The sequence below is a fragment of the Pinus tabuliformis genome, chromosome 3_2 (assembly GCF_031772625.1).
Source record: "Pinus tabuliformis cultivar Carrire ecotype Pingquan chromosome 3_2, CPIR1, whole genome shotgun sequence".
In the NCBI taxonomy this organism is placed as follows: domain Eukaryota; kingdom Viridiplantae; phylum Streptophyta; class Pinopsida; order Pinales; family Pinaceae; genus Pinus; species Pinus tabuliformis.
In genome coordinates, this window is record NC_142302.1 from 860,292,260 (window position 1) to 860,364,348 (window position 72,089).

General features: G+C 37.4%; 1 protein-coding gene and 1 pseudogene across 1 annotated transcript; one reads left to right on the top strand and one right to left on the bottom strand.

Annotated features, from left to right (window-relative positions):
* The first annotated feature begins 25,482 nt into the window (after nt 1-25,482).
* On the top strand, nt 25,483-26,792 carry LOC149183378 (WAT1-related protein At4g30420-like). Its single transcript, XM_089418712.1, has 4 exons — nt 25,483-25,626; nt 25,750-25,908; nt 26,113-26,264; nt 26,351-26,792. Exons 1-4 carry the CDS (start codon nt 25,498-25,500, stop codon nt 26,520-26,522), a joined length of 612 nt encoding a protein of 203 aa, XP_089274838.1. The 5' UTR covers nt 25,483-25,497; the 3' UTR covers nt 26,523-26,792.
* A 654-nt stretch (nt 26,793-27,446) lies between these two features.
* Nucleotides 27,447-30,075, bottom strand: LOC149183379 (uncharacterized; annotated as a pseudogene).
* Nucleotides 30,076-72,089: the final 42,014 nt, after the last annotated feature.

Below are 72,089 nucleotides of genomic sequence, written 5' to 3' on the forward strand. Positions count from 1 at the left end.
AAGTCTCTGCAACCCCTACAACTACAATTAGTATTGTTCTTAGTGGAACAATGGCTAGTTGTGAGGATTGGTTCTTTTCTTTGAACAACTTTTCTAATTCTATTTCCATCTATTTAACCTATACATTTTGTGTAATTATTATTTTTAATAGGTCCTCCTTTTGTTGTTCAATTTCTCCCAACTCCTTGGCCTATGGATCCTCTGTAGATGGAAGCTTGAGATGTTTTTTCAATTTTGCTATGTCAGCATTCGTTTCTCTTATAAATTCCTCTATTGCCTTTACATCACTGGGGTCATAACCTAGCTTAATTACTAAATCCTCCAATGATTTAACTTTAGCATCATGTGCTAAAGATGATATTTTCTCCAGCTTCAATTGTGACTGTATGTTGCTGATGGAGGCTTGCAAATTTGATGTTGTCATTGGAGTGTTAGTTAATGTAGAATACAACATCTCTCGAGTCTATTTTAGATGTTGTATTCTACATTAACTAACACTCCAATGACAACATCAAATTTGCAAGCCTCCATCAGCAACATACAGTCACAATTGAAGCTGGAGAAAATATCATCTTTAGCACATGATGCTAAAGTTAAATCATTGGAGGATTTAGTAATTAAGCTAGGTTATGACCCCAGTGATGTAAAGGCAATAGAGGAATTTATAAGAGAAACGAATGCTGACATAGCAAAATTGAAAAAACATCTCAAGCTTCCATCTACAGAGGATCCATAGGCCAAGGAGTTGGGAGAAATTGAACAACAAAAGGAGGACCTATTAAAAATAATAATTACACAAAATGTATAGGTTAAATAGATGGAAATAGAATTTGGGAAGGTATGTTTTAATAAATAATTTAGTGATGTTTTAAGTAATAGTTATAATCTTTTCTTTATTATAAAGTAGGGAAAATGCAACGAGAACGAGTCTAAAATGATCCAATCACTAACAGTTGTCTTCTCTACGCAGGAAAAGGTAAAAGCAGGAAGGCGCAATGCAAAACGAGGATTTGATGAGAAGATAACGGCTGTCCCTCCAATTCTAAATAAGGTTCAGACCAGGTCGAGTAAATCAAGGAAGATCAGTCCGGAATGAGATGAAGGACTGCCAGTTCGGAAATACAGGCCGAGTAAAGGAAAGCGTTAACAGTTTAGCGGATCCCTCAGGATCTTCGATCCTGAGGGATCGCTATGATCAATCGTTTTGTCGACCGGTGAACTCCGCCGTTAATTGTATAAAAGGAGGGTAGCATTGGAAACTAGGGGATTACTTTTGGTATCTTTAACTTTCTGTCATGAATTTTATTATGAGTTGAACTCAGACTATTGAGTCTCTCTGAGACCTAGTCTTGTACTCTCATTGATGCGTTAATATAATATCTTGGCGTTAATTTCTCCGTGCGTCTGAAGTAGTTTACGGCAGTGCGCCATTGGAAGCTTTGGGCTCGGCTCCAACGGACACTGGCTGATTGTACCATTACAATTCTGCTTTGTGTGGTTTGTTTCTCATAATCTGTTATGGTTGCATGTTGTTTCATATTTATTCATCTGTAGCTTTCCTGTTATAAATCTCTGTAACAAGTTCATATCATACTTTCAGGATTCTTCGCATACTGTTGATCCGAATTGTTTGCATCAATTACAGAATTCATAAGTAGAATATTTCAGCTACAGGTGATTGGGGTTAATGGATTGTTGGTGACTATTGCAGATCGTGTACATATGATTGACGTTTCCTGTCTTTAATAATTTGCTGTTCCATTTGATTAAGCTGCAAACCTGTATAAATGATTGCTTTCCTTTTTGTATGTAAGTGTGTGCCAAGGATTGGAAGTGTTGACCTCGCGAGACTTAGTTTCTTTACTGCCGTTCCATTTACTGCCGTTCCATTTACTGCCGTTCCTTTTATTGCTGTTCCATTTCTGAAGTTGCTGTTTCATTCTGTTTTATTGCTGTTCCTTTCGCTTGCGTTTATTGAAGTGGCATGAGAGGAGGTTCAAGACTGTTGTGAGATACAGCAGACGCTATAATGCTCCCAGATCATGATCCATACTCCTTCATCAGTTTCTAGGGGGATAGGTTACTAATTCCATACCCTCGACCGACGGAGTTGCTGCGTGTGTGATTTCTTTATGCAAAAGTAATTTAGCATTAGCATCCGTTTACTCTTGTATTCTTTAGATCTATACTACGAAGCATTATCCTGACAAATAGCCTCAAATTAAGATGTCCTTTACAATAACAAAACGCTCCCGGATTGACTTGTAATGTGAGATAACTAGAGGTGAAAAAGACCCTTGTTACAGCTTCACATTTTGGCGCCGTTGCCGGGGAAGGGGCATAGCCATTTGTTTTTTTTAACAGGGTAGTGTGTGAATCTGTTAGGGGAGAACTGGATTTTAAAAACGGAAGGTAAGAACCTGCGTGCGGAGCATGTAAAAGCCCTGCTCCACCGTCCGCTTTCCTAGCAGAATTGATTTAGTAATTTAATTGGAGTGCATGACTAAGCAGAAAAAGCCAGAAAAGAATCAAAAGCCTCCATCCAAAACCGAAAAAGCCAAGGGGTCGGCAACCCTTGGACGAAAAACCTTTATAGACGAAATTTACAAGAAAGCCGGATCTCCGCCATCAGTAGGTTATAGGAAAGTAAACTCTAAACAACCTGCTAGTTCCCTTCAGGCCTCAGAATCACCATCTGAAGCCTTTGCGGAGGTGCACAGTCAGACAGAGGAGCAGGACTTTCAAGAATTTGACAATTCAACTCCTGGAATAGTGCACGAAGGAAATTTTAGCAACGTTTGCGAAGGAGAAGGAGAAACAGTGGAAATCGAGGAACCTAGATCTCCTATTGAACCAAACCAGCCTTTAAATAGTCCAGATCAAGGAAGCGCTGCAAAAATCCTCGTTGAGGGAATTCATTCACCTCAGACCGTAGGGGCCATCATTATCCCTGATAAAGGGAGTGCTGTAAAAATAGTTCCTGCTAAGATTACCCCTCCTCAACCAAGGAATACTCTCTTGGAAATTCCTGAAGATTACTGGCATATATTTGATTCCATGGCGCAGAATCAGCCAAATACCCAAACCTCTACTTTGCAATATCCCATAGTAGATTCCGCTGCGAATGCACCAATGAAGGCAATTCCGCTTCAACATATCCCGACGTTTCATGGACTCACATCAGAAGACCCTGGTGCGTTTCTATTCGAATTTGATATGTTATGCAGGGGATACGATTACACCACTGATCCCCAGAAGCTAAAACTGTTTCCCTCTACTTTGAAGGGAGCAGCTCTGAGATGGTTCATGGGTTTAGGTGGTGGAGTCATAAACAATTGGGAAGAAATGAAAGCGGCCTTCTTAAAAAAATATCAGGATTACTGTAGATCAAGAGAACTAAAGGATGAAATCTTTCAAATGTCAGCCAGACCAAATGAAACTTTAGAAGAATATGTAGAACGTTTCCAATATAACTTGCAGAGATCTCCATATGCATCGTTACCTCTGCCCGATAACGTGTTGAAAACTGCATTGATTAGAGGTATGAAGGAGCAATGGATTGAAACGCTGAATATTATGGGAAAAGGAGACATTTATCAGGAAAATTTTGCTGACATCATTGATCTGTGTATCAGGAGCTCAAGAGGCAGCACAAGGATAAAACCAGCAGAATATGATCGCTTCACTAGAGACAATCGAACATCAAGAGAAGGAGTATCACGAGTGGAACTTGGAAATCTGTTAGAGAATTTTAAAACTGATATCATGGGGACATTAACTACACAGCTTGATATTGTGCAGGCTAAACAGAAGCAAGCAGAGGCGGAACAGAATCTGGCAATTTTCTGCCTGCGGTGCAGGAAGAAACATAGCCAGAAAGAATGCCCGCTTGATACAGTTCAAATATGTGCTATTTGTACCAAGCACCATCCGACTGAAAGCTGTCCCTCGCTCCCTGGTTTGAAGGCGGTGTACAAAGAAGCAGAAGAGGAACCAGAAGCAGCATACTTTATTAACCAGCGTCGTCAATGGCAACCTAGGCAACCTGGTATGTTTCAAGATCCCTCCTCTTCTTTTCAATCTCCGCAATTTAATGCTCAGCAACAGAATATGTGGCAAAATCAGTCTCAGCACCCGTTTTCAAATTGGCCGCCTCAAATGTTTCCTACTCCGAACCCTTGGATGAACCAAGCTGGTTGGCCAAACTTTCCTTATCCTCCGCCATATTGGCCAAATAATTCATATCCTCCGCAGTGGACCCCTTCCACTTCGCAAAGTTCACCCTGGCAGAGCAACTGGCCAAGATCGACATATCAAACACCAGGATCAATTCTGCTCCCTCAACCAACTCTGCCAGCCTTGCAACAAAATCCCCAGCCCAACCTAAGACCGCAGCTCCCAGCCCAACCCAACCCGAACCCAAATAATCGACCAGTTCAATCTCTTCAAATTATAGAATCTTCCGAGATTGAATCTGCTCTGCAGGAGTGCAATGATCTTCAGTTGAGATCTCGGCGAATAATAGAAAATGAGGGACATAGAACCGCTCATATTGAAAACCAGTTACCGATAGAACAGCCGTCACAACAAGAAGAAGTAAGTAAAGACCAGGTTCATCAGCAAGTAATTACATCTTCTCCACCTTTCCCAGAACGACTGGCCATTCCGAGACAAATGCAATATCCGGATTTTTATATTCTGGGAGAACTTCAAAACTTGTATATAAGAATTCCATTCCTTCAGGCTATACAGGATATCCCCATATATGCAAAAACCATAAAAGACTTGTGTAGCAGAAAAACAAAAAGAAATATAACCCCTAACCCTAGAGTCCAGGTAGTCGGCACCTTATCCGACCTCTTATCAGGGAAAGAAACACCAATTAAATATGAGGATCCTGGAAACCCAATTGTCACTGTTCAAGTCTGTGGGCAGACCCTGACCAACGTTTTAGTAGATCTAGGGGCTGCGATTAACATCCTGACAACATCAACCTGCCAGAAGCTTGGAATCACATCGGTAGAGCCTACTTCCACTTTACTAGAACTAGCTGACCGATCAGTAATAAGGCCAGAAGGCACCTTGTATGATGTCATGGTTTCAGTGGACTCTTGGGAATACCCGACCGATTTTCTGGTGACTAATCCAAAAACCCGACTAGATGGACATCCGCTAATTCTAGGTAGACCATGGCTCACTACTGCTGACGCCTACATTGGATGCCGGCAGGGAAACATGACCATAACCAGAGGACCGGATATCAAAAATTTAATCTTGTACCCGCCAGCCCAGCCAAGCATCACACCTCATATATCGCTGACCAATCTGCGCCCTGCCTCATATATTACTGATAATATTAGACCACCATTAACAGTTCAGGAAGCGCTAGATTTTAAAGATCAAACAGAAGATGATGCCATCAATAAATTCATTAATCAAACAGAATCCACATCGTATACACAATGCTTTATGATAAAAGCGGCATTTGATAACGAATTAGAGGAAGATCCTCTAAAAGATGACAATGACCCAAATATACCTGTAACCTCTGTTGCTAACAGCAAAGTAATACAAATTGAACCGGGCAAAACTTTAAACATTAACGCTAATCTGACACCTGAGCAAGAGACCAAACTCATCCAGCTCCTACGAAAGTATCAGGAGGCATTTGCTTGGGACTATCCCGATATGAAGGGGATTGATCCCCAGCTATGTACACACCGTATCTATATCGAAAAAGATGCAAGACCGGTTCGCCAACCACAGAGAAGACTCAATCCCCATTTAAAAGATGTTGTAAAAGATGAGCTGCAGAAATTATTAGACGTTAATTTTATTTATCCTATTTCTGACAGCAAATGGGTCTCCCCACTTGTGGTCGTACCTAAAAAGAATGGGAAATGGAGGATCTGTGTCGATTACAGAGAATTAAACAAAGCTACACAAAAAGATCACTTCCCTCTCCCTTTCATAGACCAGGTATTGGACACCTTAGCAGGCAAGAAATTTTTTTCTTTCTTGGATGGCTTCAGCGGATATAACCAGATTCAGATTGCCCCTGAAGACCAGGACAAGACTACCTTTACTTGCCCCTGGGGAACGTTCACCTACCGAGTCTTACCCTTTGGATTATGTAATGCTCCGGCCACATTCCAACGGGCTGTTCTTAGCATCTTCGCAGATTTAATTAATGATGGATTGGAAGTCTATATGGATGATTTTACACCATATGGAGACGACTTTGATCCAGCCTTGGACACTCTCGAAAAAGTTCTAGAACGTTGCATCGCTACCAGGCTTTGCTTGAGTCACGAAAAATGTTACATGATGATGACAGAAGGACTCATTCTGGGACATTACATCTCAGCAGCTGGCATTCAGGTAGACCCGGCTAAAATTCAAATACTCATGCTTATCCCAACCCCCACTAATCAAACAGAGATACGCAGTTTTCTTGGTTTTTCTGGGTATTATAGACGATTTATACAACATTACTCACGTATTGCCGCACCTCTACATGCATTAACTGGAAATGTTGATTTTGTGTGGACAGAAAAATGTGATCGAGCCTTCACAGAATTAAAGAAGTTGTTATCTACAGCTCCAGTTCTCAGAGGACCTAATTGGAACTTACCATTCCAAATTTCAACCGACGCCTCAGACACAGCAATCGGTGCAGTGTTGGGCCAGGAAGAAGAGAAAAGACCATACGCTATCTATTACATCAGCAAAAATTTGGCTCCGGCTGAATTAAATTACACTGTCACCGAAAAAGAATTTTTAGCTGTGATACATGCTATTAATAAATTTAGACACTATATTACAGGCTATCCCGTTATTTTGTACACAGACCATTCTGCTATTAGGTATTTAGCAAATAAGCCTGTTACAAATGGAAGAATAACCAGGTGGTTGATCTTGTTGCAGGAATTCGACATTACAATCAGAGACCGACCAGCGAAGGAGAACCCTGTAGCTGATTTTCTTTCACGAATACCAAAATCAGTTGAAACAGCAGCAGTTGAGGACCAATTCCCAGATGAACACTTATTTGCAGTCGCTGTTCAGACTCCCTGGTACGCTGATGTGGCTAATTATCTTGCAGTAGGTAAGCTTCCAAAACATTTAACTCCCAATGAACGGAAACAAATCGTTGCGAAAAGCAATCGATTTTCGTGGGTTGGGGGCTATCTGTTTCACACAGGCGCAGATATGGAAATCAGAAGATGTATTCGAGAAGACGAAATCTTTGATATCTTGAAAGCCTGCCATGACGGGCCATGTGGAGGACATTTCGCTGAACGAAGGACAGCACACAAAGTATTACAAATGGGATATTACTGGCCTACAATCTTCAAAGATGCCAAAAAATTTGTCCAGGCCTGTGATAGTTGTCAACGTGTAGGACGACCTGGCCCAGCAGACGAAATGCCTTTGCGGCCTCAATTGGTGATCGAACCTTTCGAACGCTGGGCTCTGGACTTTGTCGGACCCATCAACCCCCCATCAAACCAAAAAACCTACATTTTGGTGGCAACTGAATATGTTACCAAATGGGTTGAGGCGGAGGCATTACCCAGAGCTACAGAGGAGTCGGTAATTCAGTTCTTGTTCCATTTGTTTGTACGTTATGGTCTTCCAAGGGAAGTGGTTACAGATGGAGGACCACAATTTGTGGGACATAAATTAGCTGCAACACTCAATAACCATCACATCCATCACAAAATTACTACCCCATACCATCCGCAGGCAAATGGGCAAGTCGAAAACAGTAATAAGATAATAGAGTCAATTTTGACAAAAACTGTTGCCTCACACCGCCGCGATTGGGCCGCCCGACTACCGGAGGCACTGTGGGCTTATCGAACCACATGGAGAAGTACCACTGGCTATTCACCATATCATTTAGTGTTTGGAAAGAAACCCATTTTTCCTATAGAATTTGAGATCCAAACCCTGCGAACTGCCCAAGAAGTCGGATTGGATTTAAGTGAAGCACAGAAAAATCGATTACAGCAAATTAATGAGTTGGACGAAACAAGGCTCGCTACATTACAGAATACAGCACTCATCCAGCAGCAGCGAGCCAAATGGCATGATGCGCTCATCAAAAACAAGATATTTCACGAAGGAGACTGGGCTCTGTTATATGATTCTAGATTTCAGGATTTCGGGGGAAGCTTCAGACTCGATGGTTGGGACCATACGAGATTCAAAAAGTCCATGACAATGGGACCCTTACTTTGATTACAATTGATGGATCTGGATATACATTTAAGGTAAACGGCCACCGAGTTCGTCTGTATCGCAAACCGCTCACTCGGGAATCATTTTGCCAGCAGTTACGCCAAGATACTAACATCAAGATTATGGGAGAGGAAGCAAAAACTTCCTCCCCTATAGATTGGTAAGAAGTTCATTCTTTATTACCACATTTTGTATATAAGATTGTAAATTTTGTATATATGTTGCGAGTGTGTGTTTTGCTGTTCCTTTTCAAAAGGAACAGCACTTGTGAGTTTTGTTGTTCCTTTTCAAAAGGAACAACACTTGTGTGTTTTGCTGTTCCTTTTCAAAAGGAACAACACTTGTGTGTTTTGTTGTTCCTTTTCAAAAGGAACAACACTTGTGAGTTTTGCTGTTCCTTTTCAAAAGGAACAGCGCTTGTGTGTTTTGCTGTTCCTTTTCAAAAGGAACAGCGCTTGTGTGTTTTGCTGTTCCTTTTCAAAAGGAACAGCACTTGTGTGTTTTGCTGTTCCTTTTCAAAAGGAACAGCACTTGCGTGTTTTGCTGTTCCTTTTCAAAAGGAACAGCACTTGCGTGTTTTGCTGTTCCTTTTCAAAAGGAACAACACTTGTGTGTTTTGCTGTTCCTTTTCAAAAGGAACGGCACCCTTGAGTTTTGCTGTTCCTTTCCAAAAGGAACAACACTTTTTGAATTTTTGCTGTTCCTTTCCAAAAGGAACAGCACTTTTGAATTTTTGCTGTTCCTTTTCAAAAGGAACAGCACTGTTGAATTTTTTTTATCCCTTTTTAGAAGGAGCAACATTTCTGTGTTTTTTTCAATTCTTTTTTAAGCAAGCAGCATTTAAGTGTTTTTGTTATCTTAGGACATTACATCAAAAGAACCCTCCCACCCTCCCTTGTAAGAAAGAAATAGTATGCCCTCGTCCTTTCTATAAGAAGAAAACATTGTCCCGAGGCCATAAGTAGCAGCTATATATTTATGCAACAAATATAAAAGGCATGATATATCAAGATCAGCACATCATAAATCACTATCTATAACAGCCCTAGTATTGATGCAACAAAGGAGGGAACCATACACTCATCATTCTTTCAGCCATAAGTCTCACCTCCTCTGCCCTGTTGGAAAACTTCATCATGTTACGTTCCTACAATTTTCTTTATTACTACTTGGAAATAAGAATAGAAAATTTATATCTTCCTATTGGGATAACAAGACTTCTTCCGCCATTCCCACTCTTAAGGAGGGCTGAACCACCCTTATGTGTAACTATACAAGAGCAAAAGTCCATCTCAAAAGAAAAAAGCAGCAGCAGAACCAAAAGAAATTATTTGTCAAATGCAGGATAGGGGGTTTCATTAAAGAACCAGCCTACTATGATCATAAGATTGGAAGCGAAGTGGCATTCCCATCATGGCCACCACACCAGGGATATGGTCCAACAGGTTCATTATATAAACAAACCTTGGAACAGGGGGTCTCATCACGAGCCAACCTGCCCACGTTTCGCGCCTCTCTGGTGAATGGCGTCATGGTTATCTGGTTACCAAGCCAGCATGATGGCCTGCATGTTGACAAGAATTGCTCTTCAAAACTACACAAAGGACTATGGTTCCGGGGTGAAATAAACAACTCTGCCACGGTTATAAACACCGGTCGGCAGCAGAGCTCTGTTAATGGTATCGGAGTCAAAACATATACACCAATTTGGATCTTATTAAATATTTCTTTCTATCCTCGTAATAATTATATCTTACACCTTAATGGATACGTCACATGAACATTTATCATTACCAATTATGGCAAAGGTATTGACTATGACAATCTCAGACTTTCCATGAGTGCTAGACGTCCTATCCTTATGTTCTGCATCACATCACGAAGGCTTATGTTAAACGCGATCTATCTGTCGCATCGATCTCGGTATTTCTTTGTCTAATCTGAAACATGGCAAAACTTTATAAGCTGTTCCATTATGACTCGGTGATGGGATGACCGCCTTCTTCTATTTGACGGCTGAGGCAGCCTATCATTTCGCGCGGGGGGGAGGTGACTTCATTACTCCGCCGGCCACGTGTTAACACATCATTCGGAAATGATATGATACGGAGGTACGATATGCGTTAACGGCATGACAGTGCTATTTTTTGAAAAAGTTGTTATTTATGATCAATTATTCATGCATGCTCTGTGTCTTTTCTTTTTGCCGCAATTACGTTCTTTGCATTGCTGTTCCATCTAGACCCTGAAACAGAACCATGGGGGGAAAGTCTATCAGAAGCGAGCCGAGCGAGCTCATAGTCTCCGAAGCCGCTCGGAAGATCTTAGAAAAAGCAGGGTGGTTAACTTATTTTGGCCGCCTGCGCAAATCAAACGAAATAGTGGCCATGGAATTCCTGCAGAATTTGCAGGAAGAACACTCAGTGGTAGGTGGGAAGTAGATAGCAGTCACGAAGGAAATAATCGCGGAAGTAACCGGATTACCAGACTTAGGTCCAATATGGACGACAAAGAAAGAAAGACTGCAAAAGATCGTAGAACTCTTCCAAGATGAAGGGCAGGAGCTGACAGTGAAGGGAAAAGGAGTGCTGCCGGCAACACTGGGAGAACCTTGGAGCAAACTGGCAAAGGTAGTACAGAGCTACATCACCTGCGAAGGACGAAAAGATGTGGTAAGGCCGCGTCACCTTAAGCTCTTAGCTGTGTTAAAAGGAAAATGTGCTGTGAATCTCCCTGCATTGTTAAATTCATTGTTGCATGATACCTCTCGGAGCCTGAAAAAGGCACACAATGAAGACGCAGTGGTTAGCCACCACGGGCTGATCCGCCTAATAGTGACATACAGTCTCGCTCAGCAGCAGACTAGCTGGTGGGAACTTATTACAGCAATTGGAGGGGAAGTAGCATCACCATCCCCAAAGACGAAGCACCCCGCTAGCACCTCCGAAACACCTAAAAACCCAGAGAATCGCCAAAACCTAAGCAACCCTCGGGCACAACCGAGCAAGCGAAGAAACGCATAAAGCTAGGGAAACAAAAATGCACCCCTGAAGCAACTAGACATGCAGAAAAACGTAAGGAATTGGCCGCAGAAAGTCGTGCTACCTTAAAGCGAAGGTATTCCTCTGGCACAGAAGAACAGGTTGAAAAACGCAGAAAGGTGGAGGTGGAGGAACAGATGGTCAGCACACCCGAATAGCCCGGGAGGCCTAGAAAGTCAGTTCGGTTGGCAAAGATAAGAGGTAGGCTGGAAAAAATCCAGCCAAACATAGGCCAGCCGATTGAAATAATAGAGGACCCTCCAGCGCCAGAAAAAATACCTGGGGAAAACCTGGAACAAACAGAGAATGAAGTAGGAGCTGAAGAGGGAGATAGGGATGACGACTCTGCGGCCGAGACCAGCTATCCAGAGGCAGCTACTGAGCAGCCAATTCGGGAGAAGGAGATGGAACAATTGGGGGGTAGCCATCCACAAAACCCTGTGGAGGAAGAAGAGCTGGCCACCATCTTGGCCAGCCTTAGCGGTTATCCTTCACCCTCTAGTCCGGCAGAGCCTCCCGAAGGACCTTCTGAGGAAGAGACGCGTGACGAATTGCATGATGGGATGGCAGGGGAAGAAAACCCCCCTGTCATTGACAAAGAAAATCTGAATACCAATCAGGAACAAGCCGTTCCCAAAACACCAGAAGGAAATCCACCCGCTGATGGTGGGGGGGATGAAAATGTTTGTCGGGAACAGGACGTTCCCCGAATGATAGAAGAAACCCTCGATGAAAGAGGAGCAGAACTGAGGGCCACCCATGTGCCCACAGCCGAGGCAAAAGAAATTAAGAAATTGAGAAGAAAACAGCAGAAATTGCTGAATATTATAGCCCAGCTTCGGCAGAAAATTCGGAGTCTGAAAGCCAGTTTGAGAATAAAGAGGACTGTGAGAAGAAAAAGAAGGACAAATACAGCTGGGTCATCTCAGAGAGGAAGACAGAGCACCTATAGACATCTAGTAGGTCGATACTCTGCTAGCAAACCTGCAGCTGTTCCAATTAATACTGAGGAACAAAATGTTGTTCCATCTGGAACAGAGCACCAGAATGCCGTTCCTATTGACATAGAGGAGTAGGCTGATATTCCAAACAGCCCATTAGAACCAACTGCTGTTCCAATTAAAACTGAGCCACAAGGCGACATCCCAGTTACAAAGGGACCACCGTACCCCTTTATACATGTCAAGAAGGAAGGGGAAAATAGAGTAGTTCACACTGAGACACCACCTTCAGGGAAGATTAAGCGACGAAATGTAAAGGTCCAGGCGAAACTTCCTGCCTCCAGGGAATTATGGGAAAGGGATCCAAAAACCAAGGCCTTGCGCCGCGAGATAAGACAGGCCCAACAAGAGGCTGAACAGCTACGGGAACAAATGATCCCTCGAGAGAAATATGAGGAGCTGCAACAGGAGGTTGAGCAGAGGATTCCTCGAGAAAAATATGAAGAGCTGCAGCAGGAAGTTGAGCAGAGGATTCCTCGAGAAAAATACGAAGAATTGCAGCAGAGGGCTGAGCAGTTAGAGGAACAAAGGATCCCTCTGGAAAAACATGAAGAACTGCAACAGCAGCTGCGAAACATGAGTGAATCGGAGAGTCAGGCTTTTGAAGGATGGCAGAAGGAACAGGAAAAGGTTGCTAAGGTAACACGTCGACTAGATGCTGTTATTAAACAATTGGACACTATATGTTCGTTGTATGATGATGTTTTGACTTGCAGGGCCCCCGCGAAGAATTATGCTTTATTCCTCCTTGAAAGATACTTAAGATTGAAAATAAAAGCTGTCAGGGCAGGTGCCCCCATTCATATTAACACTGTTAATGATTTTATTGATTGTTGCAAACATTATGGGGTTAAGGTCGAACGATTATTATGCGAATTTTATTTGCACAATATGGTGCTTGAGCAGGAAACTGATCTAAACCCTGGCCCCTTTGTGGGGGATATACAGCTGCAAGCCTTTGTTTCATTCGGGGTCAACCAGTTAAAATGGCTTAGGGCTTATAATGCCTTTCAGAGGCAGGAGCACAGCCTAGATCTATGGGTCAGGGCTGAGCCTCAAGATCCAGTTCGCCTATGGCAATCACATAAAAGCCTTATGAGAAACCCTGGCGTTATAAAACTACTAGGACCCATGCATGAGGAGTTGATCCGAAATAGCTTAGAATACTTCCTGGTTATTAAAGATTCCGCCTTGGAGGCTGCCAAATTCCGTTATCGGATTTCCACCCCAAGCATCCAGCTCAGGGAGCCCTTCAGATATGAGAACTTTGAGCTGGCTGCTGAACGATTGCCTTTTTATGGCCAGTGCATTCTGCAAGCTGGACCATCATGGTTAGGATATCGGTTCCGTAGCCCAATTATCTGGCACCCTGCACCGGGGTACCAGGCCTTGTATGATATGCCTGCAGATCAGTTGCATTATTTCTTTGATAATCTGGTTGCCTATCATGGTTGCAGACCCCCTCATGAAGTACCCTCTCTAGCCTATTCTCTTACTACTCTCCATGTTAATTATAACATTTTCATGAGGCCATGAAACAGAGTAAGTCGGGGGGTGTGTAGAGCATTGGGAAGGTATGTTTTAATAAATAATTTAGTGATGTTTTAAGCAATAGTTCTAATCTTTTCTTTATTATAAAGTAGGGAAAATGCAACGAGAACGAGTCTAAAATGATCCAATCACTAACAGTTGTCTTCTCTACGCAGGAAAAGGTAAAAGCAGGAAGGCGCAATGCAAAACGAGGATTTGATGAGAAGATAACGGCTGTCCCTCCAATTATAAATAAGGTTCAGACCAGGTCGAGTAAATCAAGGAAGATCAGTCTGGAATGAGATGAAGGACTGCCAGTTCGGAAATACAGGCCGAGTAAAGGAAAGCGTTAACAGTTTAGCGGATCCCTCAGGATCTTCGATCCTGAGGGATCGCTACGATCAATCGTTTTGTCGACCGGTGAACTCCGCCGTTAATTGTATAAAAGGAGGGTAGCATTGGAAACTAGGGGATTACTTTTGGTATCTTTAACTTTCTGTCATGAATTTTATTGTCAGTTGAACTCAGACTATTGAGTCTCTCTGAGACCTAGTTTTGTACTCTCATTGATGCGTTAATATAATATCTTGGCGTTAATTTCTCCGTGCGTCTGAAGTAGTTTACGGCAGTGCGCCATTGGAAGCTTTGGGCCCGGCTCCAACGGACACTGGCTGATTGTACCATTACAATTCTGCTTTGTGTGGTTTGTTTCTCATAATCTGTTATGGTTGCATGTTGTTTCATATTTATTCATCTGTAGCTTTCCTGTTATAAATATCTGTAACAAGTTCATATCATACTTTCAGGATTCTTCGCATACTGTTGATCCGAATTGTTTGCATCAATTACAGAATTCATAAGTAGAATATTTCAGCTACAGGTGATTGGGGTTAATGGATTGTTGGTGACTATTGTAGATCGTGTACATATGATTGACGTTTCCTGTCTTTAATAATTTGCTGTTCCATTTGATTAAGCTGCAAACCTGTATAAATGATTGCTTTCCTTTTTGTATGTAAGTGTGTGCCAAGGATTGGAAGTGTTGACCTCGCGAGACTTAGTTTCTTTACTGCCGTTCCATTTACTGCCGTTCCTTTTATTGCTGTTCCATTTCTGAAGTTGCTGTTTCATTCTGTTTTATTGTTGTTCCTTTCGCTTGCGTTTATTGAAGTGGCATGAGAGGAGGTTCAAGACTGTTGTGAGATACAGCAGACGCTATAATGCTCCCAGATCATGATCCATACTCCTTCATCAGTTTCTAGGGGGATAGGTTACTAATTCCATACCCTCGACCGACGGAGTTGCCGCGTGTGTGATTTCTTTATGCAAAAGTAATTTAGCATTAGCATCCGTTTACTCTTGTATTCTTTAGATCTATACTACGAAGCATTATCCTGACAAATAGCCTCAAATTAAGATGTCCTTTACAATAACAAAATGCTCCTGGATTGACTTGTAATGTGAGATAACTAGAGGTGAAAAAGACCCTTGTTACAGCTTCACAGTCCTCCTTTTGTTGTTCAATTTCTCCCAACTCCTTGGCCTATGGATCCTCTGTAGATGGAAGCTTGAGATGTTTTTTCAATTTTGCTATGTCAGCATTCATTTCTCTTATAAATTCCTCTATTGCCTTTACATCACTGGGGTCATAACCTAGCTTAATTACTAAATCCTCCAATGATTTAACTTTAGCATCATGTGCTAAAGATGATATTTTCTCCAGCTTCAATTGTGACTGTATGTTGCTGATGGAGGCTTGCAAATTTGATGTTGTCATTGGAGTGTTAGTTAATGTAGAATACAACATCTCTCGAGTCTATTTTTGCATGCCCATCTGATCAATCAGATGGATGTGATTTGTATCAAAGGAGAATATGGTATTCTTGTAATATGCTGACGATTAGAAAAAGAACTTATTCTTGCAAGAAATCCATCTGCATTCTCCCTCTTTAAGTTTCAAACGCTGACAAGAGCTTGTGTTGAGATGAAGCAGTATGTTTCCAAAACTGAGTGTAAGTGATAGGCTTCAACATTTCATTATTCTACTTGATTTCTTTATACCTTGCAAAGATGTTGGGCTTTGTTTGGCCTTGAGCTAACTCTATTGTCTGAGCTACATCTGGAGGGTCCCGTGAGGTTGAGGAATATGGAGAGCCTACAAAAATATATTCTTGTTCGGTACTGGCAAAAATTTCTTCTAGTGTTGTTGAAGCATGTGAACCTGCCATAACTATAGTAGCCTATCCTTATTCATCCTACATAAAAAATGGTTTTGGATATGTTTTAGGATTCTTTTTATAAGTAAAAAATTGATTGGATCCAATTTCTGTCACTGGAGAAGACTCTTCTTCTCTGGGCCTTTTATCATGCTTTTCCAGAGGGATTGGTGTCTATGAGGTGGTTGTAGATAAAATATACTCCTTAGCTTCTTGAAAGGCATTCTCATCCCATTGATCTTTGTTCATAAACTTCTCAATTTCAGGCCTCAGAGTATGAGAATAAGGAGTTGTCTTCTTCTCCACTCTTAAAATAGAAATTATGTCAAAGGGGTCATAGGACCAAGTGAAACTTAACTAAAAGTTCATCTTCCTGTGAAGTGTATCTTCCTCAGTGCTTGCTGCCCTGATTTTGCATATAAACAGTCCCACTTGTGTTTTTTTATCTTGAGTTGGGCCTTCTTCATGGCTGACACAAAATGAAAATCATCCATATTGATCATTTTCGTGATATACTCCAATGAGAAAATTCTCATAGGAATGTATTTTGGCAATCTGTATGGTGGCAACTCAGAACCATACACTCTGATTCCTGTGTAGTTCTGGTACAAGTACCAGTCTCTTGTCTTGGCTTAATCACTTAGGCGTAAGGTTCTTTGAATTTTGTGACCTATTTTGGGTTCTACATTGTTATTTTGAATACACACCACTCTATAGATAAACCAGTTAATGAAGTCACTGAAGGTAAAATCACTTGAATTCTTCCTTAATAAAGAGGTCCATTGTATAACTGATTATGCATTACCTTGATCATCCAATTTCTACAAGGTCGTTGGAAATCTATTTACCTGATGAAATAAAACCATGTACACTAACACTTATGAATTTTTAAACATTCCTTATATTGTGATCTTGAGGAATTGGTCATGGATGATGTCTGCAAGGAATTGACTAAAAATAAATATTATAGAAGGTTTTTCTTCTCTGGAAAATATGGATAGAAAACCTAAAATAGGTTCATATACCCATTTATCTGAGTGCTATCCTAGTAGACAAGACACTAATGACACAATTTGTTTATTTTTTTGAGGAAACATAGAGGCTGGGTATGGTGGATTCTTCTTTGGGAGTTGAACATCTTCCGGTAGGAAAATATCAAATATCCTAGCTCTCTGAGGGAAGGTCAACTTCTGGTAGAGTTCCATGAGGTAATCTTCAAAAAAAGGGCTTGAAGAGTCATTATGGGGGATGTGAAACATTTTGTTAAGGGACTCTCAGGTTATGGTTAGCAGAATGTCATCATTCTGGGCCATAGCAGCTCTCTAGCTAGGAATATATCTCGATTGACACCATATGACAAAGTGTGGGAAAGGGTGAGCTTGGGGAAAAGAAAATTGAGAAAAAATGGATTCCCATAGGTTTATTTTGTCACTGTGGTCTAAGAATATTTTCTTGAGCCAATTGTGTAGTTTGAACAAGTCGAACTCACAATTGGTCTCTGCAATTTTGTATTGTTCATCTGCCAATTGTATATGGTCTAAATCAATTGCAGGAGGGATCATTAGATTTTCATTGGTTTGCTTTTATTTTCCTTAGGTGCCATTGCTTAGAATATCAGGAATAGAGATGACAATTTGTTCATTACCTACGAAAATTCGATTCTTTGGTGAGGAATCTATTCGCTATGATAGGTGGTCGAAAATCGTTGACTAGAATCTATAGGGGTGATCGTGCAATCAAGACAATGAGGTGGAAGTTTAAAATTTTGTACCTAATTATTTGAAATGGATGATGAGTAGAAAGGATCCACATTGATCAATTTGGGGATTTTATAGATAATTAGGAGTGTTTTGTTACTTCTAGTATGTTATGGAGCAGGTGTGATGACAAGTGGCTAACATTTGGATGGTAACAGTCATCGTGTAATGGGTAGAGTGTAATGGAATTGGTTTGGTGTTAACAGGAAAAAACATATGGCAGCATGGATATGCAATCCTATACTTGATATGGATGCCATGTGGTCGAATAGGAGTGGCAGGGAAGTAGGAATGTGGCAAAGGAATGATGTGATGGGTGCAAATAAACGTTGGCATGGAGTTGGGTGGATTTGGTGGCAGGAGGGGAGGTGGTAAGCAGTTTGGAGCAACAGGGGGGAGGGGTGTGAAGTGACAAGCACCCACCACATATCGTCAAGCCCGTTAACAGGGATACCGCTTTTAAGACCCCCTTGATAAATATAGAATTTGTAGGGGGTTCCAAACTTTATTTCCCACCATTGATCCAGGCAGGGAAGATCTCAACCGCTTATTTGTGTGTGTCCAATACTGCAAATCGAAAAAAGAAGATTCATCGGTTATTTGGCTTTATTATCAAACCATAACTTTAGTGCCAGAGGGTTTTATTACATATTAATTAATCCTGTTTAAATTACATGATTAACTTTATTAAATCGAGATTAATCTATGGTAAACATAATTAATTTAATCCTAAGGGCATGTTTTGATTAGCAAGCCCATATTATTTCCCTAAGGTTGCTTCTACACCTAGTCTAATGCACATTTATGCAATTAACCAAGTTTAGACACATTGATTAATATTTCTATAATATACCTATTTATTTACACCCAAGTTAAGCTTAATGGTTGATTTATTATCTAATCTATGCAACATTTTAAACTTAGTTTAATCATGATTAAGCAATATGATTAAACTATGAAATTTACTTTTTTGTGGCATTTAAAGTAGCTGCACACTTTTATTTGAAAAACTTCTAAATTAAATTTAATGCATTTTTTTTTATTACATTTTAACTTTCTCACCTACATACATTTTTTCATGGGGTGTTTTCATTTTTCTTTTATTCTAATTTTTCTCTTTCTCATATACATTTTTTTATACCCTCTTATATATATATCTATATATATATATATATATATATCTATATATATATATATATATATATATATATATATATATATCTATATATCTATATATATATATATATATATATATATATATATATATCTATATATCTATATATATATATCTATATATATATATATATATATATATATATATATATATATATATATATATATCTATATCTATATATATATATATATATATATATATATATATATATTGTAAATAATTTGCAGAATAAAATATTATTTACAATTTCATCAACTGAAAGATAATAGCCAATCATCATTTGATCATATGAATCATAGGACCCTAACACATCACATCATCTTTAAGAGAAAATTCTAAGGTTCAAGCAGTGTAAGATCACATCGAGCATCAACAACAAGTTCTCCAACTCTTAAAGGATAACTTCACTCTGGCACATAATCGAATGAAACAATGAGAAGATTAGAATCATAGTTAATGAAATTTTGATGTAGGAAATTGAGTGTTTTTACGACTACAACCATACAAAAAAAATTCCCTCAAGCAAGCTAAGAAGGATAATAAATTATCACCCAAGTACTATGGTTCTTACAACGTGTTGCAAAATATTGGTACTATGGCATACAAATTGGAGTTGCCTGCATCTTCCCGAGTACACCAAATTTTCCATGTTTCATGTTTAAAAAAAGTTATCAATGATAAGCTCCTAGTTCAAAGAGTGTTTCTAGAACTTGATGAAGAAGAAAAAATTATATTTGAGCTTGAAGTAGTCATAGAAATAAGAACTGGAGAACTACAAAATTGATTAACTTCAGAGTATTTCATTAAGTGGAAGAACTTACACATTGAATATTCCACATGAGAGGATGAGAATTTTATACAAAAGCATCTGAAACTACACCAACCTTCAGGAAAACACTTTTTTGAAGGAGAGGGGCATGTTAGGTCCCTATAATACTAATGTATTCCCTTTATTTTTATTGTTAGTGTAGCCCCTATTGTTATTGTTGTTCCCATGTATCCCCCATGTTGTTATTGTTATGCCCCATAGAATCCCACTATTTTTCTTGTTGTTCCCTTACATTATTATTGTTATGTAGGCTCTAATTATATTGTAACCCCTTAGACTCCTATATATACCAAGGAGGTATTATTATTTTTAACATAAAATAATTGTTGATTTATGTGATGTAAAGGGGTTTTTCCCCTTTGAATAAGTTATTTCTCAAGTCATTCATCTATATTTTCTTCTATTTTCTGAGCTGGTTGCATAACAAGTTGTGAATTCCTTGAGCAGCAAGGAAAAATGAGTGGATTTAGTTTGTTGAGGAGTTGCAAAGAATGATTAATGATGGATATCAAAGTGACAAAACAACGAAGAACATAATGAAGGAGGTGAAGGAAGAGAATATAGAAAAGTTATTGTTGCATAATGTAATCTTGTTCTATGGATCCTGCATCTATATACCAAGAGTATGCAGACTTAAGAGGGAATTCTTGAAGGTGTCATGGCATGCGTTTGGCTTCTCACCCAAGATTGCAGACGACCATGTCATTATTTGATAAATGATACTTTTGGGGAATCATGAGGGATGATGTAGAGGAGTATTTGAAAAATTGCATCATATGTTAACAAGATAAGCGTAACACTAGCGTATAGGTAGGATTATTGCACCCTTAACCAATTCTAGAGACGCCTTGAGAATTTTTTCAATGGAATTCATCTCAAAGTTTCAAGTGGTGTATGCCTATAATGGATTGTTTATTATCATGGATCAAGTATCTAAGTATGCCATATTTCTAACTTTGAAGGTAATGTGCAATGAAAAAGAGACAAAAAGATGTTCTTCAGGAACATGGTGAGGTCTTGGGGTTTGACATTGAGCATTATGTCAGATAGAGATACGAGATTAACAGGGAAGTTTCAAACCTCATTATTCAATCTTTTAGGGACAAATTTTCTACATACTTCCACCTTTCATCCATATATAGATGGATAAACAAAACGTATCAATTCCATACTAGAGGATTATCTCATAGATTACATGATGGATGATAAGGAGAATTGGTTAAGTCTGCTGTATGAAGCTAAGAATTGTTACAACTTATCGAAGAGTGCTTCTACAAGATATAGTTCATTAAATTTGGTTAATGGGAAGATTCCCATTACTCCAAACATGGTGCTATAAGGTTACGAAGGGAGGAATTCCTTTCGCCTTGAAGTTCATGAACCGTTGGTAGGAGGTGTTGGATATGGCTCAAATGTGCTTGACAGAAGCATGAGAGAGGATGAAGAAGTGGGTAGGAAATAATAAGAAAGATGCAAAGTTCAATGTTAGGGATAAGGTCTTCATTAAGATGATGAAGGAGAAGTTCCCACTACCTACCAGGATGTCTAGGTCACCACTCAAGAGGTTCAAAGACTCATTCTGAGTTGTTGCGAGGATTCATGATATCATGTATGAGCTAGAGATTCCTTTCCATATGTGACCACCTCATTAATTATTCCATATAAATCCTTTGAAGAAATATTTAGTGGATAGAGAGGATTCAAGTAGAGAAGAGCCGACATGTCTCTTTCTATTTAATATTGATCATCTAGAGCTAAAGCATGTGGATATAAAACAAATATTGAACTTTAGGAATTGGAAAGAACAAAAAGACCGAGTACTTCATGAAATGGAATGATGCTCTAGAAAATAATGGATGGGGGACCCATGAATCCATATTGATATGAGAAAAGGAGTTGGTATCTTATGAGAAGAATCATCAGTTGGCAGTACCATTGATGTTGAGGACAACAGTGACATAGGTTACATGAGGATGTTAGACCATAATGAGCCAAGGCATGCCCTCATCCCTACCATGTGCCAGTACATGCCCTTGGAAGCCCTAACGAAACAACTTGATTGGAATGAAAATTTAGTCACAAAAGGTGTAACATTTATCTTAGAAGAAATGAAATGTCATGGCAGAGGTATTTCAAAATCGAATCCATGTTGGTAGGTCGACATGAATTGGGAAAGACATGTTGAGGGCACCAAAAAGGTGACAAGTCAAGGGAATTAATTGAGGTGGAATGCGGTAAGGGAGCCCAATATGATAGGCTCCAAGGGAACTAGTCAATATTAGACAGGAAAGTGAAGGGCATAAGAAAATTTGGGCATAACAAATTTTGGTTCTTGATGGAATGAAATTTGGCATGCTACGTGATGAAATTTAAGGTCACTTAGGCATAACAAGCATCGATTGAAGCCAAGGTGCCCAACGCTTGGGTGAGTGACCTACATGATGAGGTTGTGAATCACCTAAAGGAGTTCTCGTGCCATATAAATAACCACACAGTAGAGTCGACAAAGGAAAAATGAAGTGCAACTAAGACGAGCTCAAATACATTGTTTTGGGTAGGGATGAGGTGTGAGATGGATGAGGGTGTGAGCATATATGCTCAGTCCTATAGTAGAGCATGACCCAAAGGAAAAGATGTGCCATCTGAGCTATCCTTTTTGAAGGAAGGAGATGACCCATATAGGAATAGGGATGATGTATGGTAGGGTGGCATGGTGGGGTCAATGATTTGGTATTTGATTTGTTTTTATATTCGATGGATTTTTGCTTCTAGTTTCAGTTGTGCTAAGCCATTGCATCAATGAATTATCATACCTATACTTTTTAATAAGAGAAGAATGCTAAAGGAATGTTTCTATTGAAATTATGGATGCTTATGATTGTGTTAATATCTTGCATATGATGTTCATGATTCTCAATAATGAACATGTGACAATTTTCTTATTTTTTTACATTTTATGGATTACACACATTAATAATAATATAGAGAACAACATGGGTAATTGCATTGTGAGCTGTAATCTAGGTGAAAAAACATTGTACTGCACTAGGAAGTTGTGAAACAGATTAGCATCTTACACTTGAGGGCTTGCAGTGTGCACAAAAGTTTCATTGTGACTTTATAAGGCCCTAAGGTCATGATACCATCCTAGCATGGGGGAGATGTTGTATTTTCGAGTGTAAACATTTAAATGTTAGTTCAATATAGGAGTGTAAATACGTAAATGTGATTTAAACATGGGAGAGTGTACGTAAAATGAATCACGAAATTAAAAATTAAGAATAATAAAACATAATGTTGAATCAATTAAAAATTGTAATAAAAAAATAATCGATTCAATTCAATTTGTTATGTTTTAATTTTGTTTTTTTAAATAAAATTATAAACATATTTTTTTGGAAAAATCATAAAATGTATATTAGATTAAAATAAATTAAAATAATAATAATTCCTATTAGTAACATGATATATGAGAGCAAATAATTAATAAACATATAATAATTTATTAGATTTAGCTAATAAACTTATGATAAAAGACAAAAAAAAAAAAAATCTAAATATAAAATGTTACACATGCACATATACATTAACTATAAATTAACAACCATTTAACCGTATAATTTAAAATAATGACCTAGGCATCTTGATGTTTAAATTTAATTAATAAAAATAAAAATTTAATATTTACAATATTTTTTTTTTCTAACTTTTATATATATTTATATATAAAATCTTAACATTTATTATATCTTTCTTTTCTAATTTATATATATGTATATATATATTTGCTAAGATGGTTTTCTTAAAATTAAGAATAAGAATATATCTAAATATAGAGATATGGAATTTATATAAATAGAAATAATATTATTATATATCCATCTTAACTCTAGGTTTACAAGTGCTTAGAGTAATCAAATCTTTGATAGTGCAAACCCTTAGTTAAATTTACACTGAAAAAATGGTTTACATTTTAAGAGATTTAATCCATTAAGGCCTTTAGTAAATATCGAGATAAAATAAATCTATAATGATTATATTATTAATATAATAATTATTTTCAAACCTGAAATATAGTATTTGGATGATTTTTAAATAATTTTATTTTTTTAGAATATATATATACACACATCTACATCTACATCTAGTTTTGGTTGTGCCAAGTCATTGGATTACTCATGCCCAAAAAAAACGTAATTTATGTTCAAATAACACACATTTTTAATTAGTTAATCCAATTCAAATGACAAAAACACTATAACCACTTTTCAGATAAATCTCAATTTTAAATTTGTAAATATTATTAAAACTATTCTAAAATTTTCTATAAAATTAAAATTATAATATCTATCTACTATTAATAATTCTTAAAATCCTACTTGAAGATAAACATATTTAATTATTTTCATTAATGGAAAAAAAACTAACTAATCACCTCCAAAAAAATTTGGTTTGGGTGATGATGTCCGTTGAATTTTTAAACACTGTTTTTACTAAGAGAAATACTTGCTCACCTTTTATGTTTAGCTACTAACTAACCTCTAAATATTGAATTCTTATCGCATAGTTTTCGATTTAATGGAGCTATTGTAAAATTGATATAGTAATGTGTGGCCAGGACTTTTGCCATCAATCATTCTCCCAATTAATTCTCCTCGATGACAGTAGAACATGTTAGTTTGATAAGCAAATAGAACATTGATAATTTGTATAGTAATTTTTATGTTTTTAGTTTTTGTTTTCAAATCAAATACTATTCAAAGAAAAATAAGAATTTTTAAATTTTAAATATTAAAAAAATAATTTAAAATTTTATATAGAAGAAAAAATAGTTAAACATATTAAGAAAAATAATTTAAATTTTTGTATATATATATATGAAAAAAAGTTAAATTTCACAAATCACTCCAACACTTCTGCACCTTTGTCCTTACATGCCATAAAAAGTTACTTGTTTGCACTTATATCACATTCAAAAATAAATGTTCCTCAATCCATGCATGTCACACTTAAATTTCTTTCATTTTAAGCATAGTATGTACTACATCGAAATTTCTTTTAGTTATAAAATATTGCATTTCTCCAAATTTGTATAGATGACACATCACGTTCTTAAAACTTTTCCTCGTCATTAGAAGGGAAAAAATCTAAGTGAAATATTTTATATTTCTCTTCATATCCTTGGAATTCTTTTTTTCCCATCGTACATGAGGGGAAACAAAAACTTCCAACCCAATCCTTGACATTATTGGTCCCCCATTTAATGTTTGTTGCAATTACAGATATTGTACTTAAACAATCTTTACTACAATGTAACTTATCACTGATTTAAACAAACTTTGCTACGATGCAATATACCATACATAAACAAGTAATGACAGTTAACCAAACAATGTTGGGATATCCAATGTGACATATCTCACTAAAAAAACATTCTTGTAATGGAATATCTCACACATAGGTAGTCTTTACTATCATGTGACATATCACACTTGAATTGTATTGTGGAAATATGATTAGTTTTCTCAGATTCATGAAAGCAATCCAGACAATCAAAGTATAAAGATAATGATTCTTGGTAGTTACAGTGCAATGCTGTCTGGTTTGATTAACATGGGTTGTGCAGAATAGAGAAAGTTGATATTAGGAACAAATATGGCCAAGCAAAAGTTGTAGGCACCATTGTGTGTGTGGGTGGTGCAATGCTGATGACCTTCTACAAAGGCCCTGTTCTCGTGAGGCTTAGTGGGGTTCTTCATAGCACATGGATACTGGGGGCCTTAATGCTGTTTGCCAGCTGTTTGTTTTGGTCTGGGTGGCTTACATTTCAGGTACTTATAATTTTCTTCATGCTTGCACACCGTAAGAGGCAATCATCGTAAGAGGCAATCATCTTTTCAGTATTGGAAACATCACATATGTGTATTTTTGTGTTGTTCTTGTTTTGAATACAGGCTCCAGTTGTTCAGAAATATCCAGCTGAATTTTCATTAACAGCTATAATGATGGTGCAAGGAACTGTACAATGTGCTTTGGTGGCTTTATGTTTTGAACCAAAGGCATCTGCTTGGAAGCTAAAGTGGGACATACAGCATTTTAGCATCGTCTACTCTGTTAGCATCTGATATATCATTGTTTTGTTAAAATGTTTTCTTTCATGAATTAGTTTATGGATTTCTAGTTTGTTGAGCTTAACTAGATTGCAGATTGTAATTTTTATAAATATATTTAGTCTTATTCATTTAAATTTATGATATTCTCAGAATTTACCATTCAAATAAAAATAACCCAGCTTTATGTTTCTAAACATGGTGCAGGGAATACTCTGTTTTGCATTTGCATTCTTTGTACAAACTTATTGTATCCGTCTAAAGGGACCTATCTTTGCTGCAATGTTCAATCCAACGTCAACAATATTGGTTGCAATATTAGAACCCCTGATCCTTCATGTCAAATATCGTCTGGGAAGGTCAGATCTCTCATATTACTGCAGCCATGTCTTTTCCAAGTTCTTGGGTTGAGCCGCTTTACTAATAACTTCTGCATATTTTGCAGTTTGTTGGGAACCATTTTTATCATCGCAGGATTGTATAGTGTACTATGGGGTAAGGCAAATGATGGTGACAACTTCGTGGGAAACACAGAAACGCGGAAGGCTGCAGATGGATCCAATAACAACATCAGTGATTGCAACATTGGCATTAAGGAACCACTATTAGAAAAATGAGGCGACAGAAATTTCTGATTAGTCTATTTTACAGAATCTGGTCACAAATCTCCAGGGTAACCTGACAAAGTTTCAAGACCGCCTACATGGGAATCCCAGTAGTGTAAACATGTTACCATTTGGATCCTTGTTGGTGATATTTTTATGATTTTTTCCGGTGAAGCATAGCCACTAATTGTTCATCAGTCACATTGTAGAATTGATGTGTAAAGTGGTTGTTTATTGTTCACATTGTAGAATCGAAGTGTAAAGGGTTGTTCACTGTTTGCATGGGAGAGTTTAAGTGTAAAATGGCTTTTAAGGTATTTTTTTTTTTTTATTGTGGTTAAAGTTTGTTGATTTTTAATTACTTTGGGACTTATGGTATTTTTAACTAATGTTTTAGGGAAAGTTTAAGTGTAAAGGTTGTTTAGTGTTTATGGTAGAGTTTAACTGTAAAGTGGGTTTTAACGCATCTTTTTTAATTGTGGTCAAACTTTGTTGACTCAAGTATTTGTGAGTCTTTGCAATTTTAATTAAAGTTTTCTAGAAACTGTTGAATATTCTAAGTTTTTTGTAAATTCAAAAATAATTTCCTAATTTTCTGGAAATTTTATTTCTAATTTTTTTTGGATGAGTGGGCTTTGATGTAACATAATTCCTTTGGTAGAGGGCATTTTAATTTCGATATTTGTGAGTGTTTGACAAATGATTTAAAAAAAAAGACAAATTTTGTGAGTGGTCTTGCGTCTCATAAGGCTTAATAAGTTCGTCAAGAATGTGACAGAGTTCTAATGAAGGCAAAACCTCCCAAGCCGAGTTTATCCAAAAATGAATTCCAAGCCATTATGTGTTTTAATGATAACCCTGACGTCCTTGTCCTTAAGGCTGATAAAGGTAATGCGACCTTCATCATGAACTCTTCTGACTATAAATCTAAGTTATTTGATCTTCTTCATTCTACTTCCTATAAAATCCTGCCCAAAAACCCCATCAATTCCATTACCCATCTTGTCACTAAAGTCCTTAAATTTTCTTCTATAGATCCCTCCATCCAACAACGCTTTTTCCTCATACACGCAAACTCAGAGAAATCTATGGGCTACCAAAGATCCACAAACAGGGGGTTCCCTTTAGGCCCATTTTTAGTGCCTTCAGAGCTCCTACCCATGATCTTGGCTAGTTCCTAGCCTCTAAGCTTCAACAATTCATTGGATTCTTGCATTTTTTTAAGCCATGAATGAGCTTCATCAACCATGGCTGCTCTTACCAGGCCAGACATTAATGCATTGTAGGAATACACATCATGGATACATCCCTGACTTTGCATTTCTTCAAACAGTTTAATGGCTGCATCAATACGCCCTGCTTTACCAAGGTGTTTAATCATCACTGCATAGAGCCTTGAGCTGGAAGGAGTGCTGTTTTCTTTCATTTCCTTAAATAATTCCACTGCCGCATCATAACGGCGTGCCTTACCAAGTGCATAAATCAAACTACAATAGGCAGCAGGGCAAGGCGGAAAGCCCTTCTCGTCCATCTCTTCAAGAAGCATCAATGCCTTTTCCAATCTGTTCGCCTTGCATAAACCAGCAATTAGAATGGAATATGTAAATGAACTTGGAGCAATGCCTTTTCCTTTCATTCTCTCAAACCAATGCAACGCCTCCGATGGATTGTTAGATTTTAAAAGAGCTTCCATGACGCTGTTATATGTTGTTGGGATCACGATTGCCATTACACCAAAACCCGCAGGTGTTAGTAAACGGACGCATCGCCAGAGTTAACGGATCCTCGAGAGGCGGTTAGTCCATGTCACGAAACACACAGGGAGTGCTGGATTATCCAATGCCCAACAATCTCCCCCCCAAGCGCGAGCCGGGTGTGATTCGAACTCGAGACCTTTGGCTCTGATACCATGTCAGGCCAGGGAAAACGCTTCTATGCGTTCAATACCAAAAAAAACGACTCCTCACCAAAAAAACACAATCAATTATTCATGATCTGAGGGTGCAGTCTCAGAGGCGCTCAGAACAGAGTGCGCAGTCTCCAGAGGCGCTCAGGACAGAGGTTTCATGAGGCAGCAGAAACCTGGCAGAGGAGTTACAGCTATTTTAGGGACTGGGACCTGGGCTCTGATACCATGTCAGGCCAGGGTAACTCCAGCAATTAATGAGCGCAAGACAGAACTAGTGATTTTATTCATTAGACAAATATTATTTATACATATACAAAACGGATCAGTTCATCTTCTAGATGACTGTCCAGCTTCACCTCATCCGTTTCGGATTAGGTGTCAAAACGGACGCATCTCCAGAGTTAACGGATCCTCGAGAGGCGGTTAGTCCATGTCACAAAACACACGGGGAGTGCTGGATTATCCAATGCCCAACAATCTCCCCCCCAAGCGCGAGCCGGGCGTGATTCGAACTCGAGACCTTTGGCTCTGATACCACTTGTTGGGATCACGATTGCCATTACACCAAAACCCGCAGGTGTTAGTAAACGGACGCATCGCCAGAGTTAACGGATCCTCGAGAGGCGGTTAGTCCATGTCACGAAACACACGGGGAGTGCTGGATTATCCAATGCCCAACATATGTTACCACAATAGGATTGCATCCTACAGTTTCCATCTGTCCAAATAGCTTCAAAGCATCATCAAGTAGGCCTGCATCACCCATGATATCGATCAGTTTGTTGAACATGACCACATCGGGAGAGCAACCATCTTTCTGCATATCTTGAAATATTCTGTATGCCTCTTGGACTCTCCCTGCTTTGCCTAGCCCATTTATTACTTCAGTGTATGTAAACACATTCGGTGTACAACGTGTATCCTTCATTTCCTGGAACAACTTCAAGGCCTCTATGCATCTGTTTGATTTAAACAAACTTCCAACCAGGATCGTATAGATCTTCGCACTAGGTTGCAGACCATTCTCCTTCATTTTTTCAAAAGGCTTAATCGCAGAGTCCACATCTCCAAGTTTCCCAAAGTTGGAGATGAGCATAGTATAAGTTACCGTATCGGGAAAACATTTCCCTTCATTGAACATTTCACTGTAAAGCTCTTGCACCTTATCATGACAATTTGCCTTCATCAGCACACTAAACATGCAATTATAAGCATAAACATTGGGTTTGCACTTCTCTGTCTTGATGAGATAAAATATGGAAAGGGCCTTTTCCACCATCTTTATCTTGCCTAGTATCCTAATAATTTCAGACAATATGCTAGGATTCATGCTACAGTCACTTTTCACCATCTTTTGCACTGTCTGCCACATTTCCCCCACTAGTCCCGCCTGCGCTAAGCAACGGATAAGGGGCATATATGTGGTGGAATCATGCTTGAAATTCTTTTTCTTGGCAGCCCACTTGAAAAACTGTAACTTTACACCAATTTCTACATCAAGCTCAAAACCTCCCTAACCAATCTGTGATCCACCTTTAGCAGTAGGACTTCAATGGCCTTTTCAGCATCAGGTCCCCACTTGAAAATCTTCAGGATTTTCAAAAACCTCTCATCTAGGTCCCTGGCTGAAGGGTTTTTTCTGTTCATTCTGGCCATTGCTGATTGGCGATCCCCAGACCTAGTTTTAAGAGATGGATCTCTAAACATCTCCACTATCCCATCTTGGCTAGGGGCATCATTGCTATTGTTGGATGCCCCATCTAAGTTTAAACTTTAAAGTTAAATACTTTTCTAGAATTTCATGGATCCATGAATATGGTAGGTTTTGAGTAGATTCAAGATCCATGAATATTGTAGAATATGAGAATCTTAGAAAGATTACAAATAAGATTAAGGTGAAACAGGTCAAACAAATTGACCAGGTAGATTCTATCATATTCTCAAATTCTAAAATATTCCCAGAATTTATTATCAAATTAATTTCGATTCCATAAGCCTAACATGTAATTGTGTTGTTTCATATAAATTCCCTTCAAATTACTTCAATTCTATGAACTTAAATATGTTTTTTCATATTATGGTCATTGGAAATTGCAGGAAGAAGAAGATTGCTGTGAGGAAATGGAGGAGGTCGGAGGGTGGAAAGAAAGCTCCTACTGACCATTCCTTTCAATTGTTATGTTCAGTACGTCACATAACATAGAAAACCTTCAAAGAAATCGAATGTACTATCGCATCGAACACAAGAAATTTTGAAATAGTGTTTATTGGGAGTATATCATTCTGAAATAATGTTTATTGTGAATATATCTGCATCTTTCCTCGACTATGACTCTCTTTTAGTGTCGCATCTAACACATAAATTCTGAAATATGTTTATCTGGAGTGTATCCACATCGTTCCTGGACTATGAGTCTTTTCCTGTGGTTTGATGTTTATCTTTTCTAGCAATCATTGAAACTCTTCATGGAAACATTGTGATTTCTCTAGAGACTATACATAATGGATTTCTGCACTTTATGCCTTACGGCGTTTTCTTTGCAACATCTGGTGCAAATGCTAGTAATGGAATATCTCACACATAGGTAGTCTTTACTATCATGTGACATATCACACTTGAATTGTATTGTGGAAATATGATTGAACCGAGATAATGAAGATTTCATGGCAGCCCAAGTGTAGATATGGATGTATTTTCTACCGATGGACTTCTTGGGTGAGGAAACATTAATTGGAATAGGAAGCGATCTTGCACATTACGTCAAAGCATTGAAGAAAAGAAAGTATGGTTGATACATCTCATATGTTGTTATATGCATGTACATGAATATATTTGAGCCCTTCCCATAATAAATTGATATCTACTTCGCGAATGAATTGTGGAACTAAACATTTGTTTATGAGCATATTCCCTTTAGGTGAAGAAAGTGTCATTAGTATGGAAATTTATAATTTGATCTCACATTGATTAAACATAATAAAAACTTGAAATTGGTGTTGGATCAAATCAATGGTGTGTTCACAGTAGTAGATAGAGGCCACCAAAACCCTATGCAACCCCCATCCAAAGAAACAACACATTGGAGAAGAAGGAAGGGTCTACAAAACATTTTGATCCACTGGAATCATTGAGTTCTACTAACACTCCCACCCTAGATCAATTGACACATGTGGAAATGAGAGAATCCATTACACCCTCCTTGGCTTCAACAAATCATCAAGATGCAAGGGTCCCCACACAGATCAAATGGTAAACCCATGCCTTCTGATTAACTACCTCTTTCTTCCTCTCCTACACCTCATTTCCCCACAATTATACTCCATGCAGCTCGTGAGGGGGCTGATGCAATGCCAAATTAGGTGGAAGACATGGACTTGAACTTGGACACACTGAATCTGCCGAAAATAATGAAATCCTAGAAAGGTAACGACCCATTCACTCTCCCTGAGCATCAAGTTTGCTTGTTAGGATGAGTGTACATGAAGTATAAACATATAACTTCCAACTCATTGAGGATTTCAATCATTAATGGTACATGTATAGTAACTAAAGAAATTAGGAAGGTTTGATAAGGAGGAAAAATATGGAGCTGGAAGAGAAATTTACAAACGCTCGATGAATTGGAAGGAAATTTCATAAACTATAGATGTGAGAGGGTTATCGTGGAGGTATTTTGTGGTGCTAAAAAATATCAATCATGAAGATTATATCATGGAACACAAGGGGGCTTGATGGCTAAGGTAATTGAAGGCTTTGGAAAGATAAGTTATCAGAAGAAAAGCTAGACATTATGATGATAGGAGAAACCAAAATATTAGCGGAGGCTCTATCCAAACTCACTAGAAAATGGAGAAGGAAATGACAAACTATTCCAATAGACATTCAAGCACATATAGTAGTATTAGTGATATTGTGGGAAGATCAAGAATTAAAGTGACTAATATTGTTGCTACATTATGAGTCTTGACAGTGCAATTATAGGTTCTTAGATCAAGGGAGAAATTCCACATATCTAATGTGTATGGAACAAATATCCCTTATGATAAAGAAATTTTTCATTATTTGTTTTACCACACTCAAAATCCTATATACCACTATCCATGGATTACTCGCAACAAATGTAAACTAATTAAGTCATTGTGTATGAAGGAGGGGAGAATTCCACAATTGGAGCAGGAAGTAGCTTCATTCCAAGAAATTATTGATTCCCTAAGCCTCATAGAAATAGGCACTCTCGATGGAGCATTCACTTAGAATAATTAGTGAGGTGGGAAACAACAAATTTCATCACTATTGAATTGTCTTCTTATTTCAAATAATATTATGGCATGGAATGTATGTAATGAATCTTTCATCCTCACTAGACATGGATTAGATAATTGGTTAATATGCCTTAATCTCAATCTAAAGGGACATCTAGGTAATCATCCATTTATATTTGAGATGTTTTGGCTTCAACTCCTAAATTTTCTCTCAAACATATAAAATTGGGGAAGGAGATAGGAAACATCGATTGCTTAGCAATGTTTTCCTTATACAAAATGTTGAAACACATAAAATGGAAACTAAATGGTTGGAATAAGCAGAATTTTGAGACATTTTGGAACAAAAACATAAGTCTTAGCTTAAAATGGTAAAGATACAAAAGTATACCATTATGTATGGATGCTTGGAGGACTTGATTAAGTTAGAGGTAAAAATGCATCAAGCATTAGAAGAACATAGGAAGTGGGAGGAATACATTAAGGGAATTTGGATTTTTAAATGAATGGATAACCTGAGTTTTTAACATAGCTTCTCTTGTTTCTTTTTCAATTTTGGTCCAAGGATCACTATATATGCCATTTCAGGCATCCCATAGGATTCAATAGTGGGACCCACTCTCTCTGTTCATTTTTATTTTGGTTGTGTAAGGTTTGGGATCCCTATTCAAGGCATCATCCACTGAATGCAGGCTCAAACGGATCCACATATATGGAAATTACTTGCCCTCACCCATGAACAACTTATTGATGGTACGCTGGGTCCTGGCACACCAATGGTGTAGGAAGCTCGAAGTTTGAATGAAATCCTATATCTGTTCTCTTTGGCCTAAGGTATGGAAATCAATAGAACTAAATCCTAGATATTTTTCTTCAATAATTTTGCGATTATAGAGAGGCATGTAGTGAGGATCCTTGAGATCCATATCACAAAATAACCTTAAAAAATCCTAGGTTCTCCCATCATGTATAAATATCTTAGATGGGCCATATGAGAGGAATGTAACAAAAAATTCTAGAGAAAACTTTCAAGTTGGACATTTAGATATCTGAACATAGTAACTTGATTATTCCTCCTCAAAACTATGTTACAAGCATTTCCTATCTATATAAGTTATGCAATGATGGCTCCAACAACAATGTTTCAGGAACTATGAAGAAGCAAATGATCTTCCCTATTGAGAGCCTTGATATTAGAGAAGAAATGGCCTCTAATGGCATGGGATATGATGTGAAAGCCAAAAATAAAAGAGATACTTGGCTTGTGATGTCGCTCTATAATGACCATGGTGTTGGATGATAGAATTTGGTTGAAATGGATTCAAGGAGGGTGGGATCTTTATAAAGAATATGTATACACAAATATACTTATATAATTACTCCTTAACAGCTCGTAACATTGAATGCATTTGGACCTAGATAGTAATTTTTGACCCTAGAAAAGAAGAATACAAGATTTATTCAAAAGCACTTATTTTGGGAAGTCAAGAATGGGAGCACAACTTTATTATTGGAAAACTCTTGGAAATACATGCCAAAGATGGAGGAATAGGTGGAGGTAGAAAAATTTAGATTGCAAATGAATTTCCAGGGTAGATTCGTAATAGAGGAATATTGGGAAAATGAGACAACTTTCTAGCAACAGAAGAAATGGATTCCCCGAGACAATTCACATCCTAAACCAATTGGAGAGATCTAGAAAGAATTTGGGAATGTCAACTCTATAGGATCCTAGTCTCACATCAAGGTGACAAGATGAGGTGGGACTCTAGCTCCAAGGACATCTTCATAGTTAGGAAATCATATCAGGTGGAAGTAATATATCAAGGACCACTTGCTGATGAGCCCTGGATGAAAATATGGGAACAAAATTTATGTCCCAAAGTGTCAATATTATTGTGGTTACTTTTACACAACAAACCTCTAACATGGGATAATTTTAAGAATATGAAATTCCATGGGTCTTGTCGATGTCCTTTATGTTTATTCAATATTGAAACCTCAGTTAATCTATTCACCCTATGCACATTTTTTGCGGTGATTTTGAATAAGCACAAGGACTACCTTTACAAATTTGGTTGAAGTCTAAATATTTTCCATAACATTATAATCAATTGGAAGATAAGTGTTATAGACATTTTTGGGCACTGCAACCCCAAGCATAAAATGTCCATAAACCAAGGGCTCCTAAGTCCCTAAAAGTGTTGTTCCAACCCCTAAAGGAACAAGGTCAACTGATTACAGCTTCTCCTAGAAGTTCTCCATGAAAAACTACTCAGAACTGGTCAAAACTGGATCATTTCATCTGCTCCATAGGCAAAGTACGTTTCATCTCACCTAAGTACACTCAATGGGTGCGTTTCATTTCAAAAAGCCCTTCAATGGGGTGTGATGGGCAAGAAGAGACAAATGGCAATGTCAATCCGTGACGTGGAGAAGCATGGAATCTTCCAGAAACTTCTCCTGTGACACTTGCCTCTCTGAATTCGACCAAGGATGAGTAAGAGATCATCAATTTCCAAGTGGAAGCAAGAACTATCAGAGGGAAGACACTAATCAAATCACAAGCTGACTCATCCCCCTTACAGACATCTATATATCGATCCCACATCCCAGAGATCCAGAGGCTGTAATTTTTCATCTTGTAAGGAATTGATGTTGGTTTCTTGAGGCAACATCATAGTGTTGGGTGATCTAAGCTTTGCATGAGGTGAAGAAGGGCTTACTTGCTGAGAGGATGATGCTGGGTCAGAACAACTGGTTGTAACTCTCCTGGCTCTTTCTTGATTATCAATAAAGATATTCAAGTTTTCCTCCATACTCTTGTGTCATTTATGTTTCATGCATTCGTATGGTCAATTTACATCTGATCCTAGATTGTTTATGATATTAGATCCATGTTCTTGTATAGTGTTATGATGCTTTGATTCTACAGGTACTCTGTGAAGCTGGGTATACAGGAAAGTAGGTAGCAAAGGACTATCAGAAGAGAGAGGAATCGAGTAAGGAGCCAAGCGCAGGACAGAGGTTGGTCTCCTTTATTCTTCTCTCATCTATCTTTCATAAAGGAAAACGAAAGTAGTTTTGCTTTGTTTGTTTCTAAGGCAGCTACCCGCCTTAGTGGGATTAGCAGTTCTGCATAGACACTTTTCCCTGTAACAAAATGGCGACTCCACTGGGGAGCGACTGGGTTGTTTGTTTATCTACATTTGTTTACTTTATAAACTTACAGACGGAGCCTGAAGTTGAGCCAGGTAGCTTTCGAACTGCATTTACTATGCAAATGCAAAGTAGATAAATGTCGCTTCAGTCAATCTATGGGTTTTGTTTATGAATTAAACAATTGATTTACAAACTCTCTAATTGCCATTGTGGTGGCTCTAGTAACCTCCTTAGATCTACCGTTGTTGTTGATTTACTGATTACCACTTGCTCGGCCAAAATCCTTGAACTGAACTGCAAACTGTGACCCAGAACCCAAGCAAAGTCTCGTCCCCGGCCCAACGCACTCTCTATTATGTGAATCTCAAATTCAACACAATTCCCGAGTGTAGTAGGTGCGCTGCATTTTAGATTCACTGTGTTACAGGTGCGCTGATCAGACTAGGCATTGTTCCTAAATTTTGGTTTCTGTGTTCACTCTTTTCAGATCTATTCAAGAATTTTGCTTCCTGTAGTCAGTACACCTCTGTTTGAAACCCCTTTCCTTGCTGTTATTCTGCCTCCATTGTGCAAAGAACTGTAAATGTTTTTAGGTATTTGTTGAGTCATTTTTAGTTCTCCCTTACAAAGAAGTAACGTAATTGTACTCTCGTTTCTTGATTTGAAAGTGTCGCAAGTGTCGTTTTCAGTCATAGATGAGAATTTGATTGTTCTTGATAGTCGATTACCCTGTTACTATTGTATTCGATATGAATTAGTAGTTTTTCTAGTGTCGAAAGCAAGTTTTCATTTCCAAATCGCAAAGTGTTGTCATTGTCTTCATTTTGATTTTGAAAAGAAACGTGTTAGTAATTGTCGCTTTGAAAAATAATTCAATTTTGCACATTAGCTTTCTTTTTATCATTCACATATTAAGAAGGCCGAAAACAAATACATGCATGTGAATTTGCATTTAGACTATTCGATTGGTTTGATTTAGGACAGTGCATATAGTGTGTGCTCTATGCTCTTTGCTGAAAGAACGTTGTCTCTCTTTCCTTAGTAGCTAGGATTTTCATTGCACAAAGAAGATAAAACGACTGTTTATCATGTTAGATTGCATTTTAGGAATTGTACATCTACATCACGCGGTGAACCTGAAAGGCACATTTCTTAAGCAAGATCAACTATAAAATAAATTTAATGAATCTAACAATGCTTTGGAACCTAATGCACAACATCTAGAAGTCTAGGCTAGAGACGTATTCCGGCATCGTAAAGCCTGGTAACTATTGTTCTCACTGTTTGTTGGGTGATTCCTCCACTTTGAGACGATAAGTGCCAGTACGGACTTGTACTCCCACGTACCGTCGAGTATATTTTGGGAGACCATAATAGGCTTAATCCTTTATCCATAGGAAGTCGTGTCTGCCTCCCTATCGATCGCAATGCACTGAACACAGCATTCGGGAAGATTGACTGTCGTACCGTAAAAGGTATTTTGCAGTTTTGCGATTGGTTTGGTAATCCCTCTGCCTAGATTTCCAGAGCAGTCCCTTTCATTCCTTTTCAGACTCCTTAACGGAAAAGGTCCATTTGAGCACTTGTCACTTGAGGCTCATTAAAAATAGAAGGCGACTAGAGTCATCTTTTGTTTTTTCTCGACTCTTTAAAATCGAAAAAACAAGTTGTGTCAAAGCGTCTAAAATTTATTTTAAATGAAATAATCATCACCTTTCCTACATTGGTCTTAAGTTGAGAAAATGGAGTCCACCAACCAAGGAGTTCCCCTTGGAGGAAATCCTAGTCCCTTCTCCTCTTGGGGAGATGTTGATGCACCCCATATGGCCACATTGTCGCTTCCACGATTGACAATCCGCTTGCCCGTATGGCTTTTCTCTACCTCCGTCGTTCAGAACACCACGATTCCTGAACAATCGAGTCAGCAACTAGACAATTCCAGAGTTACCCCCAATCCTCTACTTCATCTAATTCTTCCTCTCCTCCTTCCTCTTCACTTGATGAGGCTGGTAAATCCAAAAATCAAGTACCTGAAAAGAAGAAGGAAAAGAAGAAGAAAGAAAAGAAGAAGAAGGAGCCAAAGGCGAAAAGGGGCAACTAAGCGTCGTCTAGCGAGATTTCACACACTTCACCGACCAGGCCTAAATCGCCATGTGTCATTTGCAAAGGAGACCACTATCATAGAGATTGTCCTTGCATCCCTCTAATCTTAAGGGACTGGTCTCCTCGTTTGCACAACCCGGTGTCGTCAACCTCTGATGATCATGTTGAAAGCACACCGTCGACTAGTGAAAGTGAAGTCCCTGGACGAAAAGAAAGGTGCAAATTTCCTTGTAAACTATGTGAAGGCGATCACGCCGTCCACCGTTGTCCCTTCTTATATGAGGCTAAAAGAGTTTTGAACGATCGTCCGGTTTCACCGTTACGACTTCCTCCTGGATATAAGAAACTCTTGCAAAGTCTGTCGCTAGTTGAAAATCCGGCTGACCCACCCAGGTGGTTGGCTGAAGCATCTATCATTGAAGATAATCCATCTGAACCCATACCAGATGAAATTCAAAAGGTCGAGGCGGCAGTTGACCCAGTCTTTCCTTCACAGGTTCCATCTTCAGATGATACAGTCACCGAAGAGAACAAGGATGACACCGTCAAATTTCTTTTCATAAACACAGACTCCGATGAACATGGGGGCAATTTACCCATTCATTTACCACAGGAAGGAAGTTCGTCAGATTCGTACCCAGCCGTCTATTTGGTCCCACCTCCAAGCAACCTAGTTGTTTTCTTCGACTGGAATCAGCTAGGCAGACCCCGCTTACCAGCTAGTGTACCATTCTGAATCATTGCTCAAGTATATAGAATGGTTATGACCGCTACCATCATAGTTGAAGGGGCTTCTGTGAGTATCCTTTCCTCGACTGCTTGGAAAGCGCTTGGTTCGCCATCGCTTTTGCCTAAGATGAGAAATCTAACATGCTTTGACGAAGGAACCAGTCGACCGTTAGGGATCCTTCCCAATGTGCCCATAACATTGAGAGGGAAAACCATTCACATGAACGTAATGGTAGTCCAAGGACCCCTCGCTTATAATCTACTCCTTGGACGAGACTATATTTATTGCATGGGAGCCATTGTCTCATCACTCTTTAGAGTAATGTGTTTTCTGCACGAAGGAAGAGTGGTCAAGCTCATAGACCAGCTTTCATTCCCCGGTTCACGCATAGCAAATGGTCCTATACCATCCCTGAATGGTCTTTTCATGCAAGGAATGTCTCATCAATCTCCAGTCCGTCCACCCAATGAGCGTGAGCAATTCGGGGGACATGACTAAAACCCAGGGGACATGCACCCTGGTCTGTTTTGGCAGGAAAACTTCAGGTATAAGATAGGTTTCCGCGAGAGATATATGACTAGTCTGACACTCCCGTCCGTGATTGGAAAAAGGGATTGGAATGGAATAAGATTCCCTTGTCAAAGTTATGTGGGTGGAGGCGTCTGCACCACTCACCTTTATCTATGTTGGTAGGCATCGCCGAAGAAGTGTTTTGTTTGCGGTGCAGATAGAAAAATATTTGGTAACTTGAAAGAGGTAAACCTTTCCCGATGAAACAAATGTTTTGTCGGTAGATTGAGAGGTGACCTTGAAACTCTATTTTATACCTGGGGGCATGCAATCCTTTTGGCGTGCAAGCGAAGAGCGACCATTTATTTTTAAAATTTGTAGGTCCTCTAACCCTTTAAACTCGTAGGATTGGTCGTTTCCAAACTTGCATAAAGAAATGATGTGGGGAAAAGATTTGAAAAATTGTCGTTTTTATATATGATACATCCTTATTATACGACTGGATATATCGAGCAGTTTTAACGTGGTCTTCATGCTCATTAAAAAATAAACATAAGCAATGAGCAAATGTTTCCCCCAGCGTTTAAGCTCAATAAAAAATGAACCAATTTCTGGTAAATAACCGTCGTGAATGTAGTACTTCAGCCTTTAAAGCCTTGGCCGTGTTCTCATCATCACCTCCACTCTGTATTGGTCGATCATTCACCTCCGTTTGATTGTCTACCCCTTTTGAGGAACAACTGCGAAGAGTGATCCTGTTAGCCATCCTTGTAACATTGTTGTGATTGGGAAATTCCAAACCTTACCTGGAATCAGCTGCTACCCAAATTTATCACTCGTTCCTAAAAGACGAGTCTCCTTTAAGCTCTTTTCAATTGACTCATAAAATATCAAAAGATTGCCGAGCTATTGGCCTCTCTAGCTCGTTAAAGGGACCAGAAGTGCTATCCCTCCTTTAGATTTTAATCTTTTTGGACCTGAGGGATTATTACACAAAAAGATTGAGCGCTTGTTTTGTTCAGCTCATTAAAAGTATCGAAAATTCATCCCTTCTGTATTGTTTTATACTTTTTCGGACTTAAGGGATTAGATGACGAAAAAGGATTTTTGGAGTTTCCTTTATGTCCCTTTTCAGACCCTTTAAAATTGAAAAGGATCGAGTTATCTTTTTCATTAAACTCGTTAAAACCTAATAGCGACAAACTTGTCCATAGCAGAAAAGAACGAGTTTCACTATTGCTAGGCTCATTAAAACATAGCGATGGGTTTGCCCGAAGGGAAAATTATAGAACAAGCATATGTTATCCTCCTCAAGCTTGACAAAAATGGATCGCTTCTTGTCGACATCAGCTCATTATCCAAGAAGTTGATCTAGGAACACCCCTTTCAGTACTTTGAAGCTTGCATGCCTCAATGGCAAGTTTCTCACTTCCGGCGACATGTTTACATCAATGACCTTCTACCAAAAGATTTCGTGTGGTGTTCGACGCCAAGTCCTCTATTCACACCATGTGAATTGTACTACAATACCTTGAGGATCATTATCACTATCGGTGATTCCTCTCGCACCTGTTAACAGCTTACATCATTGGCTAGTAATCAGGCAATGTCTTTCCATGTTCGACTCTGGAACATCTCTCACATGGATCGACTTGTACTTTGAGTGAAGATCGAACGAGATTGAAGACCCTAGATCTAGTTTCATCCATCCGAGCTGCGATATATATTTAGGAAAATAAAGACATCAAATGTACATTGTTGCTACACAGATAACCATACAATCAAAGGGATGATGGCTCTACCAGAATCATCAGTCTACACTTAGACGACTGTCTGTCCTATGTACATGAAAATGAATTTATAAAGCTGAGCATGGGAATGCTCGCCTCTGCTAGATCATGAAGATATTATGAAGATAATGTATTATTTTGTATCTTATTACAGGTCTCCGCCCAGCTTGAAATAACTTCGGATCCTCATGATAAAGCATTTCACCCGACAACAAAAAAGATTAACGACCTCATGCTTTAGGGGCAACTGTTATAGACATTTTTGGGCACTGCAACCCCAAGCATAAAATGTCCATAAACCAAGGGCTCCTAATGTCCCTAAGGGCTCCGTGAGGTAGAGAAGCATGGAATCTTCCAGAAACTTCTCCCGTGACACTTGCCTCTCTGAATTCGATCAAGGATGAGTAAGAGATCATCAATCTCCAAGTGGAAGCAAGAACTATCAGAGGGAAGACACTAATCAAATCACAAGATGACTCATCCCACTTACACACATCTATATATGGATCCCTCATCCCAGAGATCTAGAGGCTGGAATTTTTCATCTTGTAAGGAACTGCTGTTGGTTTCTTGAGGCAACATCATAGTGTTGGGTGATCTAGGCTTTGCATGAGGTGAAGAAGGGCTTACTTGCTGAGAGGATGATGCTGGGTCAGAACAACTGGTTGTAACTCTCTTGGCTCTTTCTTGATTATTAATAAAGCTATTCAAGTTTTCCTCCATACTCTTGTGCCATTTATGTTTCATGCATTTGTATGGTCAATTTACATTTGATCCTAGATTGTTTATGATAGTAGATCCATGTTCTTGTATAGTGTTATGCTGCTTTGATTCTACAGGTACTCTGTGAAGCTGGGTATACGGGAAAGCAAGTAGCAAAGGACTATCAGAAGAGAGAGGAATCGAGCAAGGAGCCAAGCACAAGACAGAGGTTGCTCTCCTTTATTCTTCTCTCATCTATCTTTCATAAAGGAAAACGATAGTAGTTTTACTTTGTTTGTTTCTAAGGCAGCTAACCACGTTAGTGGGATTAACAGTTCTGCATAGACACTTTTCCCTCTAACAATAAGTGTGTTTTACGATCCCATCCTTAATTGCATTTGGAATAGTCTCCCTGGTTTTCTCCTTTGGATTATATGGAAACTAATAGAAAAAATGTATTTAAAGGTTCAACAACGATGATGGAAACCAAATGCAACTCTTTTGCTAAAAATGTAAAAGAAATGGTCCTTTAATTAAAATGGTTAGCCAAGGATTAGTAGGATTCAGGACTTGAATCTCAAATTCTAAGTGAATGGTTCCCTTCCCTTCTTGTGGGTTTATCAAATTTCGACACCCCTCCTATCATTTCCTTTCTTCCATCTACTTAAAAACCCCCTCTTCCCTCTTTTGTGAATATAATTTTGACATTGTTGCTAAGGGTAATATAGGTCCCACAAGGTACCTGGTTTCATCATCAAAAATCACACACGAATGCTTATATTCATATATTTGTTGAAAATAGGGATCAATATTAATAATGCAGTCGATTTAACCGGCCTAAGGATGGGTTTGGGGTACACTTAGGATCAATGTTACAATAATTCGTTTGTGGGAGGGGACTCACAACTCGTCATTAAGATGTCCTACATAATACAAACCAGATCCCATATCAACAAGCTATCCCAATTTTGTAGAATGGAAAAATACTAGAACATCTAGGGCTCCTCATATTGGACACCTATGCTCTTATTCCATTTCACATAATGAAGAAAGAGCATAGAGTGGTAGTCCTGCGGACTAATTATGGATTCCTAGAGTCTTCCTAGCTTATGGCGCATGCATGGAACTGCTTACCTACTTCTCCTCTATAGATGACGTACTAAAAAATTCATTAGGAATATTTTCCAATCCAAAGTGGGGTGACTAATGAAGAAAGGGAGGCGGGCATCCATTGTCCCACTTGACCAATAGGCCATGGGATGTAGCAAAACACCCACAAAAAGTGTAACAATCACGATGATGCTAAAAAGTATCCCAACATATGGATAGATGAAAGGATGTATGGATTATGGTGAAGGAGGCACTGCACAACAATGAGGAGGGTGGAAATAATGATTTGCATGCCTTTGTTGAGTTACTTGTAGGATTTTGTAATATAGAGTGAGAAACAATTCTTTTTTTTTATAGCCTATACTCACATTAGCTATGAGGATATCAATGATAGGAGGGAAGAAGACCAGGGAAAAATTGCAGACTAGTCTAAATCTACTTAAGCAAGGAAGAACCATTTGTGATGTCAACTCAGGAGTTTAATTTCAAGAAATTCTAGTTTGGCAGGGCGAATAAAAATCTTGCGTCACCACCTAAGATTCCTATAATGTAGATCAGCTTGCTCTAAGACAGGTAAGATGGAACCAAAACAACCTTTTACTATTTTTTTCAAGCAATTAAGATTGAGTTTCCTTACTGTTCCTTTAGGTAATAGCTACTCTCATTTTTGGATTCCTATTTTTCACTTTGTATGTTGTTAGCTTATTTTCAGATTAATTCAAGGTACCTCCTTTTTGATTCATGGGGTAGTTGATATTTTTAATATTATTTTTTATCATGTGTTGGGTTGGAAATGGAGATGGCTATGGATACTGAGGGGAATTTCGGCCTATGATGCTTTGGTCAGGAGTGTATGAACTAGATATGTGTTCTTTTATTTATGTTATAAAGTTTATCATGGTTCATTTATTCTTATGTGTTGGTCCTAATAAATTAACTGAGACTTGGGGTCACTTGCTATGGTTTGTGAGTGTCCTATGTGGATGTTAGTACGTATTACTATGGGAATCCCTAGGTTTTGGAAGGACCATTGGCTATCAAACCTTTGTGCTCGTTGGGTGGTGATTTTGATTTTTATCTCATGTCTCTATGTGGGCTTGGTGGTGGTTGTCTCTTTTATCTGAGGTCCATGGTTTAGGTCCAATACAATTTAGTTGGAGTTTGTGTGTTCTTGTTATTTCTTAGAGTTTCAAACTTAGTGGTGGTGGAGTTTTGAAGTTGCATCAGTGGTGTTCACCTCACTATAAAATATGGCTCAATCAAAAAACTTGAGGTCACTTATCAAGCATCTTTTGGTAATCCAAAGTTGAATTGGATTTGGGTGGGAGAAGCTCTATTTGTCTAGTGCATTTTATATTCTGTATCCTAGGACATAATTGTTTTCCTCACCATGCCCAGACGAAGAGAATGAGTGAGGAGAGGGGTTCCCAATTATGATGAGTGTTCCCATAGAGGAAATATCCCTCTACATCATAGAGTAGTATGTTTTGAAGCCATATACATGGAGCAGATTATAATGCATGTGTAGGAAGAATTGGTGCAGTCTAAAGGGGAAGCCTCTTTCCAAAGATTTTCCCTCTCTTATTCTGAAGCGTTGGAAGAGTGGAAAGAATCGATCCCTGGTACGGGACATACGAGAGGAATATTTAATCAATACATGAAGAAAATATATTTGTACTAATAGATGAAGTTCCTCTTTGCATGTACTCTATTTAATCTCCACGAGTCTTGGATGGACATGTACAGTCCTTGGATCACACACACGGGAACCTAAAATATTATAATATCATGTTGGAGAAGATAAACCATAGGAGAGTAACGATTCAATAACATATCGACATCCCTCTTATAACTACTAGATCTTTGGCATCCCTACAAACTCCTTTCCCACTCAAAGGATTTGATTATGATCCTTTGACTTCATTGTTCCATAGTTTGGGTTTATGGTTTCATTATTACAATAGTTTTTTATTCAACCAAATAGGCCACTACGATGTGATAGGCTTGTTTTATATTAGTTCTGCTAGTTTCTAATAGTCGCTCATATCCCTTCCAAGGGTAGACTTTTTGTTATGGTCTAGTCTCCCTTGTGAGAGACTGGTATGACTTATTGTAGCCCTTGAAGTAATCTCTTGCTTTCAAAGTTAATAAAATTAATTCCAATATATATATATATATATATATATATATATATATATATATATATATATATAATAATAATAATAATAATAATAATAATAATAATAATAATAAATGAATATACATGTTTGTTTACTTTTCAATAAAGCTATTATAAAACATCAATATTCCTAGAGTCCCACACTCCTAGTATGAAGGAGATGGAGACACGGTAAATATATTTCACTCTCCCTTTTAGCCATAAATAATCAAGTAAGATAACTTTATATCAACTTTATAAATATATGTATATGAAGAAAGCTTATGTTTTTCTATGTGTTGATCATCATAAAATATTTCAATGCTCAATGAAAAGGAGTAATTGGAAGTAAAAAATATTTAATTTCCTATCAATAAGAGGAAGATGTGTAATTCATTTAGTTCTTAATATGAAATTAATATATGACATTTTAAAGCTATCATTAATTAAAAAAAATAATATAAATAATACATAAAATATTTTTATATGTGAGTTAAGTAACATTTATGTGCATTTAAAAAGAAAAAGAAAAAGCATTCTAATATGGGTGATGCAATCCATAACTAAAATATTTCAATGTTAAATATGTATATATTATATATGATTAAAAGGAAATTGGTATATATTACATAGCGAAATTGAAATAAATAAATCTTGTAGCTAAAAACATTCAAGTAGATTCGTTATTTTACATTCTTTTTCTTTTTCATAGATATAAGAATTGGGTCAATTTAAGCTGTGTAGTGTAACCAATAAAAAAAAAAAAAAATAGAAGGAATGAAAAATTTCACATGGTCTCTCTCTCTCTCTCTCTCTCTCTCTCTCTCTCTCTCTCTACACACACACACACACATTATAGACACACACACACACATAGCATCTTAACCACAGATTTAGCAAGTTACTAGAGGGATAAAATATTTTGCAGTGCAATTTTTTTCCCAAAATTTACACTCTAAAAGAGATTTTGTAGTTCCATGGTTTTAATTATTTCTTTATTAGACTTTATGATTTTATATTTCTTGTAAATATTTTAATTGGAATACTCGATGTGAGACCTGGCAGAAATGTGGATATTCTTAGTGACAGATGTAAATATTGATATGGAATTATAAATAAAATATTGCTTTCTTGAAAATATAGTGGGAGCCAACATGTGAGTGATCAAGATTCCTTTCTTTTAGAAAGTTGTTTAAATTTGTTAAAGCCCGAGAGGTAGCCATCTTTTAAAGGTACTGATGTCACAATCTAAACCTACAACATTTCAAAGATTCCTAAGTGCCAAGGAATTGCATGACAACAGAAAAATTTCATGCATGTTCGAAGGAATGTATAGTTTTATGAGTGAAAGACAACCCTATGGAAGATGGAAACAAAGATGCTACTCGAAAAGACTAGAAAAAAAAGCATTGAACTAATAACATACTGCAAGAATGTAAGGGGGGGCAATATCAAGAATTGGTTATGAGTATTGATGAAAAGGAAGAATGAGAGTTGGATAATCGTTGTAATGTTAGTTCATTTGATTAAGAGGAACACGCTTGCTCCTGTTGTATTTTCAAGTATTCAAATAAGTGACTAAGTTACTTTGATTGTAATCATTTGATGATTGCTTTAGAATTATGTGTTGGCTAGGAAATTGGTAGAATGCCATTGCATGGATAAAAAAAGAAGAGTAGACAGTTAGGCATGTGGTATTGGACTTATTAAATTTATCTTGTAAATATTTGAATATTTGATATCATTTATTTTTTTGTTTTAATATTTTAAATAGAATAAAAAACTACCTATAGATGAATTTTCACTTATACACTTTATATAATTCAAACAACAAAATGGGTAGGTTTAGCATAGTTGTAGGCCACTGTAAAATGTTAAATTTTGTAGTAAACTTTAAGAAATGCAGTCTTTACCTAATGCATGAAAATATTTGATGAGTAGTTGTAGAAACATTTAGTATATGTATCTTAACGTTAGACCTTTTGCACCAAAAATTATCAAATGATATTGATTGGGTGTTAATAAGGAAGATCTTGGAATCAAGCTTGAAACAAGTTGCGACAAAGATAAGATGAGCATAAATGCTTTGTAACATACCTTAGTTATGTAGTAAAGAACAAAAATTTATTCTTAATTAACCATGCCAAGATAGAAGGAAAGATCATATACACTAACAAAAACTATATAACACAATGAGAAAAGGACTAAGAAACCTTATAAAAATAAAGAAATATCTAACCAAGAACAAAAATTTATTCTTAATTAACCATGATAGAAGGAAAGATCATATACACTAACAAAAACTATATAACACAATGAGAAAAGGACTGAGAAACCCTATAAAAATAAAGAAATATCTAACCATGGAAATAGAACCATTCATATGAGAAAAGGAGTGAGAAGCCATATAAAAATAAAGAGATATCTAAGCATGGAAATAGACCCATTCATATGGAAAAAAGGTTACCCTTGAGTAAGCTTCATATATTAGAAAGAAATATTTAAGTATAAAAAGCAGTTGAAAGAAGCATATTTACATTACTCGTTGGTATTCAAACCATTTATACATACCATGACATCCTTAGAATTTATATTCTCGGCATGGATTATTTTAATAATATGAAAATATTATGATGATAATACGTTTAACATGTGGCATCAAAACCGTTATGAAATTAGCTGGTAACTAATTCAAGAAAGAGTAATGAAAAATTTTTGAACTTCGTAAAATTGTTTCTTTATTTTAGCAGTTTTGGAAAATACCATTTTTGTATTTTTGATGGACACATGTGGGTGGTCGACTAATTTTTTTTGAAACGACCATACTTACAGAGCTTGAGTCATCGACTCATGTACTCTCCCCAGATTGGCATATCAATGTCATGCAAGCTTTATGTTAAGTTCTTGGGACAACCTTTTTCCACTCTTGTTTGTTATGTTTGGTCGCCCGTCAGTGTTAATGTAAGGTGATGGATTTATCTTGTCGTGAGAATGAAGCACCATAAAAGAATAAATGATGTGTTCCACCATACATTTTCTGAGTCATTGAATTGCAAGATCCGTCATGATCGGTGTTGGGGGTATTAAACCAGATTTGTGAACAAGGATAACTATTCTCATGAAATTAATTATTTTGTTCCTACAAAGTCTCTGCATTTTAGCATGTGAGTTTAACTCCAGGTTACATTGGAAGGAGAGATTGGTTTTATCTATTGGTAAATTCTATGAGTGAATACGGTAAAGAAGTACTCCATCATGCTGCGGATGGTCACTTTTAGTGCTAAACAACACCCCATCATATTGAGGGTTGTCATTTCTTTCGGTGCATAAATTGGTGACTCTGAAAGAATGCTCGTGCTACATGTCAAACGAAAAGAATCGACAAATTTAAACTAATTTTACTTTATTGAAAAAACGTTCGTGAGTTATTGTGCATAGAAACAAAGGATAAACTAGGTTTACTTTGTTGAAAGTATTTGATGAATTCTTGTGCACACAGATTAGCTACTAATATTAGATTCTTGGAAAAATTTCTATGAACTCGTGTGAGAAAAGACACAACTTAACTTTTTATATTTTTTTTTGAAAACATTGCATCGTTCTTGTGTTAACCTTTTGAAAAAATAAAAGTTGGCATGGTTCCTATGTTTATAAGGAAACATTAACCCTGTTATTTTCTTGAAAAATATTTGCATATGACTCTTTTACCGAATAGTTCACTATGTTATTTTCTTAAAAATATTACATAATTCTTGTGCATAGAAATATAATTTAACTATGCTAAATTTTTTGAAAGGACTCCAGGGTTAATTTTGTTAAAAATATTTTTGCATTAATGGTTAAATATTATAAATTGTCTCTAAAGTATTGAGGTCCATTTATAACCTTTAACAACAATTTGATGTGGCCATGTGAAAAATAAAAATACTAACACCACAAGAAGATCCACCTATTTTCCATTGTATTCTCTTAGAGGAGACCAAGACCATTTCTATATTTCTTCACAAAATTTTCCAACAATTGTGCATGCATAGTAGTTGGGTAGTTAGAAAAGGATCTATTTAGTTAATAATCCATTACGAAAAATACCATTAGGTAATCTACTAAGTTGAAATGCATTGTGGACAATTGATGATTATAGTGGGTGTGGCACATGTCTTGGAATTTATAGTAAGCATTAGTGCCTCTTGCAATGTTATGGTATGTTTATTTTAAAACTTAGCATGGAGAATTTTTATATGGAATGCATGTTTTGTATTGAAGGTTTATAATATAGATGTGGAATACATATGTAAATACGTTACTTTAGGGAAAACAACATTGAGGTTGTGATCATTTTTGCATTCATAAATAAAAGTTGACCCTGGAAATGCATTTTCCATTTTATAACTACGTTACATTTACTTAATGCATATGAACTATGAATAAAATAACATGCTTTTATAATATTTGAGAATTTACTTAATGCATGTTAAACTGAGGATGGATAGGCATGCTTTTAGAAATTTTATGTAGGTGGAATGTGGATAAAAAGATATGTTTCCATAATTGGGCACATTTAGTTGATGCATTCGAAATATGATAAAACAACTGTGCGCATATAAATATGTCCATTTGAGTTATGTTTCGAGAGTGAAATGAACAAAACTGATAATTTTTTTATATATTAAGCTATGGTATTGCAATGCTAATAACAATATTGGTTTTGTAGTAGAAGAAACAAGAAGAACATTACTCAGTTTTTGAAACAAGTGGAATAACTAGAAAACGATACCATGGTTATGCAAATATTTTCCCATAGCTATGAATTGAGATTAAATGCAATTCGAATATGGTTTTGCATATAATTGTTAAGGCATAGTAAGTTTTAAATAGTTATGGTTATGAATGTAAAAGAAAAAAATTAGTTATGGAGACATTAGAGGAAATTTCGGCCTAAAATTGGCCTCCTAAGACGAATAATAAAATAATAGTTAAAATAATAAAATGAGAGTTATGAATTTTGGAGGGAAAAGAGTATAAGTAACTTTCTTTTTGGTATTTTTGGATTATGTTCTTATATGTTTACTCAAATTTTATGTATATACACTTGTTGGATGGAGAATTAAATTCCACACCCAACGAATACCCATTATGCATGCTTCTGAGAAGACAGACATTCATAAAAGAAATGAAGATACATTAAAAAAATCTGTTGAACACGATTTTTAATGTGTCTTTAATGTTTATCAATAAGGGTCTTCTCAAAAGTATGCATAATGGGTACTCGTCGAGTGTGGAATTTAATTCCACATCCAATCAGCACATCCAATAAGTGTATACACTTTGAAATTTGAGTAAACTTATTAGGAGATAAGCCAAAAAAACATTTAATTTTTTTCTTCTTTTCCCTCCAAAAATATTTACATGTAGTTCTTTCTAAATTTAAAGGATTTTAATTGGTTTACATATTATGACGTGGAAATTACATGAAAATTTCATGGTCACTTTTAGCCTGAAATTTCCTCTAATGTGACTTTTACTTTTACATGTGCAAGAAAGTGTTTTCTTGAAAAGAGGTATAATGCATCAAAGATTATTAATGGTTTTGATATAGAACATTGAATTGGTAGAAATTAAATACGAGGTGAAAAAGCTCATAATATTTTGGGTTTCGATATTCATGATGTTAAGGTTTACAGATGATAATGTTGTAGGAAATAATTATGACCTTCACAAAGAATGGAGTCATAGTTCTAAATTATCCTCTTTTGCATAGATCAAAAGATGCATTATAAATAATATTATTATAGAAAATGAGGTCAGTATCCATGACTATTATTATGTGGTGAGTGAAGATCATCAAACTTAGTTTACAAAGGGTATTGTAGCATAGAGAAAAGCTATATGAAAAAAACATTATGCTAGAAGAAATGTGGTGTAAAGTGTTTTATAAACACGATGTCATGTTAAATGTATTCCACTCTAGTTAATTATGTTTGAATTAAATATCATGTTCTTTTGTAAAATTTTAACAATGGAAAAGGATGGAATCCATTGTTTCCATTGAGTGGGGGTGAAATCCATCATGAAACACTTAGTAAAATGAATCTTTGTTGGTTTTTCCCTTTTGATTTCCAAGGTATATCTGTAGCCATTTATTTGTTTGCCTATTATATTATTTTGATGATATTTCTACCTTGCATGACGTTGAAACTTACATCATCCAATGTGTTATTAATAATATTGATTTAGTGAACGATGTTGATGATGCAATGCCACTACAGGAAGCATTATGTTAATAAGTTTCACTAATGGTTATTACTTCATGAGATTTTCTATTCCTTTTTTAAGGTTACCTCAATTAATTATCATGATTAAGTCATTTGGAAACATTACATGTCGGTAAATTTGGTAAAAAAAATCAATTTTGTGTATTTTGTTGGAGGTACACTCATGTTACAAGTTGTATCAAAACAAAGGTTACAACATTGAAGCCTCTTCATTTCAATAAGAATGAGGAGTAGAGTTATGATGTTATTGGATATAATCTCAGGTATGAGACTAACAAAATTACATGGCAATGTATCTAGTTGATTGCATTTAATATGAGATGCATGATGGTGTTAATGACCGCATTGAAGAATGATATTGTTAATGACTTATTTGAATAATAAGTTTACTGATGGCGTTCGAGTCTTTCTGTGGATAAAAGACAATTGGAAATCATACATTGCATTGTTTATAGCTAAATCATGGACAATTTTGAATACTCACATCCTAAATAGTGATAATGTGGATTAATTGCTAACTTTTACATGCATAATTTTATGGTAATATTTTAATGGTGAGTTAAAATAAAAATTGTTAGAGTTCCAATGCATTTCTTATAAGAAAAGAATAAATGTATTTTTTTCAATAATGGAAATAACGTGATAGTGAAATAATGTAAACAGGCATGGGTTTTCCTTGAAGTGGATAATAGCATGTTTAAAAAGAGATTAAAGGAAACACCCTGAATGTTGAGAATAAACAATGAGTGAAGTGGTGGGTCTTGACTGTAATGATTAATGGTCACTAATGTCATATCGTGTAATTACCTTGAGTTTTGATTGAGTTTATGATAATGGTTTGCAAATTTCTATGGTGTGGTATTTGAGGTTTTGAATTCGAATATTCCATAGTCTTCATTTTTACGTTGTCAATGTTTTGAGTCTAGAACAAGACTCATCATCAGGAATGATTTACAAAGAAGAGCAACTAGGAGCTATAAATACAAATATGATCAGGTGAGTTGTGAAGCTTACTAGTTCAAGCTTTATTTTTATTTTTATTTTTAATTATTTGTTATTATATTTTTATTAATAAATTATTTAATTTATTTAATTTGATAACTTTTTCGTACCACTGAATATTTAGTATATTTCACTACCTCCTATAAATTAGCATTTCTTGACAAATTGCTAGTAAATGTAATTCTAATACATTGTATGTGATCTATCGACAAATAGTTAAACATATATTTGAAGGTATATTGCAATATGCATCATTCCATTTTTTATTGAATATTATCATTAAAATTGTTACAAACAATGGGGTAGTGGTAGTTCATTTTCATGTTATTGGTCTAATGGTGACAATACACTGTTGAATTTAAGTACAATTGGATTTTTACCATATTTGCTATCGACACTCAAGTAATAATTGTGAATTAATGTTCTTATATGAGCTAATATTTTTATAGGATTTTATACATATTAAGATAATATTAAGGAAACTATGATGACTCCAGAAGTGGATATTTGTTTAACAATGCATACACATGACTATAAGTTCTTTAATGTTACTAAGAACTTAGATCATGATAACTATATTGTCTTTAAAAGTGTCTGATTTAATAGAAATACATTTTTATGTCAATAATAATAGTTGAAAGCCCTGGATTTGGGTGACTCGCCAGCGGATTAACGTGATGGGATAGGGGTGGAGCGATCTTGAATGCCACCTGCCCACCCTGTACAGCGAAGATTATAGCCGGAAAACGGATGATCCTTGGAATTTGGGTATTGCAGCGTTTAATGGCTTCACTGCAGGTGACTTTGATATTACCAACTTGTCCTTCGATATGATTTTCACCTCTACACGCTCTGATCTTCTTTGGACCTTGGCTCTCTTGAACGCCATAGTAATGGTTGGTGCAATTCTAGGTAGGAATGAGGGTAATAAATCTAGCCTCCGCCATGGGATCGCTCTGGAGCTGCTTATGTCTTGTTGGTCGGGGTATGGCTTAGTGGATGCTGGCTCTAATAGACCTGCGGTGCTGCCTCCACTAGTTCCCTGGATTTTCTCTAAGGCATCTAGCTCTCGTCTGGTTGAATGTTTGATTTGCCAGTTTTTTGCTACTGTAATTGTTTGATCTTGTTCCCACAGTGCCGCTGTCACTTTCGTAATGCCCTGTTGGCTCCATAGGATGAGATGTCGCAGAGGCACTCTGCGGCGGGCGCCCTCTAGCCTGACCTTCAGTTCTCCCTCCCTCTCCAGTGATCTCATTTTTGGAGATTATCCTCACACTCGCAGTGGGAGACGACGTCTTCATCTACCCAGCCATTACCCTGAGCCCCGTCCTACATACTCCTCGTCCTCACCCTCTTTCGGCTCTACGATTTTGACTTTCAATTGCTCCCTGAATCGTCTAAGGATTACTGCTCATGTTTCGGTGTTCTTTCTCGAGGAAGCCCTGGAGGTGGGAGAGCCTAGCTCTCATCAGGAGGGCCCTTGTTCGGTCTCTGTGCAAGCTGTGGAGGTTCCAGCAAGCAATGCTATTGACATGGTGATGGAGCCAGTGGCCCAGTGTCTGTCTGAGAATGATGCTGCTCGTGGTCAGGATCCGCCTGACTTTGGCTGGTGCAGAATCATGGAAGAGCTTCTTGATGCTTAGTTCTTTCTCTGCTGCTTTGTTTCAGGTCATGCGGCCCATTATAGAGGGCAAATTTTTGTCACTACTGATAATTTTTGTTAATGCTAATAAGCTAGGGTTCAAATGCAAGTTTTTTGGAATATCTGTAAGCTCTGTAATGTACAGAAGGTCATCTCTGGTTCCCCTGTGTGGGATTGGATTACAAGGTCTCGTTCAAATTCTCTATCTTGGGCAATTTTTTTATGTTTCTATCTACCTCTCCTTCTGGGCAGTTGCTTTAGACCTCAGTCATGATGTAATTGTACCCCTTTAATGTGAATAGATTAGCTTTATTTAGAAAAAAGAAATAATAATAATTGAAAGGAAAATATTGTTACCTTCCATATGAAAACGCATAAATGGTAATTGGTGTAATAAGAGCATCAAATATTATTTGATCTAAATTAAAAGTGGCATCCAACCATGATATTTATCCTCCCATTGTATTGTAAGTGGTATCCATTGATGGTATTCATTCACCCATGGTATTTATCTACTCATGGTGTTCATCCACCTACGGAAATTACCCATGGTATTGTAAGTGACATCTACCCATGGTATTTACCCACCCATTGAATTTTATCATGGTATTGTTACTAAAAAAGGCTATAAGTAACAAGTCACATTTTGTAAGAGGACAGATTGTCGACCACAATGTAGCTTTTACAATTATTATCTATTTAAATAAAAAGTTTCTTTATGGTTTTTTTTACATTGTGTTCTCTTTTCTTCAGGCATTTCAAATTTTTAGATCTTAAGGGTGTCTGTCAAAGATCCGTATCATTATGTGATAGTTTAATTCATGTTCTACAAACCTAATGATAAAACTAGTAATAGTTGAATGTTGTTAATTACATTGTTTGTTCAAACTTCATGAATAACAATGTAGTTCTACAAGATGATGATTTAGTGATGGTGTTAGTTGGTATGCATCATGCATTTAATAGAATATTTAATTTTCATCCTTTATGATATTTTTGGTGACATTACATATTATACCTAATCACTTAGGTTGAATATGTTGTAGAATTGTGTTGTCTTTGTTATCATTACTAAAGAGAATATGGATGAGACTTTGAATTTGTTGACATCACTTATTTTTTTGGGCAAAAAAGTATGCATGGTTGACTTGAGGTTAGTAATTTTGCATGATGACTTATGGTTAGAAACATATGCATGAAAACGAAAAATCATTTTGCATGTATTAGAACTGTGGTGGATGATAATGTTTGGATCATAATGGCTATATCTATTAAAATGTCTTGTTTTCCTTAAACATTGTTATGGAAAACATCTGCATGCAAACTTTGTTTTAATTCCTTTATATGCATTTTCTGGAAGATATATCCTTATGTTTTGTACCTGTAAAACATGGAAAATAGTTATGCAAGTGAAAAATTGATAGGACTAATACCTTTTTACCTTGTTGAAGTACTGAGAACATTGATGCATGTGGAAAATGAAATGTATCCTGAATATATTTGACAAGATATTTTGTAAATAACATTGATTTGTGGAATGTATGATTTTATGAAATCTAGTTGTGTCTAATGTTGCTAGTATGATTAAGTATGAGTAGCTTGACGGTAGCATTGTCATGTCACTAAGATTTTGGTAGCATGGAACATAAGAGTAATTGAATGGTAAAAGTTGTGATGTAATTTCCGACTGGAATGTGAGGGTATAATTCTTAATGCTAAGAGAACATGGCATGTAAGATTTATGGATCAAATATATAATGGGATTCTTTTCTCTAAAATGTATGTTGATTATCGTGTGGAAAAATTGAAATTAACACCACCTCTATGGCATAAGATGAAAATCATGATTCCTATGAATAATTGGATTTTTGGGGATGCCTTGATTGAAGGATAAAACAAATAGGAGACATGGGTAGTAGGGCCTAGATTTTTTCAATGAATCATGAGATGGTGTGAATCATAAGTGATGATTGGAAAATGTTTTAAGGAAACATTCGATGATATTGGAAATGAAATTGTGACTTGAGATTTTAAAATGCAAGTTGACAACTAACATCAAGACAAAGTTGTAAATCTATTTTAAAATTATTTTTATGATTTTCTAAGATCAAATGTGGTCAAAAAGCCTAAAAATAAAAAGTAAATATTTTTATGAGAAAGTAAATGTTTAATTTTTTGATAAAATTAATTTTTTGTATTTACTATTATTTTAGGAATATCACAGGTTCCATCAAATGAGAGCTTAGAATCCTAACTATTCATGGATGTGTGTTATATTGTTTCCACGACTAGTCGCATGCATGGGGGGGTCATAGGGGGGTGTGACAACCCCCCCATTTGTTGTGTCGGGTGCAGCCCCCCCTTGTCGGGGGATTTTACGCTGCCAGTAGCCCACCTACATGGGGTTTGGTACAAAACCCTGGGAATATTTTTTTGGATGCTATATTAGGTTGGAGGACCTAACTATGGTTTTGTGCATGGGTTTTCACATGGTTTTGGGCGTGATTGTTTTCTTCCCATGGTATTTTGTAGATCCAATTAAGGGAACTATGATTATGTTATAATCCCGGGTTTATGGATTGGGGTTTATGAATTCCTCAACATGTATATATATGTATTGTAACATTGAAAGGAAAATAACTAAAAATCAATCTAGTAGTCCCAATTTTGGGATGCAGGGGAAAATCTATGTATTTGTTTTATGTTTCTCACAATTGTATATTTTTTATTTCTTAAGAATTCATTTTCATGTAATTTATGTACATGGTTAAAACCTACATTTGGTGTCAGAGTTGTTTCGATATAAAGGGGACACCTTTTCTACTGAGGGGTTTTTCTCAAGCTAGTGTCAGACCCTGTTTAGTGGAAGATCTATAGGATCGTTTCTTGTGGTGAAAGAAGATGGTGAGTAGCGTAAATATAAATATTACGAAATTTAATGGTCATAGTTTTAGGTTGTAGAAGCTTAAGATGGAGGATCTTCTAGTGGATAAATATCAGTGGATCACAATAGAATCGAGTACTAAACCAACGATAATGTCAGCAGAAGACTGGACGAAGTTGGATTGAAAGGCAAAGAGAACAATACGATTGTGTATCTCAGATTCAATATTGTTGAATCTATTAGGGGAATATTTGTTGAGGGATTTGTGGGGCATGTTAGGGAATTTTGTGTGAATCTAAATATCTAGTGAACAATTTGTTCTTGCAAAAAAAGTTGTATAACCTGAGGATGAAGGATCGCGACTCGGTGACACAACATTTAAATGAATTTAATATTGTGATAAGAAATTTGTTATCTATTGATATAAAAATTTCAGATGGAGATATGTGCATTATTTTGTTTTGCTCTCTACCAGATTTGTGGGATAGTCTGGTTGTCATAACAGGTAGAAATACAACTACCTTAAATTTTGATGAAATAGTCTCATCCTTGTTGGAGGAGATGAGACGAAAAAATATGGAGAGCCAGAATGGAGATGCCTTGTATGTATGAGGATAGTCTCAGAATAGAAATAAAAATAATTCCTTGGTGGGAGATCAAAATCTAGAGGGAGATCTAAATCTCCAAGAAAGCATGTAAAGGTATGTTGGGAATGTGGAAAGGAAGGGCACTAAAAAAATGAATGTAGATTTGAAGTTTATGAGAAAGGAAAGAGATATGATGATAATCTTTTTGCAGAGGCAAAAGCCACCTTAGATGAGGTTGGAGATGTGTAATTGGATTCTTCTTCAAGTACACAAGTAGATCATGAGGCATGATTGATCAAATCATGTGCATCCTTTCACATCACTCCCCATAGGGAGTGGTTCTGTAAGTATGAGAAATATGATGGTGGTGATGTCTTATTAGGGTATTACAGGAAGGCTAGAATCGTTGGATGTGGAAAAGTCGAGCCAATGTTGCAAGATGAAAGGATTAGAAAAGTTCTAGGTGTTCTGCATATTCTTGCATTGGCCTAAAATATGATTTATGTAAGCAAGATGGATGATGCTAGTGTAAAAATAGTGTTCAAGAAAGATAACTGCACGATGATTTAGGGATCACTGGTATTGATGTCGGGAATTTATATTAGAACTTCGTACAGGCTTCTGGGTAGTATACTTATTGATGGGTGCAACAATTTAGTGGTTCCTAAAAGTGTAGCAGATAATCTAGTGGTATATGGAGAAAACACCATGTTATGGCATCAAAGGCTTGAAAATATTGGAGAGAAGGGCCTTTGAATACTTCATGTTAATGGTATGGTAGAAGGTATGTATAATTTCTCTTTGGATTTTGATTTCTATGAACATTGTGTATATGGGAAGCAAAATTAGGTGAGTTTCCCCTCTGGTGCTAAGATGGCGAAAGGGATATTAGATCTTGTCCACAATGATTTATTTAGACCTGTGTTGGTTCCATCAGTGGATAAGTTTGCGTACTATGTATCATTAATATATGACTTCTCAAGGAATACATGGATATATTTCCTTAGGAAGAAATGTAAATTCTTTGATAGGTTTAAAGAATTTAAGGCTCTGGTGGAAAACTAGACAAAGAAAAACATAAAGCTACGGAGGATAGATAATGGTGGAAAGTTATGAAAGAAGGAATTTGAAGATTTATATAAGAAGTGTGGTATAGCATGGAAAAATAATAATCCATACACATGTCAGAAAAATGGAGTTGTAGAAATAATGAATAGGACGTTGATGGAAAAGGCAAGAATCATGCTCAGTGGTGTCGTGTTAGGACAAGAATGATGGGTAGAGGTGGTGGAGACTACATCTTACTTTGTTAATAGATCACCTTGATCAGTGTTGGAGGATAAGAATCCACATGAGCTATGGATTGATAATAAACCCTCTTTCACATATCAGAGTTTTTGGTTGTGCTGCATATGTACATGTTTCAAAGGAGCAAAGAACCAAGTTGGATAATAGATCTGAAAGGTGCATATTTATTTGGTATAAGGATGGTTTAAAGCTTATAAGTTGTGGAATCTAGAAAAGATGAAGGTTATGTACAACTTAGATGTGGTGTTTAGAGAGGTGAAAGATGTTATTAAACATTAAGTCATACCAAAGGAACCTGTGAAGATCGAGTTTGAGCTAAAGAAGGAAGAATCAAACTCTACAAGAGAACACGAATCAAAATATGAAGAGCCACAAAATCCAGTTGTGAGAAGCGAAGTTCAAGAAAGGATGCATTTAGAAACGTATAGTCCATCTACATTATGTTCAAATTTTTCTTTATCTATTATTGATGATGATCCAAGAATTGTTAGGGAGGCAGTAGATTTAGAGGATGAAAAATGCTGGAGAGAGGCCATGATTGATGAAATGGCATCTTTGGAGAAAAATGAGGCTTGGGATTTGGTGGATTTGTTGGCTAGACGGAAACCCATTGAAAGAAAATGTGTTTTTAAGAAGACTATGAATGCAAAAGGAAAGGTGGAGAAATACAAAGCTTGGTTGGTAGAAAAAGGTTATTCCTAGATGCAAAGGAATTGATTTTAGAGATATTTTTCCTCTTATAGCAAAGGTAGCTTCTATTATATTACTTTTATATTTTCCTGTTGCTTTTGATTTTGAGGTAGAATAGATGGATGTAAAGACAACATTTATTCATGGGGATCTTGAAGAAGAGATCTACATGAAGCAACCTAAACACTTTATGGCGAAGGGATAAAAAGAACTATTATGTAGGTTAAAAAAGTCTTTGTATGGGTTAAAACAATGACGAAGGATGTGGTATCAAAAATCATATATGTGTGTGTGGGGGGAGGTGGGGGGATTAACTTCACCAGAAGCAAAGTAGTTCGATGTGTGTATTTTAAATTAATTGGTGACCATGTTATTTATCTAGTCTTGTATGCGCATGATTTGTTGCTGATTGGAAATGAAAAATAAATTATCCAGGATTTGAAGAACCAATTGTCCTCCAAATTTGAAATGAAGGATATTGGTGTTGAAAACCATATTTTGGGCATGGAAATTAAATGAGATTGCACAAAGAGGAATCTCTAGTTAGACCAGAGGAAGTATGTCAAGACAATACTCGAGAGGTTTAATATGCAACATAGTAAATCGGTGAGGGTTCCTATTACTGTAGGAGTAACTTTGTCTTTTGAATAGTGTCCCATGACACAAGAAGAGAAAGAGGGCATGCCCCATGTTCCATATGTAAGTGTAGTTGGTAGCCTGTTGTATGAAGTGGTTTGTACTATATTAGACATTGCACATGCAGTGGGAATATTGAGCAAGTTTATGTCAAAACTAGGGAATGAGAATTAGACAATAGTGAAGTGGGTTTTCAGGTATTTGCATGGCACTGATGATTATGGTTTTTTCTACCAAGGAAGATTAGGATTGGAGAGACTTTTGGACATCCGTGGCTTTGTTGATAGAAACTGGGCTGGCGATATAGATCGAAGACGTTCTACAAGTGGGTATGTGTTTAACCTATTTAGAGGTGCAATCAGTTGGATGAGAAAAACACAGTCTCTAGTGGCATATTAAAATACAGAGCCTAAATACATGGAAACCACTCATGAGAGCAAGGGAGCAGTTTGGCTTCAGACATTGTGTTCAAGTATGGGGTTATTACAATGAGCTATAACGATAGACTTTGATAACCAAAGTCAAATTTTATTTGAAAATAACCCTACTTATAATTCAAAGAGAAAGGACATTGATGCTCAGTATCACTTTGTGAGGGATATAGTTAGGGACAAAAAGGTGTCACTAGTAAAGGTGGATACATTGAATAATGTTGTAGATTCATTGAAGAATTTTGTGAGCACTGAGAAGTTTTCTTTGTGTAGATAAATAATAGACATTATAAGGTGGACCAATGACTAAGCTCTCTTGTGACCCCCCTGTGTGGAAAAGAAAACAACAAGTAGGATAATTTTGAGTGTGTGTTATATTCTTTCCATGACCAGTCACACGAGCGGGGGATTTAAACAAGGGGTAACAATCCCCCAGTTCGTTGTGCTAGGTACAATAGGGGGAAGGATGTTACTGGGAAAGCTAGTGTTTATTCAAAGGTGCTAGTCCCACTAAGACGAGTAGCTATCTTAGAAACAAATAGATTAAAGTTACATATGTTTTCCTTTATGAGAGATAGATGAGAGAGAAGCAGAGAGTACCAACCTCAGTCTTTCACTTGGCTCTTTTCTTGTTTCCTCCCTCCTTTGACAGAGATTCACCACTCCTTCCTTACTTGTCCCACTTCAAAGAACACTTGTAGAGTCAAAGCAGCATAATATCATCAAAGCATAGAGATATATAACCATAAAAAATATAGGATCAGATGTATATTAACCATACAAATGCATATATCATACAAGATTCAGAGATACACAAGAATATGGAGGAAAAACACAAATAGCTTTATTGATAGAAGTAGTAGAAGAGAGGATTACAACCCATTGGTCTAACCTAGTGCCATCCTCCCAGCATGAAAGCCCTCTTCACATCATGAAAAAGCTTAGACCACCCAACAATACAATGTTACACAGAGAAACCAACAACACTTCCTTACAAAATACAAAATTCCAGCCTTTGGATCTCTAGGATGAGGGATCCATATATAGATTTGCAAGTGGGTGAGTCAGCTTCTGGGATTTTGATTAGTGTCATATCTCTGATAGTTCTTGGTTCCACTTGGAGATTTCATGATCTCTTACTCATCCTTGGGTGAATTCACAGAGGTAAGTGTCGAATGAGCAACTTTTAGAAGATTCTTTGGGTTTCCACCTAGCAAATTGCTTCTGCCATTTGTCTGCTCTTGCTCATTGCACCCTACAGAAGGGCTTTCCAGTATGCATCGCACGTTTTTCATGTGGCAGGTGAGATGCATCACACCCTTAGCACTGAGAAGTCTGTATGGTCCAATTTTGACCAGTTCTGAGTGGTTTTTCAAGGAGAACTTCTAGGAGATGATGTAATCAGCTGACCTTGCTCTTTTACGGTATGAAACAACACTTTTAGGGACTTAGAAGCCCTTTGTTTATTGACATATGTGATTGGGGTTGCAGTGCCCAAATATGCCTATAAAAGTCGGCCCCTAAAGCATGAGGCCGTAAACCTTTTTGATGTCGGGTGAAATGTTTTATCATGAGGATCTGAGGTTTTTCAAACTGGAAGGTGACCTGTAATAAGATACAATACAATACATTATCTTCATAGTATTTTCACGATCTTAGTTGAGGTAGGGATTCCCATGCTCAGCTTTATAAATTCGTTCTCATGTACATATGATAGACAACCGTCTATGTAGCAGACTGATGATTTTGGTAGAGCCATCATCCTTTGGTTTGGATGATTCTCTATGCAGCAATGATCTACATTTGATGTTTTTATTTTCCTGAATATATCGCAGCCTGGATGGATGAAACTAGATCCGGGATCTTCAAAACCCGTTCAATCTTCACCGAAGTACAAGCCGATCCATGTGAAAAGATGTTCTGGCATCGAACATGGAAAGACATCGCCTGATTACCAGCCAATGATGTAAACTATTAATAGGCGTGAAAGGAGTCACCGATAATGATAATGACCCTCAAGGTACTACAGTGTAATTCATGTGGTGTGAATACATGAGTCGATGTCGAACACCATGCAAAATCTTTTGGTCGAAGGCCATTAATGTAAACCTGTCGCCGAAAATGAGAATCTTGCCATTGAGGCATGCAAGCTTCAAAGTACTGAAAGGGTTGTTCCTAGGTCGACTTCTTGAATAATGAGCTGATGTCGACAATAAGTGACTCATTGTAGGAGGGCATTAATGAATCTGACATCTACGGCATGGAATGGAGCAAATGATTTTGTGGGGGTGAAAATGATCTGATGATACAAGTTTCAGTGTGGCCTTCATGAAAGAATGAAGCGTGAAGGTATTGCAGCGGATGAGACACAAGCTGGGTTGGTGAATTCTCTGAGTGAATTCTCTTGAACACATCAGCGACACTAAAATGGATTGGTAGCATTAACCCTAAAAAGTGGATGGTACGGTGGACCAATGATGATATGACCGATGAATGGAATAACCCAACTTGACTCAATCATGGTGATGGAGTGAAAGTGTCATGTTCAAGAGCGACCTGCTACTAATAAAGTTTCTTCAAGTTTTCTTCCCAATTTTTCCCAGTCATTTCTAACCAGTACCTCTTTATTTTTTTCAATCTTTGAGGAGGATAACATATGCTTTTTCTATAATTTTCCCTTCAGGAAAACTCGTCGCTATGTTTTAATGAGCCTAGTGACAGTGAGACTCACTCTTGTGTGCATGGACAAGTTTGTCGCTATTGTTTTAACGAGTTTAACGACAAGGATAACTCAGTTCTTTTCAATTTTAGAGAGTCTGAAAAGAGATGGAAAGGAAACTCCAATATTCCCTTTTCATAATATAATCCCTTAAGTCTGAAAAGGTATAAAACAATGCGAAAGGGATGACTTTCCGATAGTTTTAATGAGCCGAACAAGAGAAACACTAGATCTTTTTGTGTAATAATCCATCAGGTTGAAAAATATTAAAATATAGAGGAGGGATGGCATTTCCAATCACTTTAACGGGCTGGAGAGTCCAATTGCTCGGAAATCTTTTCATATTTTACGAGTCAGATGAAAAGATCTTAAAGGAGACTCATTTTCTGAGGAACGAGTGATGTTTTTAGATAGCAGCTAGTTCCAGGTTTGGAACTTTTTCAATCACGGTATTGTAGAGAAAGAGGCTAATAGGATCACTCGTCGTAGTTGTTCCTCAAAAAGGGGTAAACAATCAAATGGAGGTATATGATAGGCTAAAAAAGAGTGGAGGTGATGGTAAGAACATGACCAAGGCTCAAAATCTGATAATTATACGATTGCAATGGTTATCTACCAAAGGTGGGTTCATTTTTAATGAGCTTAAACTCTGGTGGAACATATTCTCATTGCTAGGTTTATTTTTAAACGAGCTTGAACTTTGCGTAAAACTGCTTTTGATAATGGTCATTGATATTCAATTCACCGTTAACACTATGTTCTTTTAACGGTCGTACTACCTATTCAATTGCTCCATCAAACTGATTAGAAATGAGAATACATGCTTGAAAAAATGAGTTAAAAAACTAATACCCTACTTGAATTACATGAAAAGTAACTTTAAAATAGTTTTTTACCCCTCATTTTACCATTTCAATTGGATTTGGGATTGTTGGAGCTCTGGAGGTGTTTTCCCCCTTGATTTTCATCAGTTGATTCTGAGAGATTCTGTGGAAGATTTTCAACGCCGTTTGGACCAAGTAGGAGCTAAACCTAAGCTCTTCCATTGCATTCTTTCCTTTTTTAATTCTGAGCATGTTTTCCTGCTTTCTTGAGCCTCTGGGGTTTGAAAAATTCGTTATGCACCCATCGCACCTAGTATACATCAAAAGGTGCAATGCATAGTAGGCTGGCCACCGACCAGTCAATATGCATCCCACCCAGTACACAACTACGGTGCGATGGGCGCGAGGAGGAAAACTTTTGCATTGATTTTTCATGGAAATTTTGCCTATTTTTTGCCAAGTTAGGATCCTAATTCTTCTCTTGTTTGTTTTTCAGAGATTCATCGGAGCAAAATGGTTGTTACATGGCGTGAAAATGAGCATGAAGAAGAGGACATGGTTGCCTTACACGATCTGGGTATGGTAACTGCATTGCGGAACTGTGGCTTGCTCAAGTTCTTCCCCATATCTAGCATGAGGAAACAAATCAACTTGTTGCAACCAAGTGTTCTAGATTAGAGGCAAATAAATCCCCTTAACTATTGAGGAAATCTACTTCTTGATCGGTTTATTGAGGTGTGGTGCCCCTCTCTCACTGTTAGGTTCCACCCGTGGGGGCGAATCTGTGAGGGATTATATTCACCGATACTGTAGAGAAGGATCTCAGCCGAGTAGGGATGGCAAGATCAGTATCCGATATGTCACCGACTGGTCCTTGAGGACTATTTTATTCACCTTTGCTAGATTGACTTGTAGTGCGGCCCTTCACTTGGCCAACGGGTCCTACATGCAATATGCCATGGAATGCCTCGAACCAAAGGTATTCAACTGGTGTGATGCAGTACTTCTGGTGATAAAAGAATAGCTTACCAAGGTGAAAAACAGAAGATCCAAGAACTTTGGATATGGTTCCATTCTGACTGCTTTCGCCTTGGAGAAGATCCCATTGATGCAGCCATAGTACATTTCACTCGGACCATCAGCACCAACGGAACCATAGATGTAGAGATGGGTCGATCTTATGCCCAGACATGCTGGTCAGTCACGGATTTCATTCTTTGATGCCTTCTTTGAGTGGTACGACTGTTAGGAGATGGTCTTTGCTAAGTATCCATATGCTGGGATGGATTTCCATGGTGACCCAGATTTGGTGCTGTTGGCTGCCGAGTAGTGGGGTGTTATAGGTAAATGTTCTGACCATATCCCTATTTATTGTTTTTATAATGTTTATCAAGACTAATCAAAACTCATGTGCTTATGCAGATATCGGGCCAGTGCGACCAGCAGTGCGCCTGAGAGTAGCAACTACTGTTCCAGCAGGAGAGGCTGTAGGGAGAGTTGTCCTTTGCAATCTGGATGTAGCTGAGACTCTTGCAGTGTTGCAGGATTAGATCGAGGGTCTCACCCTTGGTCTTTCGGATGTGAGGACCGATGAGCTGGCTCTGAGATTACAGTGCCATACCACTGGCGTGCCGAGCATATGGCCTAGGCTCTTATGCATGATTGCAAAAGTGGTGACTTTTTATCACCATCACCATTAGACTAGGGTGCCCCCTTGCATTTTGAGTTTTTGGGTCATATGACCGATTTTGTCCTGGACACAGAACACTATGTACAAACTCTAAATAGTTATATATTTTTTTGATTTTCAGAGCTTTATTTTGGTTAAGTTATATGATCCTGATGAAAATATTGATGAAATGATTTTCTTTTACAAGTGTTGCAAATGTCTATCTAACACATAATTTTCTAATGAATTAGTTAATGTGTTTAAGTTTCTGGAAATATGTTGATATTGAATAGAATCAAACTGCCTTTCCAAAATCTTGACCCTTAGGAACATACGATAGATAGCTAGATTCCAAAAGGAATAGATGTTGGTAAGCTATAAAATGAAGAGTTGTGAGCATAGCCTGATGACAAGTCAGCATATGCCATTCGTGATGGCATTAGAGAGGAGCTCTACCAATGCATTTTATTTAGCGATGTTGTTCGTTTATCGACCAATACATACCCCTCTAAAACTCACTAACTTGTCGCTTGGATCAAAGATGGCCCAAGCTGTAAAAGTTAGGTTCCACGTACTATGACTTGCTCCATCGACATATCCAACAAATGATTCCAATAGGTTCGACATCTGCAACAAAATGTAAAATTGGATTACCTAACCAAAACAATCACTCTTAAGGAAAACAAAAATGTAACAAAAGCATATGAAGAGGTTACTACGTTGAGTCAAGAATAGTAATGCTTAAGGTACAACCCATTTTGGGGTTGCGACAATGGAATCCCATCGTAATCTACTAGCTCATAGGCTCCTTTTACTAATACCCACTTAACAATATAGGGACCCATCCACAAAGACTGGAACTTATCTTCTCCCAATTTATCAGATTCCTGGTCATAAAGTAAGACCAGGTCACCTTCTGAGAAGACACGGGGTTTGACATTCTTGTCAAACTGCGCCTTGACTCATTTCTTTTGTGCTTTGTTAGCCAAGGTGGCGTCATGACAGGTTTCATCCAGTTGGATTATTTCCAAGAAACGAGCCTCTTCCTCTGAAGTTCCAGGGAGAAGGTCGAACGCGAGCTTGAGGGACGAAATTTCACACTGAACTAGTAAGATCGCTTCCAGGCCATACACCAGCTGAAATGCTGTAAAACTAGTCTCATTTCTCACAGATGTTCGGTATGCCCACAAGGCTGAGTATAGGATAAGGTGCCAACTCCGTTTATGGACTCCAATCATCCTTTGCAGAATGTGCTTCAATACTTTCTTGATCTCTTCAACTTTCCCATTTGCTTGTGGATAATATGGAGTAGAGTTGTCGTGGGGCAGTCCTAATTTGGCAGCCAATTCAACCATCATGTGATTGCATAAATGCGATCCATGATCTGTGACTATAGCTTTTGGAACGCTGAATCTGGAGACTACATGATTAAAAAATAAAAGAGTAGCAACTTCGCTGCTGTTGTTTAATGTAGGAATCACCTTGGCCCATTTCGTAAAATAGTCAACTACGAATATGATATACCCGTGCCGCCTGGCTGAGGTGGGGTTACATGTCATGAAATATATGCCTCATTTGGTGAACAACCCAACAACAACTACTGGCTGTAGAGGTATGGGTGGTATTTTGGTTTTGCAGTCAAAGATTTGACAAGCATGGCAACTTTTGACTACGGTTATGCAATCCTTGAACATTGTTGGCCAAAAGTATCCTGCTCATAAATTTTTTGTGCCGTAGCATAGCTAGATTGATGCCCCCCACATGCGCCGGAATGACAATCATTTAAGACTTGTTTTCCCTCCTCATGGGTGAGGCACCTTGGTAGAACTGTATCGATACCATGATGGTAAAGTGTATCATCGACGATCATGTAGTATTTTGCTTGGTATCGAGTACATCGTTGTTCTGAGCAAGAGGTATTAGACCTATATGTTTTGATTTGGAGATATATGATTATATCTCCATACCATGGATCGCTTGAAGATATCAGAAACAAAGATTCATCCATGATTTTTGCTTTGGATGTTGAATCATTGGATGACGATGGGAAATCACATAGTAACTCTGGGAAAACTAGATCTTTCTTTGATTTGGATTTTATGAATTCCAGATCAAACTCTTGCAAAATTGCTATCCACTTCGAATATTTTCCCCTAAGAAAATTTCACGATAAGATGTAAGTCATGGGGTTGCAATTTGACAAAATGGTAGTTTTTTGAAAGAGAACATAGCGTCAAAATCTCTGTATTGCTTGAACAGTTGTGAGAGCCAGCTTTTCAACATAGGAGTACTTGCTTTTTGTATCATTTAAGTTTTGACTAAATAATAGACAAGGTGCTCAATTCCATTGTCTTCTTGAACTAAAACCATTGCGATGGTCGTATCTGCCGCAGCCAGATACAGGTTAAAGTCTCTTTGATAATCAGGAGTGTACTTTAATGATGCTTTTATCAAGGATTCCTTTAGAGCATTAAAGGAAACTTAAACAAACTGATCCCAGTTAAAGGGTACTTCTTTTTTCAATAGACACGTATAACCTTTAGCAAGTTTGGCATAATTTGGAATGAACCTCCTTCAGAAAGTTTGCTTTCCCTTGGAGTTTCTGAATCTGAAGCAAATTTGAAGGTGGATGCAGATCGATGATTACCCGAACCTTACACGGGTCAAGCGAATCCCATCCTTTGAAACTACAAAGCCAAGTAAACGTCTAGAACCGACACAAAACACACACTTGTGCAGATTGAGTCGCATCTTGTAGTGTCGGAAACATAGAAATATTGCTCTCAAATGTTGTGGATGATCGGTCCACTTTCGCGAGGAGCCGGAAGATTGTCAAGGTATGGTTGAACAATGTTCTTGATGTCATGGAAGGCATAATTCATTTCCCTTTGAAAGGTTCCCCCTGTATTCTTTAAGCCAAAAAGTAGGTTGTGGTATGCGAATGTGCCCCACGGACAAATAAATGCAGTCTTTGATTGGTCCTGTGGGTGGATATTTATTTAATTATACCTGAAAAATCCATCCATAAATGAAAATATTTCACATCCGGTGCATTCATAAATTATCTACTTGATGAAGGGTGTAGGGTAGTTGTCCTTTGGACAAGCTTGATTTACATCCCTGTAATCAAAACACACTCTAATCGTTCCTTGCTTCTGCATAACAGGAACAATGTTTGATACCCAATCAATTAGAGGAACTGGGTAAATGAAACCAACATGGAGATTTTTTTCAACTTTTCCCTTAATGGCAATGCCTTTCTTTGGGTGCACCTGCCGAAGCTGTTGTCGTACTGGTTTGACATCTGGATACATCTTAATTTCATGTTCAACTATGCTCGACTCAATGCCTGGCATTTCTTCATATGACCATGCAAAGACATCTCTGAACTCGCAAAAGAGAGCGTAATATACTTCCAATTCTGAAGAAGAACAATATTTTCCAACATGAATATTCTCTACAACATCTGGTTTGGTCGAGATATTTATGGCAATAGTTTCTTCAGTATTGGATAGATTTCATTGTAATATGGAAGATTGGAACGGTGGTGGTAATCTTCCCATCATGCCCCCTCTATGATCATTGACTGAACAATTCCTTCATCAATAAAGTGTACATGCGACCAAGGATCTAAAGAGGTACCATACTCCTTAGACCTATCTACCCAAACGCCTGATGAGCGTTGATTTGTGTTTGCCTCCCATGCCGAGAACATTGATTGGTACAATATTTCTATTGGGCTTGGAGGCAATACCTGGCAATGATCCATGCTAACATCGTGTTTTGGCATCTTCTTTATAGAAGATAGCATATTGCAGGTTCCCACCGTGGCCACTTCCGCCAGGTTGTTTGGAGGCAAAGTACCCATCAATGTAGGGTCTTTTAGCAAGCCTACTCTGATATTTTAAAGCAACTGAGAGCTTCCATGGATCATCGGGATGCTTCCCGTAACTTGTGAACTGTTGGGGAGAAAGGTTGGTTGGTCAATGATTGTAATTCCTCCTTGAAAAGGAAATGCAATCTTTCTGAAGTATGTTGACACAACAACAGCCATAGCATAAATCAAAGTCCTTCCCAATAGGATGTTGTAATTAAGGTTTCCATCAATAACTTCAACATCAATTTCTATGGTTTTTCCCCCCAGTTCAACTTGTAAGTTACTCAAAATCTCCTATGGAGTGTATGTTCGTCCATCGAATGCTTTTAACATCGTTGACTATTACGACAAGGGTGGTGAGCCTAAAGTTTTCCAGAAACTCATTAACATAATACATGTAGATGCCCCCTCATCAATAATTGTTCAATGAACAGTTTTGTTGAGGGATTTCACTTGAATTAGGAAAGTGACTTGAGCTGGTAACTAAGGTTCATATCCTTTATGATTAAAGGCCACAAGAATGGAATCCGCTGGGTCAATCCCACCTATTGCTGATAATAGAGCTTGCTTTTGGGAGGGTCAATTTTGCAGTACTTCAAGTGTGGACATAGCGAACGACGATTGGGCTAGGTCCTCTACTATATTATAATTCTGTTCTGCTCTGGCACGAGGATTAAATGTCGATTTGTGTACTACTCCCTTTGGTAGCTTTATCATTAGCTCAAGAATGATGGGTGGCACAATTTCGGTCGAAGTTGTTGTCAAGCTACTAGGTTGATCAGTAGCCTTGTTGCTCAACAGTTGTGGATTCCCGTAATCTTTATTCCTTGTCAATATCGAGGCATCATTTTGCTATTTTGAAATGGAAAACATAAGCACTTGGGATGGGAAAGCATTGTCGCTAACAACTGGATTGGTTCTTGGGTTTGGAAATGGGTTAGTCAATACTGCTGAAGTTCTTGAATCCTTAAAGATTTTCTTAATGTCAGCTTTATATGGACAATCTCTCATCTAATGGTCCTCATCGCATATGAGGCATGGTTGATTAGGTTTCTTTTTCCTAGAAGGGTTCGCAGAAGATTTTTTAGGAGATGAATCGTCCTGTTTCTTCTTTTCTCTTTTCCCTTTCTTCTTGCCCCCTGGATGCTTTGGTTCTTTTCCTTTGTCAGTCGACACAGAATTAACTTCTGAGGTAAGAAGTTCTTCATTTGAATTTTGACCAGAAACCTTATGGGATTTCTTAGATGTATCCTTTGTGGATTTCGTGCTGGTTGTGCCTATCACGCCATCGTCGACATGAGAGTCTTTGTTTGATTTAGGAGGAGGAGTAATGAAGAAATCTGGTTTAGGAGCATTAGGGACTTTGTCGCAGAGCATGCCAGACTGAGTATAAATCAAGTCTAGATATTGCGCATGAGCAATCCCTTTCTCTTCAGTGACAACCCCCCCTTTAGCCACATCTTCTGTAATAGAAGGTAACAATGACTTGATAAACCAGTCATCTAGAAGCTGATCAAGAACATATTTTTTTACCATTCGGCAGCAACGTCGCCACTCATGAATATGATCTAATATATGAGTGACTATCATTTGCTTAAAATTGGTAAGAAGCTCCGTTCCTATTTTGCACCTTATAGGTAACTAAAAACTGGTTTAAAAAGTCGTGGCAAGGGCGATGAAGTTATCAAATGAAGCTCTAGGAAATTCGATGTACCATTTTACTTCCAAACTAGTTAACGTTCACTGAAAAAGGCAAAGCCTAATTGAATCATCATTTAGAGTGTTGGAGGAACACCATCGATGAAAGGTCATCACATGATTTGACGGATCTTCACCTGGATTCCCATTGAATTTAGGAATATCTAACAGATTTTTATGAGGAATCGCCACCCACCAAGGGGCATAAGAAATTGGATCATTTGTTAGCCAATTTAGATATGGTAACTCCAAAGTTGCCACAAAGGGAAACTATTGATTCAGCTTTGGCGAAGCATACCCAGGAAAAGATGGGATCGCCTGAGCTGTGGGTCTTTGCATACCAACATAATGTATTTGATGCTGATAACTTTGATAAGATTGCCGGGCATAACCATTTTGATATGATTGATGGTGACCGTTTTAACATACAGCTGCCCATTACCTACAAAGCTTTGTTGCTTACGTCCTCGATAAGCTTGCTGGAATTGCGATTGTTGATGTTGCACTAGCCATGGTTGTGTAACCATTTATTGTTGCCCAATACCGGATGTTTCACCAAGAGTAGGGGTAATGGTACCCGTTTGAGGCTAAGTCGCTCCAATTAAGGAGCCACCAATTGGTGATTGTGGTTACGTCGTGGAGACAAGAGGCTGTTGTATTACGACCTGAGAAACTTGAGGTTGGCATACAACAGGCAACGCTTGTACTTGCAGCATCGTCAAAATAGCCAGTATAGTGGGGATATTCGACACAAGTAGACTTGGTTGCATTGATTATGCAACTCTTTGTCGTTGAGGCAGTATTGGCACCCAACCACTAGATGTGATTCCAACTTGACCTGAATTCTGTTGCGAACTCTCATATGGTTGTTCTCTCGGAGGGAACAATGAAAGGGCATACTGC

What these genes read in the sequence shown, in the direction of transcription:
- LOC149183378 (XM_089418712.1), top strand. Translation starts at nt 25,498, where the DNA reads ATGCTGATGACCTTCTACAAAGGCCCTGTTCTCGTGAGGCTTAGTGGG. An exon ending in CTGGGTGGCTTACATTTCAG is followed by an intron (nt 25,627 to 25,749) that starts GTACTTATAATT and finishes TTTTGAATACAG; the next exon opens with GCTCCAGTTGTTCAGAAATA. An exon ending in ATTTTAGCATCGTCTACTCT is followed by an intron (nt 25,909 to 26,112) that starts GTTAGCATCTGA and finishes AACATGGTGCAG; the next exon opens with GGAATACTCTGTTTTGCATT.